At 42.1% G+C, this 72089-nt stretch overlaps 1 protein-coding gene across 1 annotated transcript; it reads right to left on the bottom strand.

Moving 5' to 3' along the window:
• Window positions 1-22872: 22872 nt before the first annotated feature.
• On the bottom strand, window positions 22873-38381 carry LOC127308391 (nuclear pore complex protein NUP160). The gene is made up of 27 exons (XM_051339198.2): window positions 38056-38381; window positions 37118-37250; window positions 36777-37041; window positions 36584-36644; window positions 36149-36306; window positions 35407-35489; window positions 33981-34085; window positions 33254-33351; window positions 33014-33134; window positions 32140-32322; window positions 31857-32049; window positions 31201-31769; window positions 30153-30315; window positions 28936-29198; window positions 28653-28840; window positions 28101-28171; window positions 27671-28014; window positions 27433-27501; window positions 27042-27354; window positions 26824-26955; window positions 26628-26733; window positions 26422-26487; window positions 26162-26300; window positions 23743-23850; window positions 23504-23653; window positions 23239-23412; window positions 22873-23161 (listed from the first exon to the last, which is right to left on the bottom strand). Exons 1-27 carry the CDS (start codon window positions 38268-38270, stop codon window positions 23090-23092), a joined length of 4542 nt encoding a protein of 1513 aa, XP_051195158.1. The 5' UTR covers window positions 38271-38381; the 3' UTR covers window positions 22873-23089.
• Between the last annotated feature and the right edge of the window lie 33708 nt (window positions 38382-72089).

Here is a 72089-nt window from a genome sequence, read left to right as displayed (position 1 = left end):
TTGTCATAAAACTAGCATGGAACATAAGAAATTGTAGATACGTTGGAGACGTATCAAGCATCCACAAGCTTAGTTCCTACTCGCCCTCGAGTAGGTAAACAATAACAAGGATAATTTCTTAAGTGACATGCTACCAACATAATCTTGATCAATACTATTGTAAAGCATATGAAGTGAATGAAGTGATTCTAAGCAATAGTAAAGATAATGACTAAACAACTGGATCATATAGCAAAGACTTTTCATGAATAGTACTTTCAAGACAAGCATCAATAAGTCTTGCATCAGAGTTAACTCATAAAGCAATAGATTCAAAGTAGAAGGCATTGAAGCAACACAAAGGATGATTAAGTTTCAGCAATTGCTTTCAACTTGTAACATGTATATCTCATGTATAGTTGTCAACATAAAGCAATATAACAAGTGCAATAAGTAAACATGCAAGAATCAATGCACACAGTTGACACAAGTGTTTGCTTCTAAGATAGAAAGAAGTAGGTAAACTGACTCAACATAAAGTAAAAGAAAGGCCCTTCGCAGAGGGAAGCAGGGATTACTCATGTGCTAGAGCTTTTTATTTTGAAAACATGGAAACAATTGTGTCAACGGTAGTAATAATTCATATGTGTTATGTATAAAACCTCCTATAAGTCGCAAGCCTCATGCATCGAATACCAATAGTGCCCGCACCTTGTCATAATTAGCTCGGGCTTCCATGGATTATCATTGCGTTACATATGTTTCAACCAAGTGTCACAAAGGGGTACCTCTATGCCACCTATACAAATGTCCAAGGAGATAGACCGCATTTGATTTCTCAATTTTGATAGATCTCAACTTGAGGACATCCATACCGGGACAACATAGAAAACGGATAATGGACTCCTCTTTAATGCTTTAAGCATTCAACAACAGATAATATTCTCATAAGAGATTGAGGATTAATGTCCAAGCTGAAACTTCCACCATGATACATGGCTTTGGTTGGCGGCCCAATGTTCTTCTCTAACAATATGCATACTCAAACCATTTAATCATGAGAAATCTCCCTTACTTCAGACAAGACGAAAATGCATAGCAACTCACATGATATTCAACAAAGGTGTAAAAGGTTGATGGCGTCCCCAGAAACATGGTTACCGCTCAACAAGCAACTTATAAGAACTAAGATACATAAGGGACATATTCATTACCACAATAGTTTTTAGGCTACTTTCCCATGAGCTATGTATTGCAAAGACAAGGAATGAAATTTTTAAAGGTAGCACGCAAGAAATTTACTTTGGAATGGCAGAAAAATACCACATAGTAGGTAGTTATGGTGGACACAAATGGCATGAGTTTTGGCTCAAGGTTTTGGATGCACGAGAAGCATTCCCTCTCAGTACAAGGCTTTGGCTAGCAAGGTTGTTTGAAGCAAACACAAGTATGAACCGGTACAACAAAACTTACATAAGAACATATTGCAAGCATTATAAGACTCTACACTGTCTTCCTTGTTGCTCAAACACTTTTACCAGAAAATATCTAGACTTTAGAGAGACCAATCATGCAAACCAAATTTCAACAAGCTCTACAGTAGTTCTCCACTAATAGGTTTAAACTACATGATGCAAGAGCTTAAACATGATCTACTTGAGAGCTCAAAACAATTGCCAAGTATCAAATTATTCAAGACAATATACCATTTACCACATGAAGCATTTTCTGTTTCCAACCAAATAGCAATAAATGAAGCGACTTTCAGCTTCGCCATGAACATTAAAAGTAAAAGCGAAGAACAATAGTTTTCATATGAAAAAGCGGAGCGTGTCTCTCTCCCACACAATGAATGCTAGGATCCAAATTTATTCAAACACAAACAAAAATAAAAACACATAGACGCTCCAAGTAAAGCACATAAGATGTGACGGAATAAAAATATAGTTTCACTAGAGGTGACCTGATAAGTTGTTGATGAAGAAGGGGATGCCTTGGGCATCCCCAAGCTTAGATGCTTGAGTCTTTTTGAAATATGTAGGGATGAACCACGGGGGCATCCCCAAGCTTAGACTTTTCACTCTTCTTGATCATATCATATCATCCTCCTCTCTTGACCCTTGAAAACTTCCTTCACACCAGACTCAAAACAATCTCATTAGAGGGTTAGTGCATAATCAAAAATTCACATGTTCATCGAGGACACAATCATTCCCAACATTTCTGGACATTACCCAAGTCTACTGAAAGTTAATGGAACAAAGAAATCCACTCAACACAGTAAAAGAGGCAATGCGAAATAAAAGGCAGAATCTGTAAAAACAGAACAGTCCGTAAAGACGATTTTTTTCGAGGCACTTAACAGACTCAGATGAAAAAGCTCAAATTGAACGAAAGTTGCGTACATATCTGAGGATCACGCATGAATTTTTTAAAGATTTTACGAGTTTCCTACAGAGAGATCAACTCAAATTCGTGACAGGTCAAAATCTGTTTCTGCGCAGGAATCCAAATCTAGTATCAACTTTACTATCAAAGACTTTACTTGGCACAAAAACGAAATAAACATGATAAGGAGAGGTTGCTACAGTAGTAACAACTTCCAAGACACAACAAAACAGTAGCAAAATGAAAACATGGGTTATCTCCCAAGAAGTGCTTTCTTTATAGCCATTAAGATGGGCTCAGTAATTTTAATGATGCTCTCGCAAGAAATAAGAGTTGAAGCAAAAGAGAGCATAATATTATTAAGATGCATATAACCATGTTTCCCTCTCTCATAATAACTTTCAGTAGCATCATGAACAAACTCAACAATATAACTATCACATAAAGCATTCTTATTCACATGCATAAAAGTATCATTACTCTCCACATAAGCATAATCAATTTTATTAGTAATAGTGGGAGTAAAACTATCACAACCATCATTGTAATTATCATAAATTACAGGCATGGTATAATCATAATAAACTTTATCCTCCATAGTAGGTGGCACCAAAATACCACTATCATTATAATCATCATAAATGGGAGGTAAAGTATCATCAAAGAAAATTTTCTCCTCAAAACTTGGGGGACTAAAAATATCATTCTCATCAAAACTAGCTTCCCCAAGCTTAGAATTTTCCATAGCATTAGCAACAATGGTGTTCAAAGCATTCATACTAATAACATTGCCATTAGCATGCATATAAATTTCCATAGGTTTTTTAATTTTCTCTTCAAACACCTCATGTCCTAACTCAAGATAAATACTATAAAGATCTCTAATATTTTTGTTGTTTTCCATTAAGCCTAACTAGTGAAAATAAAAATAAGAACCAAAAAGATATAATTGCAGAATCTAAAGGAAATAGCTTCGAGCACTCACACACCGGCAACAGTGCTAGGAAATAGCTTAGTAGTCGGAGGATGTGAATACCTTTTACCTTACCTCCCCGGCAACGGCGCCAGAAAATAGCTTGATGTCTACGCACGCTTCTATTCCTGTAGACAGTGTTGGGCCTCCAAGAGCAGAGGTTTGTAGAACAGCAGCAAGTTTCCCTTAAGTGAATCACCCAAGGTTTATCGAACTCAGGGAGGTAGAGGTCAAAGATATCCCTCTCAAGCAACCCTGCAATTAAGATACAAGAAGTCTCTTGTGTCCCCAACACACCTAATACACTTGTCAGATGTATAGGTGCACTAGTTCGGCGAAGAGATAGTGAAATACAAGTAATATGGATGATTATAAGTAGTAATTGCAATCTGAAATAAAAATGGCAGCAAGGGAACATGTAGCAGAACTTGTTGGAAACGGTGTTTCAATGCTTAGAAACAAGGCCTAGGGATCATACTTTCACTAGTGGACACTCTCAACAATGATCACATAACTGAATAAATAAATGCTACTCTTAAACACTCTCTTGTTGGATAACAAACACAATTCATTGTGTAGGGCTACAAAGCACACCTCAAGCCGGAGAAAACAAGCTCCACAACTTCATAAAGGAATCACACACTATGCGCACACTGTCACCGTCACACCGTGGAGAGTGAATCCGGAGTTCATATTAAAGTAACCTCTAGAGTGCATAATAGACCGTTGCAATTTAGACCGAGTACTAACATAGCATACACGTTGTCAACAATAGCTATGAAAGGGGGAATAGATCACATCAATACTATCATAGTAATAGTTAACTTCATAATCCACAAGAGATTACAATCATAACCTACGCCAAGTACTACATGACGCACACACTGTAAACTTTACATCATGGAGGAGGAATAGACTACTTTAATAACATCACTAGAGTAGCACATAGATTAATAGTGATACAAAGCTCATGATCACATAAAGATCACACCATGGGAGAGAGAGATGAACCACATAGCTACCGGTAGAGCCCTCAGCTCGGGGGAGAACTACTCCCTCCTCATCATGGGAGACAGCAACGGCGATGAAGATGGCGGTGGTGTCGATGGAGATGACTCCGGGGGCAATTCCCCGTCCCGGCGGCGTGCCGGAACAGAGACTTCTGTCCCCCAAAACTTGTCTTCGCCATGGCGGCGGCTACGAAACTCTTCGTGGAATATGACTGGATGTTTTAGGGTTTTCGCAACGAGGAAAATATATAGGTGGAAGGGCGGCCTCGGAGGAGCCAGGGGGTGGCCTCCCCATAGGCTGGCGCGCCTAGGGGGCCTGGCCGCGCCGCCCTGTGGTGTGGGCCCCCTGCTGGCCGCCTCCGACTCTTTTTCGATGTTCTGGAATCCTCCGTGGAAAATAGGACCGTGGGCTTTTGTTTCGTCCGATTCCGAGAATATTTCCTGTGTAGGATTTCTGAAACCAAAAACAGCAGAAAACAGGAACTAGCGCTTCGGCATCTTGTTAATAGGTTAGTGCCGGAAAATGCATCAAAATGATATAAAGTATGAATAAATCTTGTGGGTATTGTCATAAAACTAGCATGGAACATAAGAAATTACAGATACGTTGGAGACGTATCAGCAACCTCCGCCGCTCCCACGACCGCCATTCGCCTCGCCGCCATCGACAACCTCCTCCTGCACCGACGCCCAGCCTCGCTGACCGCCGGTGAGCTTGCTGACCTCCCCCCTCCGCCGTGCCAGGGTTTCCTCTCGTCGGAGACGACAACGCCTCGCGTCCGTTCGATCTCACTCTGATCCTGCGGTCCAAATCAAAACATATCGGTTCGGTGTTTATGTATCACTGACGCATGGACCCCACTATCAGGTGGCCCGCTGCGTGCGAGACACGCTAGCTGGGCCGGCCCAACCTTTTTCCCCTCTCCTGGCCCATTTCTCTTTCCCGCGCAGGCCCACAATTCAAATTCTGTTTAAATCTTTTCACTGAAAAACCCTGCAGATGCCTTGTTAAAAATTAAAAATAGGAAAATCTACTGAACCAAATTTGACAAATTTTATCTTGTTGGAAAGCTTGTCAAAAGCTCTATCCAACCACACTGGATTCAAATCAAAATCTATTGTATATTTTGAATAGTAAAAAATAACAAGTCAGAGAGATTTCAGAATTCAAATATATTTATAAAATCAACCATAAATGATTTTGCGGTGTTTCCACCTCTCATATTTCACTTTTTAAGTACCCTAATTGTTTATGCAAAAATATGATAGGGGTACTCTATATGATCATGGGCTAGAATCAAAAATTGGCTATGTAGTCAATACTAGCCCATTAAAATATTTTCAACTTTAGGTTTTTAAATCTATGAGGTGTAGCACCTCATTTAAATCATCTTCCCAAGAGTTATGAAGTAAGGTGATGACCATAGTTACAAGGTCCCATACTTTCTCACTTGAGGATCTTAAGTCACATAGTTTTAAATTGCATGAGATGATGAATCTCATTTAAATCTTTTTCCCAAATGATAAATATGAAGTATTGACCTTGGTCAACATGATCTCACACTTAATAATTGAGGAGATTAAATCTTAAGAAGATTCAATGAGAGGAAATTATTTCTCCAAAGAACTAAATAGAAACCCTAATCCATATTTAATAAGAGGAGTTGTTTTCCAAACCCTAAGAAGGAAACTCTAGCTTAATGTTGAGTAAGGTTAGGTGATGATATTAGATAATCTTGAGTGAGCCATTAAGGCTACTTAGGCTCATTAAGTATTGATTGGTGTTTGTATCCTCGTATTCATTTATAGACACTAGTACCGGAGACTATCAAGAGGAGGAGGTTTTCTACCAAGAGGAAGAAGAAGAGAACTTTGATCACTACCCCAATCAAGGCAAGCTAATATTCTTGCAAGTTGCCTAAGTGCAAAGCTCTACAAGAGCAAGGCACCATTACCTTTTACTTTATGCTTAATGATCCTATCCCAAGTTTTTACCTTACAAGTTTTGACTTTGGTTTATCAAAAGTTTATTTTTGATTCATGATTCACTTAGTTTAGTTATGGAGTAGTACAAGAGCATCAAACTTAGCCTAGAAAACTATAAGCTAGTTAGCACCTCTCATGACTAGTTGCTAGTGCTAACCAATAAAATTGACTACTCTAGATGGGAACTTGTGAAAACCAATGACTTTGAAAACCTTGGAATGATGAGTCATTCTATTGAAAGATTTTTGAAGGTGAATATGACTTGTGAATGACTTGGTGAACTTTACAAAAACTGATGGTTGGGTTCGGATGCGATACCATTCCAATTCTTAAGTACCCCCACAATACCTGAATCTGGGTATGGCTTAACTGGAAACTTATGTATTTTAGTATGGGTTCCCTCTGAACAAGCGTCATAGGGGTTATGCCGAGGCTGCCTCTGTTGAAAGTGAAATGACGTGAAATGAGGTGAATGTCCTACCCAAGCCCTGTGCAGTTCCCGGGTTGGCGGTTCGCTCTCACCGGGAGGCCAAGCTCATGGGGAGAGGTGCCTATACTAGGGTATGTAAATGAAAGGTTATGATTGGTAGTTCGCGCACTGAGTGCGATAAATCAGGGCCAGTTACCCCTGACGGACTATTGCAATTATTGTGGCACAAGTGTACGACCTCTGCAGAGTGTTAACCTATTCGAATAGCCGCGTCCGCGGTCATGGACAGTTGGAAAGGCCATACTGTTCCGTGACTTGTGACTTGAGTTTGAAAGGTGACTTTGACTTTGAATCACAACAGAGTTGTGGGAATGACACTAATGTTCCCACTTGAGTTAAGTTAGGAAAATGAGGAGTCTTTGTTCATTAAATGCTTACGAAATAAAATTGGCTTTATGCAAATGAACTTAGAGCTTTAGCACCCCCATGCCACAGATGATAGTACTTATATTAGTATTAGTTTGCGAGTACTTTAAAGTACTCATGGATGTGTCCCTGGCTATTCAAATGGCCAGCCTTTGAAGATGAGCCCCAGTACTAGGATGAAGGACAGCAGGACGTCTACGACAACTAGGACTACTCCTGACGTCAACAGTTGCCTGTGGAACAGATGGACCTCTACTACGTATTTCCGCTATGTGTTATGTAATTGATCAATAGATCAAGTGTTGTAATGAGACTGGATCATGTGATCCTTTTGTTGTAAGACTATTATGATGTTGTAATGAATGATGTTCTGTGATATCAATCTATTATGTCTCTCGCAAAAACAATATTCCTGGGATTGCGATGTATGGCATAATAGGCATCTGGACTTAAAAATCCGGGTGTTGAGAGGGGTGGTGTGGGCCCCTCGGACACCCACCTACCTCGCCCTTCCGCCTATTTATTCACCTGTTCAGGAAAAACCTAAATACCCGAGCCTCCATCCACGAAAAGTTCCATCGCGGCCGCCATCGCCGACCCTAGCTCGGGAGGGTTCTGAAGCTCTTCCCGGTACCCTGACGAAGAGGGAGATCATCACCAGAGGCCTCTACATTGCCATGCCCGCCTCCGAAGTGATGTGTGATTAGTTCATCTCTGGACTACGGGTCCATAGCAGTAGCTAGATGGTTGCCTTCTCCAATTTATGCTTCATGTTTAGATCTTTTGAGCTGCCTATCATGATGAAGATCATCATTATGTAATGCTACATGTTGTGTTTCCGATGAATATTGAATACTATGGTTGAGATTGATTATATACTTTTCATATGTTATTTGTGATCTTGCATGCTCTCTGTTGCTAATAGATGCTCTGGCCAAGTATGTGCTTGTGACTCCAAGAGGGAGTATTTATGCTCGATAGTGGGTTCATGCCTCTAGTAATCTGGGAGAGTGACAATAACTTCTAAGGTTGTAGATGTGTTGTTGCTACTAGGGAGAAAACAACAATGCTTTGTCTAAGGATAATTCAATTGTTTACTTTACACACTTTGCTTAATGTGATAATCTGTTGCTTGCAACTTAATACTGAAAGGGGTGTGGACGCTCACCGGAATGCGGATTATTAGTCATAGACGTAGTTGGATTACGGCCTATGTATCATGTGGTAATGCCCAAATGAATCTCATAGTAATCATCTTGTCATGTATGGTCTTTATTCTGTCAATTGCCCAGCTGTAATTTGTACACCCAGCTGATACGTCCAAACCGTATCTAGTTTCCCGAACACTTTTGTTGTTGTTTTCCCTCTATCTTGTGTGTTTTGAATACAACTAACGCGGACTAACGTTGTTTCGGGCAGAATTGCTCTGGTGTCTCGTTTTTGTGCAGAAATCCAACTTTCGGGAAAATTCCCGGAAAATATAGAAAAACCAATATTTCACATGAAGACTCCCGGAGCCACAAGACGAGACGAAGGGGGGCACGAGGGGCCCACACCCACCCTTCCTGCGGGCCAGGCCTTGGCCGGGCCAAGGGATGGTCTGGCCGCCTCGGCCACCCCTTCGACCTCTCCTTCGCACTATAAGAAGCCCCTGGACCTAAAAACGAGGGGGGTTCGACGTTTTTCCAGAAAGAGTTCCGCTGCTCTGCAGCCACTAGAAACCCCAATCTGAGGACCAGAAGCTCCGCTCTGGCACCCTGCCGGGACGGTTATTTGGAGGAGATCATCGCCATCGCTATCACCATCACCGACGCCTATCCATCAATCATCCATGACTCCCCCATTCATGTGTGAGTAATTCCCCGTTGTAGGTGCTTGATGTCTACGGGTGCTTCTATTCTTGTAGACAGTGTTGGGCCTCCAAGAGCAGAGGTTTGTAGAACAGCAGCAAGTTTCTCTTAAGTGGATCACCCAAGGTTTATCGAACTCAGGGAGGAAGAGGTCAAAGATATCCCTCTCAAGAAACCCTGCGATCACGATACAAGAAGTCTCTTGTGTCCCCAACACACCTAATACACTTGTCAGATGTATAGGTGCACTAGTTCGGCGAAGAGATAGTGAAATACAAGTGGTATGAATGAATATGAGCAGTAGTAACGGCGCCAGAAAAGTGCTTGCTGGCGTGCAGTTGATGGTAGTAATATTTCAGGAAGTAAAGATGCAGTAAAACAGTAAACAAGCGATGATTGCAGTATTTGGAAACAAGGCCTAGGGATCATACTTTCACTAGTGGACACTCTCAACATTGATCACATAAATAAATAAGTTCTCTTCCTTTGTGCTACATATACTTTTGTTTGATAATGAACACCATTCGTTGTGTAGGGCTACAAGAGCACCTCAATGCCGGAGTTAACAAGCTCCACAACATTCGACATTCATATTTAAGTAACCTTTAGAGCATAATAGATCTTTGCAATTTAAACCGAGTACTAACATAGCATACACACTGTCACCTTTACACTATGAAGGGGAATAAATCACATCAATACTATCATAGTAATAATTAACTCCATAACCTACAAGAGATTATGATCATAACCTACGCCAAGTACTACACGATGCACACACTGTCACCATTACACCATGAAGGGGGAATAGACAATTTTAATAACATCACAAGAGTAGCACATAGACTAATAGTGATACAAAACTCATATGAATCTCAATCATGTAAGGCAGCTCATGAGATCATTGTATTGAAGTACATAGGAGAGAGATTAACCACATAGCTACCGGTACAGCCCTTAGCCTCGAGGGAGAACTACTCCCTCCTCATGGGAGACAGCAGCAGTGATGAAGATGGCGGTGGTGTCGATGGAGAAGCCTTCCGGGGGCACTTCCCCGTCCCAGCGGCGTGCCGAAACAGAGACTCCTGTCCTCCAGATATTGGCTTCGCGATGGCGGCGGCTCTGGAAGGTTTCTCGTACCGTGCCTTTTCCGTATCGAAGATTTAGGTCAGGGACCTTTAAATAGGTGAAGAGGCGGAGTCGGAAGGCTGACGAGGCAGCCACACAATAGGGGGGCGCGGCCAGGGCCTGGGCCGCGCCGGCCACATGTGTGGGCCCCCCAGGGCTCCCCTCTGGCGGCTCTCGGGTGTTCTGGAAGCTTCGTGGAATTCTAAGATGTAGGGCGTTGATTTCGTCCAATTCCGAGAATATTTCCTTACTAGGATTTCTGAAACCAAAAAACAGCAGAAAACAGGAACTGGCACTTCGGCATCTCGTCAATAGGTTAGTTCCGGAAAATGCATCAAAACGATATAAAGTGTGAACAAAACATGTAGGTATTGTCATAAAACAAGCATGGAACATAAGAAATTATAGATACGTTTGAGACGTATCAGTAGGCTGTAGGGGATGATAGGGATTGGATGAGATTGGTCATGTAATCGCTATAAGATTGTTATGAGCATAGTGCCTAGTATCCCTTGTTAGTATTTTTGACATTGTTGCAACTTGCTATGTGTAATGCTTGTCACTGTGGGCCCGAGTGCCATGATCTCAGATCTGAACAAGTTATTGATTCACGAGGATGATTATTGTTTTTTATCATATCTGCAAGTTGTATACACATATTGTTGTTCGGAACCTGAGGCCCCAAAGTGACTTTAAATTGGGATAACCGAAGGGGATGGCTATGATGTGAGCATCACATGTGTTCATGGAGTGTTAATGCTTTGCTCCGGGACTCTATTAAAAGGAGTACCTTAATTAACAGTAGTTTCCCTAGAGGCCCCACTGCAACGGGCTGGTAGGAAAAAAGATGTCGTGCAAGTTTCCCATTGCGAGCACGCACGACTAAATAGGAACACACGCCTACGGTTATATTATGCTAGGATGCTTTTATCATTATTACTTGCAATGCTTATGTCTTGATATTATATGGACTCTCTCATTTATGCAACGCCCGTTCATCCATCCATGTGCCTAAAGTGTTTAAATCATGTTGTCTACTGCAATCATCGCTACTGCCATTTTTATTTCGCTACTGCTGTTACTTCACTACTTCCACTGTCATAAAACTGTTACTACTGATAAACTGTTGCGAGCAAGTCTATTTTCAGGTGCAGGTGACTTGACAGCTCACTTTTTAAAGCTTATAAATATTCTTTGGCTCCCCTTGTGTCGAATCAATAAATTTGAGTTTTACTTCCCTCTAAGACTGTTGCTATCCCCTATACTTGTGGGTCATCACCACCATCTTATTTATCTTTATGGAGAGACACCTCTAATGAACTGTGGACCCCGGTTCTTTCTTTATACTGATAAATTCATCTACTACAAACACATGTTCTGTTTACTTACTTCAAGCACTGTTATCTTTATTTCACTGCAAATGAGCATCTCTTTCCACACTATATGGTTAATCCTTTGTTTTCAGCAAAACTGGTGAGGTTGACAACCTCACTCTAAGTTGGGGCAAACTATTTTGGTTGTGTTGTGTGCAGGTTTCACGTTGTTGCTGACGCCTGTAGTGCGCCTGCCAAAAGTCAGCTAGCAACACCTTTAGGAGTGATTTCTTTCTCCTACTGGTCAATTAAACCTTGATTTCTTACTGAGGGAAAACTTGCTACTGTGTTTATCATACCTTCCTCTTGGGGTTCCCCAACGGTGTGCTCCGCACTCATCAGTAAGTACTACTAGCTTGATCTGTGCATCTCTTTTATTCTAGTTTCAATACCATTATTATTTTGATTGAACTTTGTTCCCGTAGAGTGCTTGAAGAAAAAAAACGGGAATAATTTATGTGGATTCTACGTTTGCGAGTTCATTTGCCAGATGACCTGCGAGACGGGGAGAATTTTATAAAAACTTCGAGTACGTAAACAATATTCATAATTTTATTTTATCACCATCAATTGTGTTCTGTTTCATTCATATATATTGACATCCTTCTTAAATTAGATCGAACGGTTGCAGGACGGTCTTCTAGCAACCGACCGTGCACGAGCAATTCAAGAAGAATTGGTGTGATTCTTACTTGAGGAGGTCATATAACCAACCGGAAAATTCCATCAACAATTCAATTTTGGACAATAGGGATCGTAATAGAAATTATATTGTATATATGCATGAACGTGTACCATTATGTAATATGTTGGGCCAAGCACGATGAAAGAGGTCACTTCGATCTCTATATTCATAACGATGTTGTGTAATATAATGATTTGTTGTATGTGTGCATTAACGTGTTTCAAATGGCAAGCCCTGGGCGTGGCGGCAGACTCTACCGCGGCAGCGTTTTGGTGCACTTTCCTACCGCGGCACACTCTGCCTCGGCAGGAAAATGGCGCCAATCGCTGCCGCCGCAGAAACCTTTAGCACCGGTTCGTGTTACGAACCGGTGCTAAAGGTCCTCCCGCCCGGGTGCTCGGCAGCCGCCACGTGATGCCCAGGCTTTAGCTTCGATTGCGTTGCATCAGTTGGGCAACCGGTGCAAAAGCCCCTTACGAACCGGTACAAAAGCCATGTTTTGTACTAGTGATGATTAACAAGTATGGAGAGGGGGGTCCCCTAGCGCAGCCCTTATTTGCAGTCGAACCAACGCCCTGGCACGCCATTGAGGAGAACAGTTGTTCTCCCAGTCTCGAGAGTAACCCTAATCCAGCTGCACCATTTGTCACCGAAACCATAAGCGCGGAGGAAACGATCTAGGGCAGACCAACCAACGGAGTCAAAAGCTTTTCAGAAGTCCAGCTTGAGGATAATTGTCGGAACGCACCGTTTGTAGCAGCATTGGACAAGTCAGCAGCATACGCGAAATTTTCGGTGATGTTACGCCCTCTGATGAAACCAGACTGATCAATGCACACACGAGTCGGGATGTACAGCGTGTCAGGACTTTGCAAATAATTTTGAGCGATGTTCCTTGGAGCGAGATCGGCAGCAGACAACCATCTGATTTTTTACTGTGATTAATTAGCAGCGCATAGTTGTCGGACTCCATTGTTTGTATATGCGTGATAGAGGTTCCATCAAAAGCTTCCAGGAACCTATCGTCAGCCAATCCACGATCAAGCCTAACCTTGATATTTCTATCGCCATGTTATCTGTTGTCCCAAGTGTAGGGCAATCCTGAGTAGCTAAGGTCCGAAAACCTGCACTCCTCAATCGTATCTCTAAAATCCTCCATCTTCCATTCTTCCCTATTGTTGCCACCAATTTGTTCGCTTGAACAAAGAACTTTGTTGAAATCTCCCACGCAAAGCCAAGGATTATCGAATTCCTTTCTCATGTATTTTTAAGAGATCCCATTTCGAAAAAAAAAAAAGAGATCCCAGCTGCGTTTTCTTCTAGCTCTAACCGGCTCACCATAGAAGCCGGTAAAACTCCACTCACCACTTCCCGTGAGATCATTTTTCACCATAACGTCTATGTGTGTTGTGCTAAAAGATTGTAAGCTCACACAAGAGTCATTATTCCAGAACAACACGATGCCAGCTGTCAAGCCCTCACTCTTTACCCCAAAAGGCATTATCATCCCAGATTTTCACCTCAGATTCTGTGATCTTTCTTTTGATCTTGGTATCTGAGAGGAACACAAGGCCGTTACGAAACCGTTACAAGGCCGTTACGAAACTAGTCGGACACCCGAACCGACGTATCCATGTCCCACTCCAATCGTTCCGGACGCCCGAACCGAGCCGTATCCAGAATCTCCAAACCTAGTACTACTATAAATGATCGCCGACACGGATTGACGCAGCCAAAAAACAAAAGACATTACACCCATTTCGCAATCATGGCGGACGACAAAGAAAGGAGAGAACGTTACAAGCCCCTGAAGCTCACACTTTCGGATGGGGCCAAGCAGGGGGCTCTTCTGGATATCCCGCGGGAGCCACGTCCCACGTTTCGGTGGGAGAACGTGATGCCGCTGCCCAGGCCAACTGGTCGAGGTCGAGGTCGAGGACGAGGACCCGGCCGCGGAGCAGCGGCGGGAGGACGAGGGGCCGCAGCCGCGGACGGCGATGATCCCGCCCGCGGAGCAGCAGCGGGCGTAGGAGGAGCCGCCGCTCACCAGCTGCTCCACGGCGAGGACCCCGCCCGAGGACCAGCAGCGGGAGGACCAGGACCCGGCCGCGGAGCAGCGGCGGGAGGACCAGGAGCCGCCGCCGCTGACGGCGAGGATCCCGCCCGCGGAGCAGCAGCGGGCGTAGGAGGAGCCGCCGCTCACCAGCTGCTCCACGGCGAGGACCCCGCCCGAGGAGCAGCAGCGGGAGGACCACGACCCGGCGGCGGAACAGCTGCTGCAGGACTTGGAGCCGCCGCAGGCCAGCAGCTCGTCGGCGGGGGCCCCGCCCGCGGAGCACCAGCTGTACGAAGACGACACCCCAGCGGACCAGCAGCCGCGGCGGACCAGCCGGTCGACGCCGCGGACCCCGCCCGCGGAGCCGCTGCTGGCGGACGCGGACGAGGACTCCCCCGAGGATGTCGAGGACGAGGAGCCGGCCTCGGAGCCGCAGCGGCCCAGCCGCTCGACGCCGCGGACCCCGCCCGCGGAGCCGCTGCTGGCGGACGCGGACGAGGACTCCCCCACGGAGGTCGAGGACGAGGAGCCGGCCTCGGAGCCGCAGCGGCCCAGCCGCTGGAGGACGATCAGCCGCAGGCCAAGCGGCTGCGACGCGCGGAGCAGCAGGCGGAGGCGCTTGTGCTTCGCCAGCGTGACTCGTCAAACGACGGGGATTCTTCCGGCGCTTCGAGGAGATCTGCGTGGGGTTAGGACTTCCCTTCGCTCATTCTTCCCGCTGAATGCAGAGCTCCGTGTATCCGATAAAACCCAAATCAGAGAAATCCGGCTAGGATTAGGGCTTCATTCGTTCTTTAACCAGAACATAGATTCATGTATGTGGAAGGAAAACACTGCATATCCTTTGCATTCTTTCTTTCTGCCTTTTTTCCTTTCTTTCATTCTTTCTTGGAAATGAACTTCTGAACTTGAGTTTTATTGCCCTTCAACCTGGAGTAATATCTACTCGCTTGGTACATAGTAAAACCCATCGGAGAAGAGCTTAGCATCCAGCTTGTGACAAACCTCTCGGGCACGATGGAGCGTCCGAGGCGAGGTTGCGAGGGTCGGGAGAAATCCCTATCGGTTTCGTCGGCACCGACGCGGTGACACCCGCAGATGCCATCCTTCCTTCTTGAAGGGCGTTGGGTGAAGCCATGTTTTCGAGGAAGACAAAGAGAGCGGAGCGGAGGATGCACCCCAGCTGCATCCAGTGTGGGTGGGCTGAGCTGCGCTCGTAGGGTGGGCGAGACCCCTAGAGCGGAGACACTGCGATAATGGTAGGGCTCGATCTACGACCATTTCGGCGCGATATGGGTTGTTTGTCGGGTTGGGTTACGCTTCGGGGATAAAGCGATGAGGAGGTGTTGGTGAGGTAGTGCAGCCTGATTGCGGCTGTGTGTGAAGACTTGTCGATGAAACGGGAGCACCAGTCCGCCGTAGCCAAAGCCCTGTCCAAACGCACCCAACAGTAAGATCCGTCAGTAATCTTCTCATAAGTCCAACTACGGCCCTCTAACCTAGGTCACGCAGCTCGCATAAATCTACCATCTCTTGGAACCCTCCAATTTGCGCAAGGCTGCGCTCCTGCACTCCATCATATTCCAATCGATGTAAAACTTCGTTGAAATCACCAATGCACATCCAATGGAGTTAGCACGACGATTTTATAAATTTCAGCATATCCCACGTTTTGAAACGTAGGTAAGTTTTGGCTTCCCCATACAGACAAGTGAGTCTCCAAGGATCAAACCCCCTCTCTGTAATAATAGCATCAATATGATATTGTGATCGAGTATGGTAAAATCTCAATATTTGCTTCATTATTTCAGAAAATAATAATTCCTCCCTTAGGGCCACAACTACTGACCGCAAAGGCTTGTCATAGCCTATACAGTGTGTCTCAAGCCTTCTGCCCCTACTTTATGCACTTGGGTCTCCACTGCACACAGTACGGTAGGGGCATATAGCTTCGCGAAGTCGTGGAGCTCTTTGACAATCACAGCAGTGCCCACACCATGAACGTTCCAGCTTGCGCAGCTCTGCTGGCGGCACTCCGTACCGGAGCCCGCCCCATTCTCTCCTTGTTAATTGGCATGCATGCATGTGGCGGCCGTACATGCGGATGCGGGGACGTTGTTCGTCCCCATGCAAATATAGCCCAATTCTGGTCCATAAGTGCAGTTGTGCGGATCAAAAAACGAATAGACATTAGGCCATTTAGGCCGCGCAAAAAACATGTGTATGTTTGCAGTCCTCTATTGGAGATGGCCTTATCGTATGGAGTGTCACTCCATCTACAAACACGAGTGTATGCAATATCTCGCAAAAAAAAAACTCACATAAAATACATGACATACATACAATATACGGGGGGGGGGGGGGGACTTGGTCGGTGTAATCCAGAGCTACCATTACCTAATATACTCCATCCATTCAACAATAACTAACTCAGCTTTGGTAGATATGGATGTAGCTAGACGCATTTTAGACTACAGACTGTCCCCTTGCTCGGTTCATGTGGAGTGCAGTTCGGGAACTGCTCACCCGCGTTTGGAACCCTTCGTGTTTCGCGGATATCTTTAGGCTCCTCCACGCTCAACAGGGACAATCCAAGCGGGTCCTTGGGATGGCGTGTGCTGCTTTGCTTTGGACGCTTTGGAACCTTAGGAACAAATTCTCGATTGACGGGGTCTTCCCCCGCCAACCTGCTGATGCCCTATACAAAATGTCTATGTACTTGCAGGTGTGGAAGCTAGTGGCTAGGAAGAAGGACCGCGAAGCTGTGGAGTGGGCGGTCACCCGGATCCGCACTCTCCATTCGACCATCAGAGACCACGACAGCGTCTAGCGACCCTCTGGTGGCCCTGTATCTCCGGCGTTAGGCTTCGGTGGTGTTGGGGCACCCTCCGGCCTTGTGTGTGTGCGTGTTTGTGCTTCAGTTTGGGGGCGGTCTTGCCCGGTTGTTGTTGTTCGTGTGTTGTATGACTTTGGTGTTGTGGGCTTTGTACTCTGCCGTTGGGGCTTTATTAATTTAAAGCCGGGCTCTGCTCGAGCCTTCCGTCTAAAAAAAAACTACAGACACAATCTATCTAGACAAAGTTGAGTTCTTTATTTTCGAACCGAGGTTGTATCTTGCAATCGAAATTAAATCAGCACCGAATATGGCCAGAATTGGAACTGTCTTACTTTAGTTGCACGTGTTGCAGGTGGTTCATTAGGACTCCATGCAGGTAGTTCTTGAGCCTGTCACGCTGATCGGCTATGGCCAACACTTTGCATCTCTTTCAAGCTAACATCAAAACCTCTCGATTGTGGTATACGGGAACTAGGCGGCAGACATCTTCTTGTGGCGGATCGGAGCACGCCCACCAGTCTCTTGAAAAGAGAAGATTTCAAAGGACGTAAATGTCAACATATACCTCGGTTTATAAGAGCTTAGATTCTTAGAGGAGCGGTACGATACTAGCTAGGATTAGTTTTAGTAGTTTCCTTGCAGATCAATGAAGTGGGATCTTGCCTCGGTTTTCTGTTCGTGCTCGTGAGAACTTCTTTGCAATGTAAAGTGAGGTGTTTGGTTGCATGGTTCACTTTTGAGGTTAAATTCATGTGCAGGTAGATTGGCTCCGCAGCAATTAAGCTTTACTATTTTCTCTTATTACGTATGAATGGGTCGATAGTTTACCTCCCTTCGGTTCACAGAGATGGATGTGCTTCAACCTAAAACATAGTATATGGAATTAAAAAATGTACCTTAGTTAGAAACGGAACTATATACAGAGGGCAAGGCGATTCATATAAGTTAGATGTACCTAGATAGTTTAGACAAATCTAAGACCACTCTCATGGGATAGAGGGAGTAGATGAAAACACTTAGCCCAATACATAAGAAAAATCAGGCCCCAAAACTATACATTGCCCTATTTATGAGGCTGAGCCAAAAACACACACACACACAAGAGCGAGTGAACCCGCCGTCCACACGATGCTATTTCAACAACGCGGTAAACACGCACCTCCGGCTCCTGGGCCGTCACCCTGACTTACACCACTCAGTGCCAATGCCGCATGCAAGCCACATCGTCGCATGACTCAGCCGCCTCGGAGCCCCGCTACACAGGGGATGCTAGCAGACCTTGGACGATCGCGCCAGATCAGGTGCCGTCGCCCCGACATGGCAACTAGATCAAACTCCGCACTGCTCAAAGTCGATCCATCCGGATTGATGAACTCGATCTCTTCCCACCTAGCTCTAGGTCGCCGCCCAGTTTACCCTACCCCATAGGACCATCGCTGCAGAGGAGACCAAGGCCACCGTCTCGATAGGAACCTTAAAACCTGAACTCTAAACCCTAAGATGTTGTTTTAGCTCACTAATGGTTCATGTTGTTTGCTAGACTGAATGGTGTGTAGCGAGTCATGTTTCGATCTGAATCCTGACAATAAAGTTTCGAGCTAGACCTGAGCATGGATCATTAAGGATGAAATGTTTGTTTCCATAGAGATCCCAAGTTTTTTTTTCTTGAGTGGTGCTTGGTTAGTTGTCGGTATGGAGAGTGCATTGCACAGGGTTACATCACAACCACTTTTTTTATGAGGAAAAAGGTCAACGTAAGTGTATGATTCAAACTTTGAAGGGTACGTCGAAGTTTCAAGTTCCTTCTTGTAAAACGAGATTTGCCGGGTCATTTCTCGCTTCCAGAGGTTGCTTACTAACCCTAGTCGTTATTGTGGTTACCATCATAGCGTCTGTTTTCAAGGAGTTCGTGGTTCTGTATATGGAGGAACAAGTCGAGATGTGATGTGAATGCAAGTTTGTTTAACGAAATTGAGCAAGTGATTCAGATTGAAGGACACGTGCAAAAGGACGAATTCGAAAAATAAGATGTGTGTTCTTAGCTGCCTGGAAACAAATAAGATCATGAAGTTCGTGTGTGGCGTCAGGTAATTTGTGAGATTCTCTCTCTCTCTCTATTTTCTTAATTATTTTGAGTTTCTAATTTTTAAAGTTTGACCAAGTGCGTAGTAACAAATAAAAAGACACGTCTATAATACCAAATGATATAGTATGAAAACAAATTTTATGTTTTTTTCTAATAATATTGACTCTAAAACATGAGGTAACTAAAAACGAAACTATTGCATGCATGTGGTATCTGGTAGACGAAATTGTTAATGTTAGCAGATTCTCTTCTAATTCATAAATTTAAAATCCTTTATATGTTAAACAACAAATCCGATTTTTTTTAATACTCTACATACTACTATTCAGAACCGTCCTACTCTCCCAAAGCCTTGCGGGTAGTTGCTCTGTTTCCTAGCCTATGGGGTGGCTCTGCAAGCAACGATGCTAATGGCCTCTCGCTACGCTTGTGACGGTCGCTGGCCGGCGCTCTATGTATCTATTCTCGCTGGCGATCGCACCCTCACCTACGCGGATCCTTTCCTAAAATTGCATGCTCTAACTAGTTTAACTAAAAGACCGATTCTGTAGAGAACTAGGCAATCATATTCAGCACCTCCCTCGTGTCTAGGCCGGTGGGCTTATTTTTATAGATCTCGCATAGGTCTTAGACGTGTATCCTTCGATTCAATTTGTTTTTTAGCTCTGCCACCATGTGGAATTGCACGCTCTAGCAAGTTCAACCAAAAGATCAATCTTATGGAGAAGAACTAGGCAATTATATTCAACACGTTATCCTTCAACATGACACGGGTCGTCTGGTCCTTCTCGATGCGACCTCTTCTGTGATCGATGATCGTTGCCTGAAGGAGGAAGAGAATGTGGTGAAGGATTGTTGTATCGAGTTTCCAACGCATTTGGTACGTGTGATCTCTGCAAGATCGACGTCAACACCGGCTCCTACGTCACTGGCACAATCCCGCACCTCTGACGACTCCCTCGTCGAGGGTCAACGCTCCTAGATGAGTTTCGTCGACGTGGAAGATTCCTCATAGGGCAACAGAGCGGGAGATTTTGGGCACAATCCCGGGCTAGAATCGCTCGGTCAATGGCGTGTCAGCCTTGGGCCCCATGGCGGAGAGGTAGAACCCTGGAGGAAGAGGAGTGGACCAACCCGGCAATCCAATATCGAAACTTGGGTGTCATGTCTCTTGAGAAGCTTAAGGATGAAGTCCCAAATTATGGAATCAAATGCCTCGTTGATGTCAAGCTTGAAGAGGAGCGATGAATTTTACTTTTTTGAAGGCGTCTTGCAAGCTTGCGCACATACATGAAATTGTCTTTGATACTCCTTTTGATGACATTCGAGACGAGATCGTTCATAAGTGGTGCAAGGCAGATGGCAACCAGGTTGGGTCACCGAGCATGCGCAAAAGGAGATCATCCATGACAACTTTGCTTCGGCGTTGGGGAGAGCCTCTACCAGGAATCTTGACTTCAATTGGGAGAATCTACGCTTACAAGAACCCAAAACAAGGAGTTCGGTCTCCCGAATATTTCAGTTTCAATGTTTTTAGTCGCCGCGCAGAATAGAAATAAAAAACGCAAACTGAAAAACGGAAATCAAAAGTCGCGGGAAAATTTGCACCGATGATCCATGCGAAATGAAACGAAATCTTGCTCCTATCCAGCTACATACCAAACACATAATAATCAAAATACTAACTAAACCTACTCCCCCTCGCTAATTTGATCCCAAAAACTACGAAATTAGCCACGGGATTGTCACCAGGGTTGTACTAGCGGCGGAGGAGGGTTTTTCGCGCGCTGGCGACGCCTATGCGAGGACGAGTGCAACAACCTCGAACGGCGTCGCCTCCGCCGAGCTCCCGCAAGTGAGAGGCGGCCCATCTTCCTTGTCGTCTTTGTTGCCATCGTCGCGCGGTGGAAGCGGCGGCAGCGGCGGGCTGCACGAGCCGGCGGGCGGCGCCTCGGCTTCCCCATCGCGCGCGCGAACCTGTGCGGCCACCTCCGGGCCGCCCGCTTCCAAGCTCCGTTGGAGCGCGCCCGCCTCGCGAGGATTGCCTCCGACCGCACACCCGGCGGACGCAGCGGCAATCTTCCGCCACCGATTCGGCCCCCTCCCCTACCAGCATGTCTTGCGCGTGCCATTGCGGAGGAAGGGGTGGTGGCGGCGGAGCGGAAAAGCCGAAGACGACGAACCAATATCTCGCCGGAGGTGGAGCGAAAACGCGGCGGTAGGGGAGTAGGGTTTTGGAACCCAACTCACCCATGTGCCCTGTATAAATACGGAGCGGCCGTCCACATTCTCAGGCCCAAAACTCATTTTACGAACCAGGCCGCGAGTTCGAGCTCCATTCTAGGGCTCTTTCGGCCTGGACTCGTATTCTCGCTGCAATTCCGGCTCAATTTTTTAGTCACTGTTAGAGTTGCTCTTAGTGGGCATGGACGCCCCCTTCTCCATGGAGGAGGTCCAACAACCTATTAACCAAATGCCCTCCGATAAAACACCCAGACCAGATGCCTTTACCGGTATTTTCTTCAAGAAATTTTGGGATGTCATCGAAGACAATGTTTTTTTTTTGAACAGGGGAGGTCCCGAAGGACCGAGAAGCTCTATTGATTAAAAGCGGTGGAGTTACAACTTACAAGACAAACCATAAGAAGTTCAGAAATTACAACCAAGTCCGTCCAATTTGCACTGGGGACCCTAGATCTAAAACTGAGAAAGCAATCGGGTCCAGCTCCTTGTCCACCGCACCACTGTATCTCACCACCGCCAAGAACGCCATCGCCGGGGACGCTACCACTTGGGATGGAGCTCCGGGAGCCAACGGTGATGGAGCTAAAAGGCCTCCGCTTTGGCACGACAGCCTGGAGGTTGAAGATCCGCATCCGCTGGACTAACACCAGCGACAAAGGACAGAGGGGTCGCCCTATGACCATAGAAGGCGGCAGCCAAGACAGGGCCACCGCTGATGCCCTCCAACAAGAAGCTTCCGAGCTTCCCAGCCGCAGACCTCAACCGGCAGCCAAGAACGCCAAGCATACTTTCCTCAACGTCACCATGGCGAGAAAGAAAAATCTTGGAGCCTTGACCGGAGAAGACGAGCCCGCAAGACAAACGCGAACTTATTCTAGAAGGAGATGTCGCCGTCACACCCTCAGGCCACCCATAGCACCCCGTCGCCAGAACCAGAAGGGCTAACACCGAGAGCCGCCAGGCGCCGCTCGAAAGCGCCAGCAACTCACTCCAAACAGGCATGGAGCCAAAACAAAAAAACCAGCATCAAGCCGAAACCTAGACCTAAAACTAACTACTACTATACAGGGAGGGGTCCCTCACCCACCACAACGCCGGCAAACGCCGGAGAAGGGACAGGGAGGGGCCGACCGGCCCGGATCTGGAGAAGAACGGTGGGTGAGCGGTGGAGACGAGAGCTTTCGGGAGCATCGAAGACAATGTCATGCGCTCCATTCACTAATTCAACACCCTCCACATATCACGCCCAATGAATTAATTCGACAAATATTTTGTTGTTCCGAAGAAGGGGCCAAAAGCATCTCCGCCAGAATTTTTGTTGTGACCAAGTTACTGACAATTATGTTTATTTACTACGTACTTTTAACTATTTCAAATTTCAATGAAGTGCATCAGCTGATGCAACCTGGGGGAAAGAAAATCTGTTTCAGTTCAAAATTGTATTGCCTTAAGCCATACGAACCATTTTGGGTCGTTACACTTAAATTTCTATGGATACACACATACGCATGGAGCTGAGTCTCGCAGAAAATATCAACCATACAGAGCCTACGTTTCTCAGGAAAAAAACAAAACAATACAGGACCTACATACAAGATACAACAAAGCTTGGGCTGCTTAATCCATAACCAACAAAATCTCAGTTGCTTTGGCTCTCCACTCCTTGACCCCCTCCAACGGATGACAGCACGTCTTCTGAATCGACAACCACCTAATATCACGCAAACAAAATCGAATCAGCACCAGATATAGCCAGAATTGGAAGTACTTTACTTTAGATGCACTAACTTGTTGCAAGTGCTTCATCAGGGCTCCATGCAGCAACTTCTTGAGTCTATCACACTGATCGGCGCTATGGCCAGCAATTTGCATCTCTTCAAGCTGACACCAAAACCTCTCGATTGTGGTGTACGGAAACCAGGCGGCAGACATCTTTTTGCGGTGGAGCACGTCCACCGGTCTCTGGAAAAAGAGGAGATTTCAAAGGACGTAAATGTCAACATGTGCTCACTGAGATCTGGTGTTTGGATATTTCAGGTTGTCAATCAATTACCGATGATGCAAAAGAATCCAGGTACTCCACCAATAAGTTGGCTGCTTCTGCGTGCCGGCCATAATTTGTATACAGACGAAACAATGCAGCTGGATCTGCCTCTTTGCCGCACATTCCCCATGAAATCATCCTATTTCCACCCTTGGTAGTCTAAAGATACAACGAGCAACCAAACCAAAGGTCAGTGGTCAATCAAACAATAGAGTTGACCGAATTAATAGGTATACAACAGAAGTCACCTTGAACATCTGAACCAGCCAAAGAGGTAGCTCAATCTCAGGATCAGCGTAAAGAAGTGTTTCAGCAACAATGACAGGCAACCTCGGATGCAAATCTTTATATTTATCCTGCACAATAAGGACGCAAATAAAATAACTGTAATAAGTGCAATTCATGGATAAGCTGCATGCATACAATTGTTTTACTAGCGCGTAAGGCTTGGCCTAGTTTCAGCAAGAACATATAAGCAAGTTTAGCAGTACAGCCACAAGTTAAGCAGGTGGCAGTTTGTTTTCTTGGTAACAAAGATAAGTTCCAGTACAGCATCTTTTCCAGTTATGATTGCTGACAGAACATTTACCAACCAACAAATGGTGGTCACTGGGTGGAAACTACATCAGGTGGAGGTTTATTGTATAGATGCAGCAGCACAAAAGTGGGAGCTTTTCATTTTTGTTGCAGTGATCATAGTTACCACTAAGATACAAAAGAAGGTTTTTGTGGTAAATATTTGGGGTCACAAGAGGAGGTAGTGTTCATTGAGGAGCTAGTTTTGAACGAGGAACGTAACGCCAATGAATCAAGGTAGATGACCCAGTTACAGAACTAAGTACTAAGTGTTCTTGAAAAATAAAATATAAATGAAACAAAAGGAGAATCTCACCTACTGGGAAAAGTAATGGAGAAGTAAAATGAAATAAGAATAAGAATAAGAAAAGGAGAATAATTTGGCAGCTGGACTTTGCTTGGCCCAATTTTTCTCTTCCCTCCAGAACACAACAGACACTGTCTGCTCCCTGCTCCCCAGCACGACTTTCTTCCCACACATAGAAGAGAAAGCAGATAAGGGAGATGTGAGAGGCACGCTGCCTGACCCGCAGCAACCCCAGTCTGACGTCATTGTCAGGCCAGTTAGAGGCCCTGCCAATCATGGGCGGACGCGGGGGGCGGGCTGGGTGGGCCGTGGGCCACCCAGAATTCTGGGAAAAAAGTGATATACCCCTAAGCTTTTCGTGGGCCGTGGGCCACCCAGAATTATCAGAAAATGCGAGACCTTAGAGGGAAGAAATATAGTTATCTAATTTTCTATTCATGCTTTGTTCCATCATGTAAGCCTTTTCACATGTTTTGATCGATTTATATTGTAACCGTGCATATTTGATGTATATATATGGGAAAACTCAAACCGTAGCCCGAGCTACACATCTCCTATTTTTTTAGAAATTCGAATTCAACATTTGAAGTTTCAAAAAAATCTGGAAAAAAAAATCTGCATGTTAGCCAATGATGTACTCTACTACTGTGCAAATTTTCAGGATGAAAAACGTTATATTAGTGGCTACACAAAAATGACAAATTCTGACAAATGTTGGAGGTTGCAAAATCTGTACTGTTCACGTTTTCAGATCCATGGATTTGTGAATTTTGCACAGCCCAAAATACTGAATCTTTCGTATTGCTTTTTTTTCACAGTCGTAGAGTACATCATTGTCTACCTACAGAATTCTTTTTCCTAACTTTTTGAAACTATAAAGTGCCATTTTCGATTTTTTGAAAAAACGGGCTACATGTAGCCCGGGCTACAAAATGCCACTCTATATATATATCTATACCCTCAGGTATGTATACTACAAAGCAAAAATACGCGTATCTACGCATGGTGCCCGGGCACCATGGAGCACCAGTTAATTTACCTATATATATCTATATATATATATATATATATATATATATATATCTATATATGTGTGTGTTTGTGTGTATATATTAAACTTCGATGTCGACAATGATTAGTCTTATGTATTATTCCTTTGGCAAACTTTTATCACAATTAGAAAAGGCAATTTTTTTTTGGTGTGCCCGCCCACAATTTTTTTCCTGCGTCCGCCACTGCTGCCAATGAAGCCATCCATGGTCGATCTCACATGACCATTTCATATCTGCAGCAACGGTAACGACTTGAACGACGGTGGCAGCTGACAGGCTTCTCTCTCTTCCTCGAGACCATCCTATCGACTCGTCTCATCATTCGGGATACTCTTCTGACAGAAATACATCGGGATCTGACATAGAACGCACGGACCAGGGGTGTGGGTCGCAGCATCGACTCACTATGCCAGTCATGGGCGGAGCCACAGCTAAACAAGGGTGTACAAATGAACACCCATTATCTGGCCTAACTCTATTCTAAACAGCTAGCTCACTCGTCTTGGCCAAACCAACAAGCTAAATCCATAGTGCTTTTGAACTTTGTACACCCATATTCCAGTAAATCTGGCTCCGCAAATGATGCCAGTGACTGGTAGTGGCTCTAAGTGGTCAACAACAAAACAAAGTTCCATGTGAAATTTTCTTAATAGTGAAGGAAGGAAAGAAGCTCATTTGAAAGCAATGAAGGTGTGCCCAATGAGATAATAGGAAGAACGAAAATGCACATACCAAATATAGTTCAAGAGTTTCCCACTGGCAACTTCCCTGCACTTGATGGGCCACAGCAATGGTCTTGCTACCGCCATCCCGTGCATCATCCTCAGAAGAAGGTAGCAGTAGCAGTTGTTGGGGGTCAGTAAAATTTCTCCTGTAATAAGATCAGAAGTCCTTTTTAGTATACTGCAGTTACTATAATCGATAACCATAAGTGTCAATTAGATGAAAATTAATTCTAGAAACCAGAACACAAAATATACAGTTAAACGCACCCTGAGTTGCCTACTCTGTTCGGGCAGCACTGCTGTGCAATGGCTGCAAAGACACGTTCCAATTCTCTACCATAGAAAAGTGTAACCAACATATATAGTCAGATAAAATCAAAGAAGTATAAGTGGTGAACAATAATCTAGTAATACAAGGCTGCAAGTAAAAAAGGCAACGGAAAAAGAGGTTGTCTATTAGAGTTCCAGTTCACCTTTTCATTCCTGACTCCTTCCAAAATTTCAGTACAACGGTGAATGCCAGGTCATACAAATTCTCATTTATAAGAATGTCCGTCAGGGCTTCAATAGAATGGCTTTCTGCAGTACCACAAAAATTGGAGCTTGTTAGGATATTGATCTTCAAAATCAAGAAATACAACAGTTTTGCATGATTCGTTGGGAGCGCACCGTGAGATTTGGATCTAGAATTTACAGTGTTAAGCATATAAAGTGCTTCTGTTAATGTATATTCCTTTTCAAGAATTTCGATGTCAACACAAAACTGCAATCTGGAGAGCTCTGAATCTGTGCCAAACGCAGCTGTACACAGGAAATAAATGTTAAATCAAGCACATTGTTGTTGACAGGGATAAGCTAAGCAGAATTGAAAGCTTAGGTGAACATACAGTTCTCCATCAAAAGATTATTACGAGGCTTTTTGCTTGGTGAAGTTTGATCGTCAGCTTCACAAACTGAATCGAGCCAGGCACATGAGGGTTCAACAAGCTGCAACGAGTTGATAGCAGTAGACAGAGCATGCAGCTTCTCTTGTAATACATGAGAAAGTTGGCAGCTTCCACCTGCATCCCCCTCTCTACTCAATCTAACAAAATACCTGTACATGTATGCAGCTGCTTTCCTCCAATTGTTCCTATAGGCTTCAAATGAATAAAGGACTTTGTATAGATTTGGTCTAGAAGATACATCTGAGCGCTCAGCCTGGCAAATAAAACGAAAACAAATGAACATCTGTACTAGGATAATTTGGGGTTAAAGTTGGTAATTATGTGCACAAACCTTCCAGAAGAGTTCTTGCTCCACTTTTTCCAACAAACCAGTAAATGGTATCTCACCATTACAGATGACCTGATTGGACAAACCCAAAATAAGATATCATTGCACCAAATTTAAGAATAGAATGTGGGACACAGTCAGGTGTACTTGAACATGCAACAACCAACCTACAAGCTCTATATGGCAGGTTAACAGGTATAATGTACATTAGAAGAAAAATGCTAAACAAACAAGGTCAAACCTTAGTCTCGCCAAGCTCACAAAGAACTATGATGAAACGCCTCAAACAGACATACTTGCTGTCATCATCTGGATTTGAGACTATAGCGCAATAGGCATCTCGGAAGTTTTTCAAATCCAAGCTATACTTGAATACATTGGCCCATAGTCGTCCTTTAATCATCTGTGCAGTTTCTGGGAGACCCTCAACTTCACTTCCATTGTCCAAATCAACAATGCTATCAACTTGTTCAAGAGCAGCAAGAGCAAACTGGCATGCTCCCTCACTCATGGAGTTCTGCTCAAATTTTTGCATTGCCCACTCGTAGTAATGAAGCCTCCATAAGGAAATAGATTCACACTCCCCTGGGAAAGATTCCAAAAGAAGTTAGAATATGCGAATATGAATGAAATGGAATATACTACAAGCAAGTTCAGGAAGATGATGTCACCGGAAATTTGAAACCCTGTTTCTGAAGAGAACTTCTTCAACGCCTTTGGAGCTTCTTGCCCAGATGCAGCTCTGTTATTCTCCATAGGCACCACATTAACACCATCGAATAAGTCAGCCAATACAACATGAGATATTAGCACTGTGAAATAGATAAAACTAGATATACATATAATTCAAGCATCTTTCTCATGATGGTTTTTCTCCTTTTAGTACTTTCTCCTAAACTTTTCCTTTTAGAATTTTGGATTCCCATCCCTCCCCTCCAAACCCTAAATAATATGCTGCAATTTTCATCACAAGGTGATCCTGGCATTGATATTTGATCTGATGAGAGAAACTAATAGTTGGTGGTTCCTCAGTTCTAGATTAATTTACCTAGTCCATAAGATAATGCATTACAAACTCACAACCAAGAACATCACAGGCAATAAAGATTTCCTTGTTGTTTTACAGGTATCATCATGAAACATGTTCCATTTGGAAACATGTTTACATCAGTACAGTCCATAGAGTACATCCGCTAAGAAGTAGCATATCAGGAAGGTAGTACCTGAAGAAGCATCTGATGGCTTCATGGACCCTGGATTCTCTCAAAACTATGTTTGCTTCGTCATGTGCAAGCATCAAAAGGCAAAATCCATTGAGATGTAGGCGAGCCGAACATGCAATATCAGTATCCTGGTCAGTTTGGGATGCTCTCGCGTAGTTCAAGTATGTATCAAGAATGCCCAGAAGATTCTTTTGGAGAGAAAAAGGTAAAAGGATGAATTAGCACTTTTTATGAGTAATGAAAATATAAATAATGAATTCAGGAGTATAAACAGAAAAGGTACCTGAGCAGCTTCATATTGACCATGTCGGACGAAAACTGCTGCCAGATTTATAGTGGAACCCAAGAAGCTGTTTGCATGATCAAAATTATTTCTGCACATAATCGAACTGATAAATTGCCTGACCAAGTCGATCACCTCGGCTGTACTAGGAAAACAAGCTGAGAGATGATCCCCTTCAGCAGATTTAGGAAAATCAAGCAAACAAGCCAATGTAAAATCAGATGATCCAAGCTTTCTGTGCAAAGATACCTCATCAGCTATACCTGTGAAGATAGGCAAAATTAATGGAGTTTCTTGATTGGAAAATATACTTGAAAAGCGACAAACTATAAATATTTATAACACACAAATAACTGCAAAAGTTACAAGTTGAGGAAGCAAACTGTAACCTACTTGCAGAATGTACAGTGCCTCTACTTGCAGAAACTATCTAATGAAGAGCTATTCCCTTGCAAGCAAAACATACAAATAATACCCACTAAAATTATTAGGAAAAACACCAAATATTTAGTTTCTTAGCCAACTATCCACAAGGTTTATGCTCCAAGTCATCTCATCATTTCCTATTCATATAATATTAGTTGAAACTTGAAGGTTTACTACAACACAAAAAAGATTTGATCGTTAGTTTAGAATTTGCAGGGAATTACATGCCTAATATTGTACTAGTATCAAAAGAGGAAAGAGGTGGAATGTGCTATTAGTATATTAATTAATAGATACAGAACTATATTTTTTCTGCATATGTAAATTTGTAGTTAAACAACCGCAGAACATTGGATCTCCATCAGGGCCAAAACAAGGTGAAACCCTGGCCCTCAATTTTGATCTACAGTCACACAAACATGGCAGACAACTTTCAATCATTAGATGGATACAAGAGACATTTTTCTGATCCCTTGCAAATGCAAGACTAGTAGACTACTTGGCCAAATTCGCAGTTTGCTAATGCAGATTCCCCAATCTCTAAAGGCCAGGGTGTGCATTGTCCCATACACCACAGCCACTACACAAAGAAACTTACACGCATGTCAGGTTTACTATGGAATACCAAATGGCATACCTATAGTCCTTTTAAATGGACTTCTTAGTTAGCTATTACTTTGTAATAAAATAGAAAATTTGAATATAATGGTTATGGAAAGGCCCCAATAAAAAAATTGGCATGTCAAAAACCAAAAATAAGAACACATATGTTTCATTTAGGCATTTCTTACCTAGCTGGAGGTAAGAAAGTTGATAGCTGAAATCCTCCATGGCTGGTGGCGTGGTTGGTGAAATTCCTACAAAATGGAGAACAATCCACTGGCCCAATATGTCTTGAATCATTGGAAACAACTTCAGTTTTATCCTGGAAACATCGCTTTGCAGCAATGATACCTGATTTGGAATTAAATTATCCTTATCAAAGGAAGCAATAAAATATTGTTTACCTTCGCAATAGCATGTACCAGTGAGAAAGCATTTATTTGTACTTCAACAACAGAAGGACCAACAGATTCAGGAAATAATAGATATAGCCTCTACAATAAACCAATGCTGAAATGAGCATGAAAATAGCATATATTAACCCGAACCATTTAGCGCATGGTAGAAGTTGGGATGTGATGTGTTCCTAAAAAGAAGTCGGGACCTGACATGTTTTCTCAAGAAAAAGGTTGGGATGTGAGCTTTGAATTCAACAGTGAACTAACTAATATGCGCACAAGATTGACAGGGTGACCATGATAACCTGTCATGTCTTTCTGATTGATGCAATGATCAGATAACAAGCCAACAACTTGGCATCTTCCAATAAAACTGAGAGTGCTGACCAACTTATGAAAACTAGAAGCGAGACAACTGAGAACCAAGCATGTGTGCTCATAGTCTCAGTAAGAACTATGTTAAAAGAACAGACGAAATTTTGGATATGGCCAGTCCCCAATATGAAATTTTAACCGGTACTCTTTTTGTACAAACATGTAAGTAAAACAATTTGACTTCATATATTGCAAAGATATTTTAATGACAAATAAATATATGTATATATATATATATATTTGTAGTCAAAGTTTGAGAAGTTTTATTACAGGTTTCGTAGAACACTGTTAATTCCTGAATGGAGGTACTATGTATCTTCATACTATACGGCAGTCACTTGAGTACTTGGCAGTTAGCAGAGGGTTTTTTGGTGACAGGAAGAGTAGTTACAAGGGGTGGCAAAGTTGAGAACAACATAAGTACATGAGACAGAAATGTTAAGATTGAAAAAACATGGCATACCTGCCCACCAACACCAACCAGATAACTGAGGAACAGAAATAGATCAAAAGCAGACTCAAACATGGTTCTTGCAACCTGTGAAGTAGCCTGAACCAATATCGTAGAATTTACATTACAAAGTCTTTTCAATTCATGCTCTTGTATGGTGACCTTCGTATTCAAACATTTCATGAACTTCTCGATCACATCAAATACTGCTGACCAGGATGTGGATCTTGATTGCAACTTATGGAAAGATAGCAGCATCTCAACAGAAAACTTCCTTTGGCTTTTGTGGGCCATCTGCCTTCTTTCTACATAAGCATCTGTTCCAAGTAATGTAATGAGGGGAGACGAAGATTGAGGACTAAAACCACTCTCTAGAATCTTTAATATCTGAGAAGCAATTTCATCTGGTGATACAACAGAACTGATGAGGGACTCGTAATATATTGCAGCAGAAGACCTCCCAAGCAAATGGTTTATATGGCCCATGCACCTGAGAACTTCAATAAGGGTTTCAGTATCAGATACATCATCAAATAAGTTCATTTCGAGGCCTTCAAGATTTCCCAGTTCATCAGAGGAACCTGATATCTTAAGCTAGTTAGTATCCCCTCGTAAATAATGAGTTAAAAATTCAGTAAGAGATGTCGAATGCTAGAATAGAAACATACCATAAATAAGTTGCTCCACACCCTCCAAACAACGGAAGAGAGAAAATGAACCCTTTCTAACTAAACCAAACACCTCGCGGTTCATATCAAGAAACAACCCATATGGCCTATTGTTAGCGCACCATTTATGGAGATACCGTGCAGAAAACTTTTTCCAGTGATAAGCAGTAGAACTTGCGGACTGTGAACTTCCCTACAATAAAAAAGGGGGTTATTGAAATTCAGCTATAAAGTATGATTAGAAGTAAGGAGGCCTCAAAGAGCAAATAGAAAAACAGAGTACCTCGTGTTCTATAATGGATAGTATTTCTTTCCGTAGCCCACTAGTAGTTAATGACTGGAACTCCGAATCAGATAGAAACCTTTTATACTCCAGTAAGGTTTCACGAAGAGCAGAACAGTGGTTCACTCCTGGTTGCAGCAGCCTCCGCAGAAACATTGACGAGATAAAACTGAAACTATGCTCCTACAGATACCGAAGAAAAGTAAATGGCTTAAGAACGTTAAAGAGCCCCACGTAGTCACATAGCACAAATAAGAGGATTAAAATACAAGAAAGAGCTCTACAGTATAGATCAAAATACTCTGTTCATGTGAATATGTCAGATGAACATATGATATAATCTGAAAAGACAAGTTCAAAACTCGCTACCGAATAGTGGATTACCAAATGACTACATGAGCTCACTTGTCATAGTTGGCAGTTCATAGTTTTTTTTTAACCATTGTCACAATATAGAAACTGTAACAGTAAACAGTTATAGTGCCTAGATTAAACCCTAAACCCTAAACCTGTGAATCTATATTGCCACTAAATCTGTGAATCTACAGATAAGGCTTAATAGTTGAAACTGATTGTTATGTTTAGGAATATCTAGAGTTGCTATGACCAAAGTATAAGATTTGGTACTTGGGAACAACTAGATCTCTCAAGAATTTCTGGAGTTACTTCAAAATTAACGTGCACTAGGATATAAAGCAATGTAATGGAGTGGAGCACAAGAAACTTAACAATAATGCCAAAAAAGGCAAGCTCAAAATTGAAGCTGAGAAACAGAGAAAGCCATTATCATAAATGCTAAGTTTAACAGAGACATGTATCTGTACATGCCAGGTTGTATCAGAACAATGAATAACCTTAAGAGAATTACATTTACCTTCATAGATGAGAATATTGAATCAGCAGTCCAAACCAAATCATCCAATGCACTTTCAGAACTTTGGAACATTTGCTCACTGATAGCATCTTCTTGTAGCACATATGAACATATTTCCTCACTGATCATGCCATTTGAATAAGCAATTATTTAGTTCATGAGGCAACAAGACAGAATAACCACTAATTGAAGGATTAAAAGGGGTCAGTGTGACAGCAAATGAAGTAACAACAGACTTACCCATCAGAGTCATACTGCACTATTTCATACAGCAGTGGTCCCACTTCTTTAAGAATCCAAAGCTTTTCTGTGCTTATTTTCAAATCAACGAGCTTCCCCTGAGTAAAAGGCAGTATCCATCAACAGGTGGGCAGGATTAGCTCCTTCAACCTTCCAACATAATCGCTGAACTACGATAAGTTGCTACAAGCCATTCTACACTAGTTGGTTTCTAAACTTGGGAAGACCATATTCCAGTAACAAAATCAATTATGATTCAACAAAATTGTCCTTAAGGAACATGCATACAACAATTTTAAACTCCACAGTACCAGGACTTGCTAGTCCTAAGCTGAATCTCCAGCTAATTTTAAATAGAATTCAAATTTACTGATGGCATTGCCAATAATAAGTATTAAACAAGAACTATGGAAGTATGATGGTGGTCCCTAGACGAGTACAAGCTATTAAATGCTGGTATGTCTTATTTTTCTGTTGGAGGGTATTGTGCCTTCGTGCACATTAAGCGAGATTCAATTGACTGCAGAAGTTATTAAATAGTGAGCCAGGAGATTCCTCCGTAATCCATATGGGTGGTAAATAGCTACATAGGAGTGCACAGCATGTGATAGAAGCTGTCCAGTCTTATGGCAGTCAAAGTCCTAATGCCATTTTCCTCCTATACTTTACAAGACAGGATGACCAAATAATATGAAGGAATAGCAGGACGAGTGATGCTTTTGATTACCTCCAGCAAAGGTATAGCAGAAACCAAAGGTTCAGGAGACAGCAAGAACCTTTCACCAGCACCAAAACTGAAGCCATATACAACAACACGATCACAAGCTGGAACCTTTACAATGTCAAAATGCAAACAGTCAGTTACTTCCAGCAATACTGATGAGAAAACATACAGCAACAAGATCACAAGCTAGAACCTTTGCAACTGAAAATGCAACAGCCAGTTACTTTCAGCAGCGCTGGCTTTTGACTGGATATTGTTGCATGATGGTATAAGCCAAAAGCCAAAGCCAAATGCACCTATTTAGGTGCTTTTTTGGCTTATAAGCCGGAGTCCAAAAAGGCAAAAGTAAGCCTAACCAAACACCCCAGGATAAACAAAAAAAAGAATCATAGCGACAAACATAAGCACGAAAACATAGCAAAGTTATAACATTCAAACTGCAAGGTTGGCCCCAGTTTCCTTTAGGTGATGCATCAGTGCATCTAGCCAAATGTTGACATGATGAGTATCAACTATCGAATATCTACTGCCAGAACTGGAAAACTGCTGCAACAGCTTACCGAAAGGAAATTAAAAATTTCATGATATTTGTTAGCATGCTAGACGTCCAGGTGTAGTAATTCATAACCAATAAACTGTAAGCAAACCATGTTTCACTACTGATGCATATTATCCCACCAATTACTATATTTCAGCATTCCAAACTCCACCTCATCGAGAAAAGTTCAAGCCAAAATCAACTAACCATAAACATATCTTCCTGATTCCTCCATGACCTCAATAAATCTTAAACTTCCATCTGATCCCACTACAAGTTTCAGTGAATTGACTCGTGAAGCACAATGCCTTAGTTTGGAGGTATATGGGCACACCATATAGACCAACTTCAATTCACACTATGCCTAGAACGCTATGTTGTCTGTTATAAACAGAGTTACCACTACAACCTAAAACTTTGCTCTTATTTTTATATATCATATGTTTATATGGCTCAATACTTCCTACTCCTGGGTGTAGTTACACCCATGTCTCATATACTACTATACGGAAGTATATATGATACTTTATCCGTTTGAGTATGTTCCTACACTATATCTAAGATACTTCAAACCAAGTTTGGTGAAAACATTGCAAGTGAACCCATAGTTTGCAATGTATATCCGAAATACATGTGTATTTATACTAAAAAAGGGAGTATGTGTAAAAAAATTACATACTACCTACAAAGTACTATACATACTGCCCAAATGGTCTTATATACTTCATATTGCATGTACATACTCTCCGGTATGATAGATACTACCTACATTGTGTGAAACACGCGTGGGTGTAACTACACCCGGGTGTAGTATGAATATGTGCATGTTTATATATCAAATGAAGAGGTACATCAATAAAACTTGTGCATTGCAGACAACCAAGTGCATACCATAGTGCCTTGATGGAGAACAGCCAAAGATATCAGCTCTTGATCATCATCAGCCTCACCAACCCATACCCTAGAGGGTTGCCCTGAACATGAAGACAAAGGGTTTAATTGAAAGGTACTACTAGTTGAAAGGGGTAAAGAACAACAACTGGTTCAGAAATGCATGAAAGCAAAGCTTAAAGCATGTCCTGTTTGAATGCAATGATGCCAAAACAAAACACATATTGCAGAAGCAGCTGATATACTTGAGGCGGTGACAAAGCACACCTAGAGTGACTCTTATGAAATATTGCAAACACGGACCCCCCACTTTCTTCCCCTTTTTCCTTCATGGTACTTATTTTCCTCCATCATATAGAACTGCCATGGAGTTCACTACAATAAACATGCAGACTATGCTAGCATCACCAGTAATTACCGCACTTGATTAACTACTATGATAGACTTTAGTAGCACAGCTGAAATCATCCGACCATTTGTTCGCAAATCCCAACGAACAGACATGCCCAGCAGCTTCTAGATCAGATGCAACTTTAGCAGAGTGGCTTCAATGATATAGGAGCAACAACTTTAGAGTCTAGGTTTTTGCTTGCATGTGTATTACAGTGGCACTACATGCAATGTACATATAATGTAGAACAGTAAAAACGAATTCTTTCAAAGAACCCATATACCATAAATAAGAGCTCAGCAGAAGATCTTTGATCTTTCATTCAACAAATAAACTCGGCACAGAGATTACCTTCAAAATCATTCGGGTGAACGTTATAATTAAGAAGTTTTGTGTGACTAGAAATATCCCATACACGCAAACTTCCATCCAAATGAAGAGCAAACAACAGCTCCCTTTCATTTACAGTAGCTGTGTCTATATCTTGTACAGGCCCCAGAGCCTTTGTTCTGCAGAAGCAAATAAGCATATATGTTACACAAACTGATAAGCAAAAGAAAGTGTGACATGGTACATTGAGCAACTGGACAAACTTTATTTGTTGCTAGGGCTACACAATTGTTCTGCTAGGGCTACGATGCTATGGTGGCTTCAAAGGAGAGCTATTTAGCTCCATGTGAAGACGATGGGACAACAATGAAGATGACACATTTTGTAGCAGCAATTTTGGTGGACCTCAGTTGCAGGCATGAGCTATCAATGTTTAGTGGACAGAAAAGTAAGTACCTCGACACGAGAGTCCACAAACGCCCAATTCCAGCATCATCACGGAGCTCATTTGAGAAACCTAGAGCAGAAGAAATATAAACAGTCAGAAAACCTTGTTGAGAGGTACATAAGGTATAATCATCCTACAACTCATTTAATATGAACAAAATAAACATACAGCTAGTTTCCAAATTGAAATTAGAAAACTTGCCTGATGAACTAGGAGCTAGTTTGCCGAGACTGTAACAGCAGATTGACCCATCTTGCCGCCCAATTACTAGACACCCTGGTTTCGCTTTTACAGCTGTAACGTTAGCACTCTGTGTGTGAGTTTGAAGACTAAACTCAAGTACATCATTCTGAGACAGTATTGATCCAGATACATAGGAAAATGGGCTGCGCAAGTTGCACAGAAGAGCAACTCCAGAAATAGTGAGCACATATAGCAGATATACAGATTCGCCTCGCCTGGCACCCTGTATTACAACGGAAGTGATTGAGTTTCTTGTGCATTGATGTTCTAGATTGACATAAGATATCATAAAAGCTAACCTCACTTTCACACATAAAAGCAAATGGACATAGAGCCTCCTGGAATACCAACCGCAGTCCAGAGCTTGGGAACTCCTTCGAAGCACAGAGTTCAATGACCTCTAGCACATTTTGGTGTTCTTCATGAATCCTCCTGTCAAACAGAAAACATCTTCCTTTATAAATATGACATCAACCGGTGAAGTTCTCATATTAGCATAGCTTTTTCTGGTTTTCAAAAACAAACATATCGTAATGATGGAGAGTAGCCAGTTAATACTAAAAAAACATTTCACCATCAGGCTGAAATAACATTATGACTGATGAGTCTCGAAAATTCTTCAATTCGTACATTTCAACATAATCAGTCAGTAGCAGGATGCTAGTAAAGGAAGTGTAGGAAATTCAAATATCTTCATTTGCTTTGTCAGATTGTACATATCAATCGCTTCAGTTAGGGAGCCGGACTATCAGGACATGACCTTTTGTCTCAGATAGTTAGAACTGACATTTTATCCACTAACTTTTTGTTGTTACAGTCTACCAGAGCGACAATGTCACCATGTCATCGCCACGCTGATTTTCGTGTGCATTTCCAACGCAGTGCACCGGGCTGGGCCTCCACTACGATATGATGATAAAAGGCTCTATAATGCAGAAGAGTAAACTGGCACAAACAATATGTATTAGGAATTCGATAAACAAGTCTGCGTCTTAGGTGGGAGCTAGTACTACCACGAACCTAGGGTTTCTCTAAGCATGGCAACAGCCACACAAACATGGGCGTGCAATGAAATTCAAAGTTCTAACGAACCTATACAATAAGATCAAGTGCCCCTTAGCTAAAAGCTCCACGACGCCCAGGTAGCACAACTGAGCAATCAGGTGAAACAGAACAAAAATGGCGGAGAGAAGCTCCGTAGAGCACGAGGCAATGGGGTGAGGGCGGCGTCACGCACCAGGCAAGGTATCGTTGGGATTCGCCACCGGAGGACACGACGTGGCACCCGGAGGCGGCGCGCGGGGGCACGGAGACGAACGGGTCGGCGGGGCTCGCCGGCGCGGCGGCGGGGGAGGACGGGACGGTTAGGTCGATCCACCGCACCTTGTCCGAGCCCGTGATGGGGACCTCGGTGCCCGCTATCCTGCGGGAGCCGGAGGCGGGGGCGGCCATGGCGGTTTCGCCGTCGGCGGCGGCGGCGGGAAGGGGGCCGGCAGGGTTTTGGTCGGGGGGACTGGGTTTTGGGCGGCGATGTGGGGAAAGCTCGGAGAAATTTTGAGAGCTTGGAGGGTTGAGGTGGGTAGTGATGGCAAATTTGGGCTTTTCGGGTTTCCTTCTGAGATTCTGGCCCAAATTTGTTTTTTTTTTTGGCACAAAAGGAGCTTTTCACATTTTGTATTGCTGTTTTTTAAAACAAATTGTATTGCTGATTTTGAATTTTAGTTTTTCTTCAGAGAGAAAAGGAAATAATGCACATGACCATACATATAAGTGGAATATCTTTTTTTAATTAATATATATTAAGCTAGCAAGCCACCTCATTAAAAACATTCCAGTCCCTTAGGTACCCTAGTAAGGAAAAGAGTGTGTTTGAAACTTATTGCTCCGAGATCAAAGTATGCTTACATCGTTCAGAAGAGTTTGCAGAATGAAGCTAGGGGTTCATCAACCCAATTACAAAAAAATTGTCCTGAAAAACTATTTCTAGCTAGTTCGTGCGCCACTTCATTAGCTTCTTTTGGGCACTGTTTGAAAATGAATTTATCCATAAGTGTTGCCAAATCAAACAATCAGCAAAAATGGCTGAGGATTCGCCCCACCAGATTTCATCACCTGAGCAAGCATCCACCGTCTCCAGCGAAACAGATTCCATGCCAAGGCCAATCCCTTCCTCGTTGACATAGCTTCAACCGCAGCTACCGACATTACATTTGGAAGGAAGATTGTGGAAGCTGCTACACGGCTTGAAGTACCCATGATGAGAAAAATAGTAAATAGCAAAAAATAGTAAAAGCTTCCTTACCAAACCACTTACCAATAGCGCTACGCTCCCCGAAAATGGCGCCAGAAAAGTGTCTTGATGGCTCCCAAGTATACGAGATCAGTTGTAGTACTTTTCAATAAGAAAGGTTGTCGAGGAGTTGAAAGTATTGGTTAGCGAATTTAACAAGTAAACAATAATAACAATGCAGCTGTTTTTTGTGTTTTGGGTGTATAGTTTGCAATGAAATAAAATGCAGAAAGTAAATAGCAATATGTAAATGCTCTCGATGAGAGAAAGCTCAATCATTTATGCAGCAATAGAACAAGCTCAAATATGTGTGTGCTTATATGAGACAAGTGTTTCCGGAGACGGCATGGATTCACTAGCATTAAAAGTTCTACACAGCATGGTAAATATTTTGTCAAGTTTCATTCTCTTAGGGCGGAGCCTAAATTAGGTGTAGCCATAGATATGAGCAAATGCACCCCTTATGATGGGTCCTAGAGTCATTCTCATGTGCAAATATAGGAATCATTAAGACATAAATGCCCCACCATAGCAATTAGATCATTGGTCCCCAACATAAATCCCTCTAATGCAACTCAAAGTATTGGAAAACAATTTCTATTATTTCTTATCTTCCAACACTCATTCATTACATTAAAGTGTAGCCATATGAGCCCAATGACTATGTTCCTGCGATCAACAACAGGGTTGTTGCATTATTTGTAGCAGCAAATATTATTTATTTAAGTTCGACCCTGAGAAGCTTTGCAAATGACTATAAACACAACCTCGTAACTGCGTTGTCAGGCGCAACCACGTTCGCACCCAAACCGTGGTTTGAAAATATGCTATACTATAAGTTGCTAAGATGGTAAATATTTAAGAGTTTGAAGTAACTAAAAGCAAGTAAATAATAAATGTAAACTAAAGCTAGAGAGCGTTGATTGATGACCCACAAGTATAGGGATCGCAACAGTCTTCGAGGGAAGTAAAACCCAATTTATTGATTCAACACAAGGGGAGCCAAAGAATATTTGTAAGCCTTAACAGCGGATCGAGTTGTCAATTCAGCTGCACCTGGAAACAGACTTGCTCGCAAGAGTTTATCAGTAGCAACAGTTTTATAGCAGTAGCAGTAGTGAAATATCAGCAGCAGTGTAACAAAGACAGCAGTAGTGATTATAGTAAACAACAGGATTAAAATACTGTAGGCACAGGGATGGATGAACGGGCGCTGCATGGATAAGAGAACGCATGTAACAATCAAGGTAGGGCATTTGCAGATAGTAATAAAACAGTATCCAAGTACTAAAAAACCATAGGCATGTGTTCCATATATAGTCGTACGTGCTCGCAATGAGAAACTTGCACAACATCTTTTGTCCTACCAGCCGGTGGCAGCCAGGCCTCTAGGGAATCTACTAGTAATTAAGGTACTCCTTTTAATAGAGCACCGGAGCAAAGCATTAACACTTCGTGAACACATGTGATCCTCATATCACCGTCTTCCCCTCCGGTTGTCCCAATTTCTGTCACTTTGGGGCCTCGGGCTCCGGACAACAATACGTGTATACAACTTGCAGGTAAGATCATAAAGCAATGAATATCATCATGAATTGATAACATGTTCAGATCTGAGATCATGGCACTCGGGCCCTAGTGACAAGCATTAAGCATAACAAGTTGCAACAATATCATAAAAGTACCAACAACAGATACTAGGCACTATGCCCCAACAATCTTATGACTATTACATGATCAATCTCATCCAATCCCTACCATCCCCTTCAGCCTACAGCGGGGAAATTACTCACACATGGATGGGGGAAGCATGGATGGTCGATGGAGAGGCGTCGGTGGTGATGATGGCGATGATCTCCTCCAATTCCCCGTCCCAGCAGGGTGCCAGAACGGAGTTTCTGGTCCCGAGACGGAGTTTCGCGATGGCGGCGGAGTTCTGGATGTCTTCTGGCAATTTCGTCTAACCCCCCATGCGTTTTTAGGTCGAAACCCTTAAGTAGTCGAAAGGGGGGCGTCGGAGGCTGGCTGAGGCGCCGCCACCATAGGCCGGCGCGGCCCAGGGGCCCACCGCGCCGCCTTGTGGGGTGGGCGCCTCGTGGCCCCCCTCCTTCTGGTCTTCTGGCTCCGTCCATCTTCTGTGAAAATAGGCCCATTGGAATTAATCCCGGGGATTTTCCTGAAAGTTGAGTTTCTGCACAAAAACAAGACACCAGGGCAATTCTGTTGAAAACAGCGTTAGTCCGTGTTAGTTGTATCCAAAATACACAAATTAGAGGCAAAACAATAGCAAAAGTGTTCGGGAAAGTAGATACGTTTTGGACGTATCAACTCCCCCCAATCTTAGCTTATTGCTTGTCCTCAAGCAATTCAGTTAACAACTGAGTGCGATAAAAGAACTTTCACGAACACATTTGTTCATATGATGTAAATATTCTCATGATATGGACAAGTACTTAGGCAATTCATAATAAGATACATGCAAATAAAGTCATCTAATAGCTATGTCAATCATGGAAAAGGTACCAACAAATTAATAATAAGCATCATGAATCATGTCTATCAGCAAGATTGCAATGTTCATAAAATGGTATGATAAAGTGGTATCTCGCTTGCCCGTATTTGTACAGCAAAACATAAATGCCCCGGCACCTTCGAAGTTCATGGAAAGACTGGAAGTAGAGATTATCAAAGATAAAAGCATCAAAGTTACACCACAGTTAATCACATTTTGGGACAATCATATTATACTAAGAATGACAGTTGTGCTCTCAAGAAAGTGCTCAAAGAAAGGATGGTGACTCAATGTAAAAGTAAAAGATTGGCCCTTCGCAGAGGGAAGCAGGGATTAACATGCGCTAGAGCTTTTCATTTTTTAAACAGGAGTAAAATTATTTTGAGAGGTGTTTGTTGTTGTCAACGAATGGTAGTGGGCACTCCAACTACCTCGTCAACCAGACTTTCAAGAGCGGCTCCCATGAAGGACGTTATCTCTACCAGCAAGGTAGATCATCCCTCTTTCCTTTTGTTTACACATGTATTTTAGTTTCATTATGATGACACTCCCCCCAACCTTTGCTTACACAAGCCATGGCTAACCGAATCCTCGGGTGCCTTCCAACATTCACATACCATGGAGGAGTGTCTATTTGCAAATTAAGTTGCTTACTGATAAATCAGGGCAAAACATGTGAAGAGAATTATTGATGAAAGTTAATTAATTGGGGCTGGGAACCCCGTTGCCAGCTCTTTTTGCAAAATTATTGGATAAGCGGATGTGCCACTAGTCCATTGGTGAAAGTCTGTCAGGAGTAAATGACAAGTTTGAAAGATAAAACACCACATACTTCCTCATGAGCTATAAAACATCGACACAAATTGAGAAGTATTTGAAGGTTTAAAGGTAGCACATGAGAATTTACTTGAAATGGTTTGAAATGCCATGCATATGTATTTATGGTGGACACTTTGGAATAACTTGGTTTTCAGGGGTTTGGAAGCACGAGCAGCGTTCCCGCTCAGTACAAGTGAAGGCTAGCAATAGACTGGGAAGCGACAATCAAGAGAGCAATAACTGTCATAATCATGCTTGCGACAAAATAAATTAACAGAGGCATAAAAGTGATACAAGAACTCTGAGGCGAAGTAAATCATCGAGGCTTAATTGACTTTTGTTCAGTCATATGCATGCGTGAGCATGTGCCAAGTCGATTCAAGTGAATTATTCAGAGGAGGATACCACAATGTCATACCTATCTATGAATAAAACAATGCAAGCAAATATTTATGACATGCTACTCATATTAATAAATTGGAGCTAAACATGAGAGATCATGAACTACTAGACTTTCTTAAATGACATATACCTCACATGAACCAACTAAGCATGCTCACATGGATGAGTATATGTACAAAAATGAAAACAAATAGAGTTCATACCAGCCTCTCACCACAGTCGAGTTGTCGTAGATCGTCATTATTGTCTTTCACTTGTGTAGCTTGAATAATATGGAATGAAAACCAAGCTCCAGCCACCGGAGACCGCTGAACTCCATAATGAACTTTACAAAACCAAAGAAGAACAACAAATATTTTTGGTGTTTTCGAATTGGAAACAAGAACAAAAGGAAACAAGCAAACAAAGCAAAATCTTTTTGGATTTTCTCATAGCAAACCAACGATAGCAAATAAAGCAAAATAGGAACAAGAAACCAAAATAAACAAATGGTAAAGAGAAACAGCAGAAAAATTTTTGGTCTTTTGTGTTTTAGGAAAGAAACAAAGCAAAAACAAGAAATTAAAACTAAAAGAGTCACATAAACACAAAGTAGCAGAAATTCGTCAAACTTGACAGCAGTACAGTAATCTATTTTTACGAAAATCTTCCGCTGCTCAACTCGAAAAGTGCCCAACTAATGAAAGTTAGATAATAACCTGGGGAACATGCAAAAAAATTGGCTTCGCAAAATAACGTTCTGGCTGTTTTTGGGAAAAAAAATTGGTATCAGTCCAGAATCTGTTTTTAAACAGCACTTCCCCAAATATCATCTCCCTCTTATTAGAAACCACCTTAAGAAGCTAAACAAGTATATACACATATCCGACAATTGTAATATGCAATGAATGAGTGATGCCGGTATACCTCCCCCCAAGCTTAGGCTTTTGGCCTAAGTGGAGATCAACCCCAGCGAGGGTCAGGGTTCCATGCCGGTGGATCGTACATGGTGTGGTCATAATAAGGTCCCTGTGCAGAAGAAAAGGGTGAAGGCTCCACATGACCAAAATGTTGATGTGAAGAGCTCGCTGCATCGGATGACAAGTCGAGGTGTTCCTCGGCCTCCTCCGTGTCATCCCCTGCATGATGGCCATCCCCCTCTATGTATGCATTTAGTTCATCTTCCGTGACCGACCAATTTTTCCTGGAATCAAGGTTAAACAAAGCAGTTGCAGGCAATCCCATTAGCCTTTCAGTTTTTTTAGTTGTTCTCCAATTTTACTTGTAAAATGTTATCTTAATTATAAGACAGGTTGCTCAAATTAGACCAATCGGAAACAAAGTCATGTTTTATCATGGAAACAATATCAAGTTTCTCTATGGAGAGCTGAACATCAAGAGGGTGAGGTTCTACACCATGCATAGCTAGCAAACGAGAAGCAATGAGACCTCCACAAATTCCTCCTTTATCACGGTTAGTAGCAAGTCTAAATGCTATCAAAGCACCCAAATTATAAGTTCTATCTCTTTGCAATGCAGCAGCTAAGAAAACCAAGTCATGGATAGATAACTTACTTGCATTCTTTCTAGCAAGAACACACTTGGTGATAAAGTAAGCAAAATAGCGAATAGATGGGAGTTGAATACTACGAATTTTACCACTCTCATCTGAGAAACTTCTCCCTTGACAGATCGTCTCGTAAAGTTTCAAGAGTTGCGATGGAAACCCCCTAATCTTCTCACATGATCCCCATTGTGGCACTTTAATAGCTGCACAAAAATCATCAAAGGGCAAGTTGATAGTTTTATTGTAGATTTTATATTGAACCATGGGGTTAGGTTGGGACCAATGGAATTCAAAATCCTGGACCACTGACATGGTTAGTTTTGCATATTGGTAAGGTTCACCAACAACAAAATCTTCTAACCCTGCATTGGAAATTAGATTTTGAACATCCTGAAAAATTCCTACGCTTCTCATAAAATCGGTGCAGGGGTAGTAGGAGGGGAATACTCCCTCTTCGCGGTGAACTCTCATAACTCCTTGCACCTCCAATTCTTGTTGGTTCAGTTGGTGCCTATTCCACTCCATTTTCTGAAATTTTTCAACAATCATTATAAAAGTTGATTTGGAGACATATAAATGAGGGAAACTACTATAGGGACTTGGTAGAGTACTAAACATGCATCAAAACTAATTTTTACAACTTAGAACAAGCATGCAAGCTCACTTAACATGTTACCTACAACAGCAAAATACTCAAGATATACTTAACCAAACAAAATTCTATTTGGATAATCGAAGGAGTCACATACCGGAGAGCAAATGTGCCAATTTTACAGACAGAAATCTGGGCTGAGCAAAGAGATCGAAGAATCCTGAGCTCTTGAGCAAAAACGCGAGTGAGAGAAAGTTGGTACGAGTTTTTTCGGGAGAGAGAGTAGAATGGGAGGAAGAGATGACTTAGTGGGGCAAGGAGGGGCCCACACCACAGGGTGGCGCGCCCCCCTCCTTGGCCGCTGATACGTCTCCGACGTATCGATAATTTCTTATGTTCCATGCCACATTATTGATGATATCTACATGTTTTATGCATACTTTATGTCATATTTATGCATTTTCCGGCACTAACCTATTAACGAGATGCCGAAGAGCCAGTTGCTGTTTTCTGCTGTTTTTGGTTTCAGAAATCCTACAAAGAAAATATTCTCGGAATTGGACGAAATCAACGCCCAGGGGCCTATTTTTACACGAAGCTTCCAGAAGACCGGAGGGGAGACGAAGTGGGGCCACGAGGCGCCGCCACAACAGGGCGGCGCGGCCCAGGCCTTGGCCGCGCGGCCCTGTTGTGTGGGCCCCTCGCGTCGCCTCCTGACCTGCCCTTCCGCCTACTTAAAGCCTCCGTCGCGAAACCCCCAGTACCGAGAGCCACGATACGGAAAACCTTACTGAGACGCCGACGCCGCCGCCGCCAATCCCATCTCGGGGGATTCAGGAGATCGCCTCCGGCACCCTGCCGGAGAGGGGAATCATCTCCCGGAGGACTCTTCACCGCCATGGTCGCCTCCGGAGTGATGAGTGAGTAGTTCACCCCTGGACTATGGGTCCGTAGCAGTAGCTAGATGGTCGTCTTCTCCTTATGTGATTCATTGTTGGATCTTGTGAGCTGCCTAACATGATCAAGATCATCTATCTGTAATGCTATATGTTGTGTTTGTCGGGATCCGATGGATAGAGAATACTATGTTATGTTGATTATCAATCTATTACCTATGTGTTGTTTATGATCTTGCATGCTCTCCGTTATTAGTAGAGGCTCTGGCCAAGTTTTTGCTCTTAACTCCAAGAGGGAGTATTTATGCTCGATAGTGGGTTCATGCCTCCATTAAATCTGGGACTGTGACAGAAAGTTCTAAGGTTGTGGATGTGCTGTTGCCACTAGGGATAAAACATTGATGCTATGTCTGAGGATGTAGTTATTGATTACATTACGAACCATACTTAATGCAATTGTCTGTTGTTTGCAACTTAATACTGGAAGGGGTTCGGATGATAACCTGAAGGTGGACTTTTTAGGCATAGATGCATGCTGGATAGCGGTCTATGTACTTTGTCGTAATGCCCAATTAAATCTCACTATACTTATCATATCATGTATGTGCATTGTCATGCCCTCTCTATTTGTCAATTGCCCGACTGTAATTTGTTCACCCAACATGCTATTTATCTTATGGGAGAGACACCTCTAGTGAACTGTGGACTGATACGTCTCCGACGTATCGATAATTTCTTATGTTCCATGCCACATTATTGATGTTATCTACATGTTTTATGCACACTTTATGTCATATTCGTGCATTTTCTGGAACTAACCTATTAACAAGATGCCGAAGTGCCGATTCTTTGTTTTCTGCTGTTTTTGGTTTCAGAAATCCTAGTAAGGAAATATTCTCGGAATTGGACGAAATCAACGCCCAGGGGCCTATTTTTCCACGAAGCTTCCAGAAGTCCGAAGACGAAACGAAGTGGGGCCACAGGGTGCCCAAACCCTAGGGCGGCGCGGCCCACCCCCTGGTCGCGCCGACCTGTGGTCTGGGGCCCCTGTGCCCCCTCCTGACTTGCCCTTCCGCCTACTTAAAGCCTCCGTGACGAAACCCCCAGTACCGAGAGCCACGATACGGAAAACCTTCCAGAGACGCCGCCAACGCCGATCCCATCTCGGGGATCCAGAGATCGCCTCCGCACCTGCCGGAGAGGGGATTCATCTCCCGGAGGACTCTACGCCGCCATGGTCGCCTCCGGTGTGATGTGTGAGTAGTCTACCCCTGGACTATGGGTCCATAGCAGTAGCTAGATGGTTGTCTTCTCCCCATTGTGCTATCATTGTCGGATCTTGTGAGCTGCCTAACATGATCAAGATCATCTATATGTAATCCTATATGTTGCGTTTGTTGGGATCCGATGAATAGAGAATACTTGTTATGTTGATTATCAAAGTTATATCTACGTGTTGTTTATGATCTTGCATGCTCTCCGTTACTAGTAGATGCTCTGGCCAAGTAGATGCTTGTAACTCCAAGAGGGAGTATTTATGCTCGATAGTGGGTTCATGCCTGCATTGACACCTGGGACAGTGACAGAAAGTTCTAAGGTTGTGTTGTGCTGTTGCCACTAGGGATAAAACATTGATGCTATGTCTAAGGATGTAGTTTTTGATTACATTACGCACCATACTTAATGCAATTGTCTGTTGCTTTGCAACTTAATACTGGAGGGGGTTCGGATGATAACCTGAAGGTGGACTTTTTAGGCATAGATGCAGTTGGATGGCGGTCTATGTACTTTGTCGTAATGCCCAATTAAATCTCACTATACTCATCATGATATGTATGTGCATGGTCATGCCCTCTTTATTTGTCAATTGCCCAACTGTAATTTGTTCACCCAACATGCTGTTTATCTTATGAGAGAGACACCTCTAGTGAACTGTGGACCCCGGTCCAATTTTCTTTACTGAAATACAATCTACTGCAATACTTGTTCTACTGTTTTCTGCAAACAATCATCTTCCACACAATACGGTTAATCCTTTGTTACAGCAAGCCGGTGAGATTGACAACATCACTGTTTCGTTGGGGCAAAGTACTTTGGTTGTGTTGTGCAGGTTCCACGTTGGCACCGGAATCCCTGGTGTTGCGCCGCACTACATCCCGCCGCCATCAACCTTCAACGTGCTTCTTGGCTCCTCCTGGTTCGATAAACCTTGGTTTGTTTATGAGTGAAAACTTGCTTATGTTAGCATCATACCTTCCTCTTGGGGTTCCCAACGAACGTGTGAGTTACACGCCATCAAGCATATTTTCTGGCGCCGTTGCCGGGGAGATCAAGACACGCTGCAAGGGGAGTCTCCACTTCTCAATCTCTTTACTTTGTTTTTGTCTTGCTTAGTTTTATTTACTACTTTGTTTGCTGCACTAAATCAAAATACAAAAAAATTAGTTGCTAGTTTTACTTTACTTGCTATCTTGTTTGCTATATCAAAAACACAAAAAAAATTAGTTACTTGCATTTACTTTATCTAGTTTGCTTTATTTACTACTACTAAAATGAGTAATCCTGAAGTTGAAGTTCGTACGTTTAAGCAACGAGGGGGAGAATGTTTGAGAGATGCTTGGTATAGAATTAGCGATGCCCATAATAGATGCACTAAGAAACACTCCACCATTATTTTACTCAGGAATTTTGATGTTGGTATCTCTAGCTGGAATAGATATGTTCTTGATAGTCTCGCAAAAGGTGACTTCCTAAGTACTCCTGCATTAGAAGCTAGTTGCATTATTGAGAGTTTATTTGGAATACCCCCTGTTGATAAAGTTAAAACTGAAATCTCTCTTGAAGATGTTATGAAAAAATTGGAAACCATAGAGAAAAATTTTCCAAGTATTGAAGCTGAATTGGAAATGTTACTTGATAAAACTGATAAACTTGATAAATCCTTAGGAGGAATTGATGAAAGAATTAGTGTCCTAGGAACTTGTGTTGTCCATGATGATCAAATCAATAGGATTGATGAACTTGAAAAGGCTATGGGAACCTTGGGTTCAACATTTTCTTCTCTTAAATATAAGGAGAAAGCTTATGTGGGTAAGGAGCAAAAATTTATGTATGTCTCTAAAGTGCCTAAACCAAAGAAGTATTATTATAGGCCTAAAATTGACAAAGCCCTTGGTACCACTGCGGATGGGGGAGCTCATAATAACGATACATCACTCTCCGATAATACTTGATACACACTTTCTGCGCCTAGCTGAAAGGCGTTAAAGAAAAGCGCTTATGGGAGACAACCCATGTTTTTACCTACAGTACTTTGTTTTTATTTTGTGTCTTGGAAGTTGTTTACTACTGTAGCAACCTCTCCTTATCTTAGTTTAGTGTTTTGTTGTGCCAAGTTAAGTCTTTGATAGTAAAGTAAGTACTAGATTTGGATTACTGCGCAGTTCCAGATTTCTTTGCTGTCACGAATCTGGGTCTACCTCCCTGTAGGTAGCTCACAAAATTAAGCCAATTTACGTGCATGATCCTCAGATATGTACGCAACTTTCATTCAATTTGAGCATTTTCATTTGAGCAAGTCTGGTGCTATTTTAAAATTCGTCAATACGAACTGTTCTGTTTTGACAGATTCTGCCTTTTATTTCGCATTGCCTCTTTTGCTATGTTGGATGAATTTCTTTGATCCACTAATGTCCAGTAGCATTATGCAATGTCCAGAAGTGTTAAGAATGATTGTGTCACCTCTGAATATGTTAATTTTTATTGTGCACTAACCCTCTAATGAGTTGTTTCGAGTTTGGTGTGGAGGAAGTTTTCAAGGATCAAGAGAGGAGTATGATGCAACATGATCAAGGAGAGTGAAAGCTCTAAGCTTGGGGATGCGCCGGTGGTTCACCCCTGCATATATTAAGAAGACTCAAGCGTCTAAGCTTGGGGATGCCCAAGGCATCCCCTTCTTCATCGACAACATTATCAGGTTCCTCCCCTGAAACTATATTTTTATTCCATCACATCTTATGTGCTTTTTCTTGGAGCGTCGGTTTGTTTTTGTTTTTGTTTTGTTTGAATAAAATGGATCCTAGCATTCACTTTATGGGAGAGAGACACGCTCCGCTGTAGCATATGGACAAGTATGTCCTTGGTTTCTACTCATAGTATTCATGGCGAAGTTTCTTCTTCGTTAAATTGTTATATGGTTGGAATTGGAAAATGATACATGTAGTAATTGCTATAAATGTCTTGGGTAATGTGATACTTGGCAATTGTTGTGCTCATGATTAAGCTCTTGCATCATATGCTTTGCACCCATTAATGAAGAAATACATAGAGCATGCTAAAATTTGGTTTGCATATTTGGTTTCTCTAAGGTCTAGATAATTTCTAGTATTGAGTTTGAACAACAAGGAAGACGGTGTAGAGTCTTATAATGTTTTAAATATGTCTTTTATGTGAGTTTTGCTGCACCGGTTCATCCTTGTGTTTGTTTCAAATAAGCCTTGCTAGCCTAAACCTTGTATCGAGAGGGAATACTTCTCATGCATCCAAAATACTTGAGCCAACCACTATGCCATTTGTGTCCACCATACCTACCTACTACATGGTATTTTCCGCCATTCCAAAGTAAATTGCTTGAGTGCTACCTTTAAAATTCCATCATTCACCTTTGCAATATATAGCTCATGGGACAAATAGCTTAAAAACTATTGTGGTATTGAATATGTAATTATGCACTTTATCTCTTATTAAGTTGCTTGTTGTGCGATAACCATGTTCACTGGGGACGCCATCAACTATTCATTGTTGAATTTCATGTGAGTTGCTATGCATGTCCGTCTTGTCTGAAGTAAGAGAGATCTACCACCTTATGGTTAAGCATGCATATTGTTAGAGAAGAACATTGGGCCGCTAACTAAAGCCATGATCCATGGTGGAAGTTTCAGTTTTGGACATATATCCTCAAATCTCATATGAGAAAATTATTAATTGTTGTTACATGCTTATGCATAAAAGAGGAGTCCATTATCTGTTGTCTATGTTGTCCCGGTATGGATGTCTAAGTTGAAGAATAATCAATAGCGAGAAATCCAATGCGAGCTTTCTCCTTAGACCTTTGTACAGGCGGCATAGAGGTACCCCTTTGTGACAATTGGTTAAAACAGTGCATTGTGATGATCCGGTAGTCCAAGCTAATTAGGACAAGGTGCGGGCACTATTAGTACACTATGCATGAGGCTTGCAACTTATAAGATATAATTTACATGATGCATATGCTTTATTACTACCGTTGACAAAATTGTTTCATGTTTTCAAAATCAAAGCTCTAGCACAAATATAGCAATCGATGCTTTTCCTCTATTGAGGACCATTCTTTTACTTTTAATGTTGAGTCAGTTCACCTATTTCTCTCCACCTCAAGAAGCAAACACTTGTGTGAACTGTGCATTGATTCCTACATATTTGCTTATTGCACTTATTATATTACTCTATGTTGACAATATCCATGAGATATACATGTTACAAGTTGAAAGCAACCGCTGAAACTTAATCTTCTTTTGTGTTGCTTCAATACCTTTACTTTGAATTATTGCTTTATGAGTTAACTCTTATGCAAGACTTATTGATGCTTGTCTTGAAGTGCTATTCATGAAAAGTCTTTGCTTTATGATTCACTTGTTTACTCATGTCATATACATTGTTTTGATCGCTGCATTCACTACATATGCTTTACAAATAGTATGATCAAGATTATGATGGCATGTCACTCCAGAAATTATCTGTGTTATCGTTTTACCTGCTCGGGACGAGCAGAACTAAGCTTGGGGATGCTGATACGTCTCCGACGTATCGATAATTTCTTATGTTCCATGCCACATTATTGATGTTATCTACATGTTTTATGCACACTTTATGTCATATTCGTGCATTTTCTGGAACTAACCTATTAACAAGATGCCGAAGTGCCGATTCTTTGTTTTATCTGTTTTTGGTTTCAGAAATCCTAGTAAGGAAATATTCTCGGAATTGGACGAAATCAACGCCTGTGGGCCTATTTTTCCACGAAGCTTCCAGAAGTCCGAAGACGAAACGAAGTGGGGCCACAGGGTGCCCAAACCCTAGGGCGGCGCGGCCCACCCCCTGGCCGCACCGGCCTGTGGTCTGGGGCCCCTGTGCCCCCTCCTGACTTGCCCTTCCGCCTACTTAAAGCCTCCGTGACGAAACCCCCAGTACCGAGAGCCACGATACGGAAAACCTTCCAGAGACGCCGCCAACGCCGATCCCATCTTGGGGGATCCAGGAGATCGCCTCCGGCACCCTGCCGGAGAGGGGATTCATCTCCCGGAGGACTCTACGCCGTCATGGTCGCCTCCGGTGTGATGTGTGAGTAGTCTACCCCTGGACTATGGGTCCATAGCAGTAGCTAGATGGTTGTCTTCTCCCCATTGTGCTATCATTGTCGGATCTTGTGAGCTGCCTAACATGATCAAGATCATCTATATGTAATCCTATATGTTGCGTTTGTTGGGATCCGATGAATAGAGAATACTTGTTATGTTGATTATCAAAGTTATATCTACGTGTTGTTTATGATCTTGCATGCTCTCCGTTACTAGTAGATGCTCTGGCCAAGTAGATGCTTGTAACTCCAAGAGGGAGTATTTATGCTCGATAGTGGGTTCATGTCTGCATTGACACAGGGACGATGTGAGAAAGTTCTAAGGTTGTGTTGTCTCGTTGCCACTAGGGATAAAACATTGATGCTATGTCTAAGGATGTAGTTGTTGATTACATTACGCACCATACTTAATGCAATTGTCTGTTGCTTTGCAACTTAATACCGGAGGGGTTCGGATGATAACTTTGAAGGTGGACTTTTTAGGCATAGATGCAGTTGGATGGCGGTCTATGTACTTTGTCGTAATGCCCAATTAAATCTCACTATACTCATCATGATATGTATGTGCATGGTCATGCCCTCTTTATTTGTCAATTGCCCAACTGTAATTTGTTCACCCAACATGTTGTTTATCTTATGGGAGAGACACCTCTAGTGAACTGTGGACCCCGGTCCAATTCTCTTTCATCAAATACAATCTACTGCAATACTTTGTTCTACTGTTTTCTGCAAACAATCATCTTCCACACAATACGGTTAATCCTTTGTTACAGCAAGCCGGTGAGATTGACAACCTCACTGTTTCGTTGGGGCAAAGTACTTTGGTTGTGTTGTGCAGGTTCCACGTTGGCGCCGGAATCCCTGGTGTTGCGCCGCACTACATCCCGCCGCCATCAACCTTCAACGTGCTTCTTGGCTCCTCCTGGTTCGATAAACCTTGGTTTCTTTCTGAGGGAAAACTTGCTGCTGTGCGCATCATACCTTCCTCTTGGGGTTCCCAACGAACGTGTGAGTTACACGCCATCATGGACCCCGGTCCATTCTTTTACATTGAATACAATCTACTGCAATACTTGTTCTACTGTTTTCTGCAAACAATCATCATCCACACTATACATCTAATCCTTTGTTACAGCAAGCCGGTGAGATTGACAACCTCACTGTTTCGTTGGGGCAAAGTACTTTGGTTGTGTTGTGCAGGTTCCACGTTGGTGATACGTCTCCGACGTATCGATAATTTCTTATGTTCCATGCCACATTATTGATGATATCTACATGTTTTATGCATACTTTATGTCATTATTATGCGTTTTCCGGAACTAACCTATTGACGAGATGCCGAAGGGCCAGTTGCTGTTTTCTGCTATTTTTGGTTTCAGAAATCCTAGTAAGGAAATATTCTCGGAATTGGACGAAATCAACGCCCAGGGTCCTATTTTCACACGAAGCTTCCAGAAGACCGGAGGAGATACGAAGTGGGGCCACGAGGTGGCGCCACACTAAGGCGGCACTGCTAGGCTAGGGCCCGCGCCGCCCTATTGTGTGGGTCCCTCGTGACTCCACCGACCTTGCCCTTCCGCCTACTTAAAGCCTCCGTCGCGAAAACCCTACCACGTTCGACGAAACAAGAGAAAACCTTCCAGAGCCGCCGCCATCGCGAAGCCAAGATCTGGGGGACAGGAGTCTCTGTTCCGGCACGCCGCCGGGACGGGGAAGTGCCCCCGGAAGGCTTCTCCATCGACATCACCGCCATCTTCATCAACGCTACTGTCTCCCATGAGGAGGGAGTAGTTCTCCATCAAGGCTCGGGGCTGTACCGGTAGCTATGTGGTTAATCTCTCTCCTATGTGCTTCAATACAATAATCTCATGAGCTGCCTTACATGATTGAGATTCATATGATGATGCTTGTAATCTAGATGTCATTATGCTAGTCAAGTGGATTTTACTTATGTGATCTCCGGAGACTCCTTGTCCCACGTGTGTAAAGGTGACAGTGTGTGCACCGTGTGGGTCTCTTAGGCTATATTTCACAGAATACTTATTCACTGTTATGAATGGCATAGTGAAGTGCTTATTTATATCTCTTTATGATTGCAATGTGTTTTGTATCATAATTTATCTGTGTGCTACTCTAGTGATGTTGTTAAAGTAGTTTATTCCTCCTGCACGGTGTAATGGTGACAGTGTGTGCATCGTGTAGTACTTGGCGTAGGCTATGATTGTGATCTCTTGTAGATTATGAAGTTAACTATTGCTATGATAGTATTGATGTGATCTATTCCTCCTTTCGTAGCGTGAAGGTGACAGTGTGCATGCTATGTTAGTACTTGGTTTGGTTATGTTGATCTGTTATGCACTCTAAGGTTACTTAAATATGAACATTGAATATTGTGGAGCTTGTTAACTCCAGCATTGAGGGTTCGTGTAATCCTACACAATTAGTGGTGTTCATCATCCAACAAGAGGGTGTAGAGTCTAGCATCTATTTATTTATTCTGTTATGTGATCAATGTTGAGAGTGTCCACTAGTGAAAGTATGATCCCTAGGCCTTGTTCCTAAATACTGCTATCGCTGCTTGTTTACTGTTTTACTGCTTGTTTACTTCCTGCAATATTACTACCATCAACTGCACGCCAGCAAGCACTTTTAAAGCCGTTACATTACCGCTCATATTCATTCATACCACTTGTATTTCACTATCTCTTCGCCGAACTAGTGCACCTATTAGGTGTGTTGGGGACACAAGAGACTTCTTGCTTTGTGGTTGCAGGGTTGCATGAGAGGGATATCTTTGACCTCTTCCTCCCTGAGTTCGATAAACCTTGGGTGATTCACTTAAGGGAAACTTGCTGCTGTTCTACAAACCTCTGCTCTTGGAGGCCCAACACTGTCTACAAGAATAGAAGCACCCGTAGACATCAGTTGGCGCCGGAATCCCTGGTGTTGCGCCGCACTACATCCCGCCGCCATCAACCTTCGACGTGCTTCTTGACTCCTACTGGTTCGATAAACCTTGGTTTCTTACTGAGGGAAACTTGCTGCTGTACGCATCACACCTTCCACTTGGGGTTCCCAACGAGCGTCCATAGCAGTAGCTAGATGGTCGTCTTCTCCTTATGTGCTTCATTGTTGGATCTTGTGAGCTGCCTAACATGATCAAGATCATCTATCTGTAATGCTATATGTTGTGTTTGTCAGGATCCGATGGATAGAGAATACTATGTTATGTTGATTATCAATCTATTACCTATGTGTTGTTTATGATCTTGCATGCTCTCCGTTATTAGTAGAGGCTCTGGCCAAGTTTTTGCTCTTAACTCCAAGAGAGAGTATTTATGCTCGATAGTGGGTTCATGCCTCCATTAAATCTGGGACAGTGACAGAAAGTTCTAAGGTTGTGGATGTGTTGTTGCCACTAGGGATAAAACATTGATGCTATGTCCGAGGATGTATTTATTGATTACATTACGCACCATACTTAATGCAATTGTCTGTTGTTTGCAACTTAATACTGGAAGGGGTTCGGATGATAACCTGAAGGTGGACTTTTTAGGCATAGATGCATGCTGGATAGCGGTCTATGTACTTTGTCGTAATGCCCAATTAAATCTCACTATACTTATCATATCATGTATGCGCATTGTCATGCCCTCTCTATTTGTCAATTGCCCGACTGTAATTTGTTCACCCAACATGCTATTTATCTTATGGGAAAGACACCTCTAGTGAATTGTGGACCCCGGTCCATTCTTTTACATTGAATACAATCTACTGCAATACTTGTTCTACTGTTTTCTGCAAACAATCATCATCCACACTATACATCTAATCCTTTGTTACAGCAAGCCGGTAAGATTGACAACCTCACTGTTTCGTTGGGGCAAAGTACTTTGGTTGTGTTGTGTAGGTTCCACGTTGGCATCGGAATCCCTGGTGTTGCGCCACACTACATCCCGCCGCCATCAACCTTCGACGTGCTTCTTGACTCCTACTGGTTCGATAAACCTTGGTTTCTTACTGAGGGAAACTTGCTGTTGTACGCATCACACCTTCCACTTGGGGTTCCCAACGAGCGTGTGCTTTACGCGTCATCAAGCTAAATTTCTGGCGCCGTTGCCGGGGAGATCAAGACACGCTGCAAGGGGAGTCTCCACAATCCAATCTCTTTACTTTGTTTTTGTCTTGCTTTATTTTATTTACTTTCTTGTTTGATGCATTATATCAAAACACAAAAAAATTAGTTACTTGCATTTACTTTATCTAGTTTGCTTTATTTACTACTGTTAAAATGAATACCCCTGAAAACACTAAGTTGTGTGACTTCACAACCACAAATAATAATGATTTCTTATGCACACCCATTGCTCCACCTGCTACTACAGCAGAATTCTTTGAAATTAAACCTGCTTTACTGAATCTTGTTATGAGAGAGCAATTTTCTGGTGTTAGTTCTGATGATGCTGCTGCCCATCTCAATAATTTTGTTGAACTATGTGAAATGCAAAAGTATAAGGATGTAGATGGTGATATTATAAAATTGAAATTGTTTCCTTTCTCATTAAGAGGAAGAGCTAAAGATTGGTTGCTATCTCTGCCTAGAAATAGTATTGATTCATGGACTAAATGCAAGGATGCTTTTATTGGTAGATATTATCCCCCTGCTAAAATTATATCTTTGAGGAGTAGCATAATGAATTTTAAACAATTGGATAATGAGCATGTTGCACAAGCTTGGGAAAGAATGAAATCTTTGGTTAAGAATTGCCCAACCCATGGACTGACTACTTGGATGATCATCCAAACCTTTTATGCAGGACTGAACTTTTCTTCGCGGAACCTATTGGATTCAGCTGCTGGAGGTACCTTTATGTCCATCACTCATGGTGAAGCAACAAAGCTTCTTGATAATATGATGATTAATTACTCTGAATGGCACACGGAAAGAGCTCCACAAGGTAAGAAGGTAAATTCTGTCGAAGAAACCACTTCCTTGAATGATAAGATTGATGCTATCATGTCTATGCTTGTGAATGATAGGACTAATGTTGATCCTAATAATTTTCCGTTAGCTTCATTGGTTGCTCAAGAAGAACATGTTGATGTAAACTTCATTAAAAATAATAATTTCAACAACAATGCTTATCGGAACAATTCTAGTAATAACTGTAGGCCATATCCTTATAATAATGGTAACGGTTATGGTAATTCTTATGGGAATTCTTACAACAATAATAGGAACACACCCCCTGGTCTTGAAGCTATGCTTAAAGAATTTATTAGTACACAAGCTGCTTTTAACAAATCTGTTGAGGAAAAGCTCAATAAAATTGATATTCTTGCTTCTAAGGTTGATAGTCTTGCCTCTGATGTTGATCTTTTGAAATTGAAAGTTATGCCTAATAAGGATATTGAAAATAAAATTGTTACTACAGCAAATGCCATCCAAGTTAGAATTAATGAGAATATAAGATTAATGGCTGAATTGCATGCTAGGTGGGAAAGAGAAGAAAATGAAAAACTAGCTAAAGAGAATAATGTAGCTAAAGTTTGGACTATTACCACCACTAGCAATGCTAATGTTCCACATGTTGCTGCACCTCCTACTAATAATGGTGAAAGAATTGGTGTTGGCAATGTTTCTACTTCTAATGCAAAGCCTGCAAAACTAGGAAGCGCTAAAGCTAGAAAGCTACTGTGATAAAACTGCTGAATTTTTTTCCAACATTAGGGATGATGATCCCATTGCTGTAGATCATAATGGTTTAGACTTTGATGATTGCCACATCTCTGAAGTCATAATTTTTTTACAAAAGCTTGCTAAAAGTCCCAATGCTAGTGCTATAAATTTAGCCTTTACAAAACATATTACGAATGCTCTCATAAAAGCTAGAGAAGAGAAACTAGAACGTGAAGCTTCTATTCCTAGAAAGCTAGAGGATGGTTGGGAGCCCATCATTAAGATGAAGGTAAATGACTTTGATTGTAATGATTTATATGATCTTGGTGCAAGTATTTCTGTTATGCCTAAGAAAATTTATGATATGCTTGACTTGCCACCATTGAAGAATTGTTATTTGAATGTTAATCTTGCTGATCATTCTAAAAAGAAACCTTTGGGGAGAGTTGATAATGTTCGCATTACCATTAACAATAACCTTGTCCCCGTTGATTTTGTTGTCTTGGATATTGAATGCAATGCATCTTGTCCCATTATATTGGGAAGACCTTTTCTTCGAACTGTTGGAGCTATCATTGATATGAAGGAAGGTAATATTAAATATCAATTTCCTCTAAAGAAAGGTATGGAACACTTCCCTAGAAAGAGAATGAAGTTACCTTATGATTCTATTATTAGAACAAGTTATGTTGTTGATGCTTCATCTCTTGATAACACTTGATACACACTTTACGCCTAGTGAAGGCGTTAAAGAAAAGCGCTTATGGGAGACAACCCATGTTTTTACTACAGTACCTTTATTTTATATTTGAGTCTTGGAAGTTGTTTACTACTGTAGCAACCTCTCCTTATCTTAGTTTTGTGCATTGTTGTGCCAAGTAAAGTCGTTGATAGTAAGGTTCATACTAAATTTGGATTACTGCGCAGAAACAAATTTCTTTGCTGTCACAAATATGGGCCTAATTATCTGTAGGTAACTCAGAAAATTATGCCAATTTACGTGAGTGATCCTCAGATATGTACGCAACTTTCATTCAATTTGGGCATTTTCATTTGAGCAAGTCTGGTGCCACTTTAAAATTCGTCTTTACGAACTGTTCTGTTTTGACAGATTCTGCCTTTTATTTCGCATTGCCTCTTTTGCTATGTTGGATGAATTTCTTTGATCCATTAATGTCCAGTAGCTTTGTGCAATGTCCAGAAGTGTTAAGAATGATTATGTCACCTCTGAACATGTAAATTTTTATTGTGCACTAACCCTCTAATGAGTTGTTTCGAGTTTGGTGTGGAGGAAGTTTTCAAGGATCAAGAGAGGGAAATGATGCAATATGATCAAGGAGAGTGAAAGCTCTAAGCTTGGGGATGCCCCGGTGGTTCACCCCTGCATATTTTAAGAAGACTCAAGCGTCTAAGCTTGGGGATGCCCAAGGCATCCCCTTCTTCATCGACAACATTATCAGGTTCCTCCCCTGAAACTATATTTTTATTCCATCACATCTTATGTGCTTTGCTTGGAGCGTCGGTTTGTTTTTGTTTTTGTTTTTGTTTGAATAAAATGGATCCTAGCATTCATTGTGTGGGAGAGAGACACGCTCCACTGTTTCATATGGACAAATATGTCCTTAGGCTTTACTCATAGTATTCATGGCGAAGGATGAATCTTCTTCGTTAAATTGTTATATGGTTGGAATCGGGAAATGCTACATGTAGTAATTTTAAAATGTCTTGAATAATTTGATACTTGGCAATTGTTGTGCTCATGTTTAAGCTTTTGCATCATATACTTTGCACCCATTAATGAAGAAATACATAGAGCTTGCTAAAATTTGGTTTGCATATTTGGTCTCTCTAAAGTCTAGATAATTTCTAGTATTGAGTTTTAAACAACAAGGAAGACGGTGTAGAGTCTTATAATGTTTACAATATGTCTTTTATGTGAGTTTTGCTGCACCGGTTCATCCTTGTGTTTGTTTCAAATAACCTTGCTAGCCTAAACCTTGTATCGAGAGGGAATACTTCTCATGCATCCAAAATCCTTGAGCCAACCACTATGCCATTTGTGTCCACCATACCTACCTACTACATGGTATTTCTCCGCCATTCCAAAGTAAATTGCTTGAGTGCTACCTTTAAATTTCCATCATTCGCCTTTGCAATATATAGCTCATGGGACAAAATAGCCTTAAAAACTATTGTGATATTGAATATGTACTTATGCACTTTATCTCTTATTAAGTTGCTTGTTGTGCGATAACCATGCTCCTGGGGACGCCATCAACTCTTTGTTGAATATCATGTGATTTGCTATGCATGTCCGTCTTGTCTGAAGTAAGGGCGGTTTTCACAATCAAATGGTTTGAGTATGCATACTGTTAGAGAAGAACATTGGGCCGCTAACTAAAGCCATGAATCATGGTGGAAGTTTCAGTTTGGACATAAAACCTCAATCTCTTATGAGAATATTATCTGTTGTTGAATGCTTAAGCATTAAAAGAGGAGTCCATTATCTGTTGTCTATGTTGTCCCGGTATGGGTGTCTAAGTTGAAGAATGATCAAAAGGGAGAAATCCAAATGCGAACTTTCTCCTTAGACCCTTGTACAGGCGGCATAGAGGTACCCCTTTGTGACACTTGGTTGAAACATATGTTATGCAATGATAATCCGTGTTAACCCAAGCTAATTAGGACAAGGTGCGGGCACTACTAGTATACTATGCATGAGGCTTGCAACTTGTAAGATATAATTAACATGATACATATGCTTTATTACTACCGTTGACAAAATTGTTTCATGTTTTCAAAACCAAAGCTCTAGCACAAATATAGCAATCGATGCTTTCCTCTTTGAAGGACCTTTCTTTTACTTTTATGTTGAGTCAGTTCACCTATTTCTCTCCACCTCAAGAAGCAAACACTTGTGTGAACTGTGCATTGATTCCTACATACTTGCATATTGCACTTGTTATATTACTTTACATTGACACTATCCATGAGATATACATGTTATAAGTTGAAAGCAACCGCTGAAACTTAATCTTCCATTGTGTTGCTTCAATACCTTTACTTTGATTTATTGCTTTATGAGTTAACTCTTATGCAAGACTTATTGATGCTTGTCTTGAAGTACCATTCATGAAAAGTCTTTGCTTTATGATTTAGTTGTTTACTCATGACATTACCATTGTTTTGATCGCTGCATTCATTACATATGCTTACAATAGTATGATCAAGGTTATGATGTCATGTCACTCCAGAAATTATCTTTGTTATCGTTTACCTGCTCGGGACGAGCAGGAACTAAGCTTGGGGATGCTGATACGTCTCCGACGTATCGATAATGTCTTATGTTCCATGCCACATTATTGATGATATCTACATGTTTTATGCATACTTTATGTCATATTTATGCATTTTCCGGCACTAACCTATTAACGAGATGCCGAAGAGCCGATTCTTTGTTTTCTGCTGTTTTTGGTTTCAGAAATCCTACAAAGGAAATATTCTCGGAATTGGACGAAATCAACGCCCAGGGGCCTATTTTTACACGAAGCTTCCAGAAGACCGGAGGGGAGACGAAGTGGGGCCACGAGGCACCGCCACAACAGGGCGGCGCGGCCCAGGCCTTGGCCGCGCGGCCCTGTTGTGTGGGCCCCTCGCGTCGCCTCCTGACCTGCCCTTCCGCCTACTTAAAGCCTCCGTCGCGAAACCCCCAGTACCGAGAGCCACGATACGGAAAACCTTACTGAGACGCCGCCGCCGCCAATCCCATCTTGGGGGATTCAGGAGATCGCCTCCGGCACCCTGCCGGAGAGGGGAATCATCTCCCGGAGGACTCTTCACCGCCATGGTCGCCTCCGGAGTGATGAGTGAGTAGTTCACCCCTGGACTATGGGTCCATAGCAGTAGCTAGATGGTCGTCTTCTCCTTATGTGCTTCATTGTTGGATCTTGTGAGCTGCCTAACATGATCAAGATCATCTATCTGTAATGCTATATGTTGTGTTTGTCGGGATCCGATGGATAGAGAATACTATGTTATGTTGATTATCAATCTATTACCTATGTGTTGTTTATGATCTTGCATGCTCTCCGTTATTAGTAGAGGCTCTGGCCAAGTTTTTGCTCTTAACAAAGACAGCAGTAGTGATTATAGTAAATAACATGATTAAAATACTGTAGGCACAAGGATGGATGAACGGGCGCTGCATGGATAAGAGAACTCATGTAACAATCAAGGTAGGGCATTTGCAGATAGTAATAAAACAGTATCCAAGTACTAAACAACCATAGACATGTGTTCCATATATAGTCGTACGTGCTCGCAATGATAAACTTGCACAACATCTTTTGTCCTACCAGCCGGTGGCAGACGGGCCTCTAGGGAATCTACTAGTAATTAAGGTACTCCTTTTAATAGAGCACCGGAGCAAAGCATTAACACTCCGTCAACACATGTGATCCTCATATCACCGCCTTCGCCTCCGGTTGTCCCAATTTCTGTCACTTTGGGGCCTCGGGTTCCGGACAGCAATATGTGTATACAACTTGCAGGTAAGATCATAAAGCAATGAATATCATCATGAATTGATAACATGTTCAGATCTGAGATCATGGCACTCGGGCCCTAGTGACAAGCATTAAGCATAACAAGTTGCAACAATATCATAAAAGTACCAACAACGGATACTAGGCACTATGCCCCAACAATCTTATGACTATTACATGATCAATCTCATCCAATCCCTACCATCCCCTTCAGCCTACAGCGGGGAAATTACTCACACATGGATGGCGGAAGCACGGATGGTCGATGGAGAGGCGTCGGTGGTGATGATGGCGATGATCTTCTCCAATTCCCCGTCCCGGCAGGGTGCCAGAACGGAGTTTCTGGTCCCGAGACGGAGTTTCGCGATGGTGGCGGAGTTCTGGATGTCTTCTGGCAATTTCGTCTAACCCCCCGTGCGTTTTTAGGTCGAAACCCTTAAGTAGTCGAAAGAGGGGCGTTGGAGGCTGGCCAAGGCTGATGACGCGTAAAGCACACGCTCGTTGGGAACCCCAAGTGGAAGGTGTGATGCGTACAACAGCAAGTTTCCCTCAGTAAGAAACCAAGGTTTATCGAACCAATAGGAGTCAAGAAGCACATCGAAGGTTGATGGCGGCGGGATGTAGTGCGGCGCAACACCAGGGATTTCGGCGCCAACGTGGAACCTGCACAACACAACCAAAGTACTTTGCCCCAACGAAACAGTGAGGTTGTCAATCTCACCGGCTTGCTGTAACAAAGGATTAGATGTATAGTGTGGATGATGATTGTTTGCAGAAAACAGTAGAACAACTATTGCAGTAGATTGTATTCAATGTAAAAGAATGGACCGGGGTCCACAATTCACTAGAGGTGTCTTTCCCATAAGATAAATAGCATGTTGGGTGAACAAATTACAGTCGGGCAATTGACAAATAGAGAGGGCATGACAATGCACATACATGATATGATAAGTATAGTGAGATTTAATTGGGCATTACGACAAAGTACATAGACCGCTATCCAGCATGCATCTATGCCTAAAAAGTCCACCTTCAGGTTATCATCCGAACCCCTTCCAGTATTAAGTTGCAAACAACAGACAATTGCATTAAGTATGGTGCGTAATGTAATCAATAACTACATCCTCGGACATAGCATCAATGTTTTATCCCTAGTGGCAACAACACATCCACAACCTTAGAACTTTCATCATCGTCCCGCATTTAATGGAGGCATGAACCCACTATCGAGCATAAATACTCCCTCTTGGAGTTAAGAGCAAAAACTTGGCCAGAGCCTCTACTAATAACGGAGAGCATGCAAGATCATAAACAACACATAGGTAATAGATTGATAATCAACATAACATAGTATTCTCTATCCATCGGATCCCGACAAACACAACATATAGCATTACAGATAGATGATCTTGATCATGTTAGGCAGCTCACAAGATCCAACAATGAAGCACATAAGGAGAAGACGACCATCTAGCTACTGCTATGGACCCATAGTCCAGGGGTGAACTACTCACTCATCACTCCGGAGGCGACCATGGCGGTGAAGAGTCCTCCGGGAGATGATTCCCCTCTCCGGCAGGGTGCCGGAGGCGATCTCCTGAATCCCCCGAGATGGGATTGGCGGCGGCGGCATCTCAGTAAGGTTTTCCGTATCGTGGCTCTCGGTACTGGGGGTTTCGCGACGGAGGCTTTAAGTAGGCGGAAGGGCAGGTCAGGAGGCGACGCGAGGGGCCCACACAACAGGGCCACGCGGCCAAGGCCTGGGCCGCGCCACCCTGTTGTGGCGGTGCCTCGTGGCCCCACTTCGTCTCCCCTCCGGTCTTCTGGAAGCTTCGTGTAAAAATAGGCCCCTGGGCGTTGATTTCGTCCAATTCCGAGAATATTTCCTTTGTAGGATTTCTGAAACCAACAACAGCAGAAAACAGCAACTGGCTCTTCGGCATCTTGTTAATAGGTTAGTGCCGGAAAATGCATAAATATGACATAAAGTATGCATAAAACATGTAGATATCATCAATAATGTGGCATGGAACATAAGAAATTATCGATACGTCGGAGACGTATCAGCATCCCCAAGCTTAGTTCCTGCTCGCCCCGAGCAGGTAAACGATAACAAAGATAATTTCTGGAGTGACATGCCATCATAACCTTGATCATACTATTGTAAGCATATGTAATGAATGCAGCGATCAAAACAATGGTAATGACATGAGTAAACAAATGAATCATAAAGCAAAGACTTTTCATGAATAGTACTTCAAGAGAAGCATCAATAAGTCTTGCATAAGAGTTAACTCATAAAGCAATAAATCAAAGTAAAGGTATTGAAGCAACACAAAGGAAGATTAAGTTTCAGCGGTTGCTTTCAACTTATAACATGTATATCTCATGGATATTGTCAATGTAAAGTAATATAACAGGTGCAATATGCAAGTATGTAGGAATCAATGCACAGTTCACACAAGTGTTTGCTTCTTGAGATGGAGAGAAATAGGTGAACTGACTCAACATAAAAGTAAAAGAAAGGTCCTTCAAAGAGGAAAGCATCGATTGCTATATTTGTGCTAGAGCTTTTATTTTGAAAACATGAAACAATTTTGTCAACGGTAGTAATAAAGCATATGTATCATGTAAATTATATCTTACAAGTTGCAAGCCTCATGCATAGTATACTAGTAGTGCCCGCACCTTGTCCTAATTAGCTTGGGTTAACACGGATTATCATTGCATAACATATGTTTCAACCAAGTGTCACAAAGGGGTACCTCTATGCCGCCTGTACAAGGGTCTAAGGAGAAAGTTCGCATTTGGATTTCTCGCTTTTGATCATTCTTCAACTTAGACACCCATACCGGGACAACATAGACAACAGATAATGGACTCCTCTTTTAATGCTTAAGCATTCAACAACAGATAATATTCTCATAAGAGATTGAGGTTTTATGTCCAAACTGAAACTTCCACCATGATTCATGGCTTTAGTTAGCGGCCCAATGTTCTTCTCTAACATTATGCATACTCAAACCATTTGATTGTGAAAACCGCCCTTACTTCAGACAAGACGAACATGCATAGCAACTCACATGATATTCAACAAAGAGTTGATGGCGTCCCCAGGAGCACGGTTATCGCACAACAAGCAACTTAATAAGAGATAAAGTGCATAAGTACATATTCAATACCACAATAGTTTTTAAGGCTATTTTGTCCCATGAGCTATATATTGCAAAGGCGAATGATGGAAATTTAAAGGTAGCACTCAAGCAATTTACTTTGGAATGGCGGAGAAATACCATGTAGTAGGTAGGTATGGTGGACACAAATGGCATAGTGGTTGGCTCAAGGATTTTGGATGCATGAGAAGTATTCCCTCTCGATACAAGGTTTAGGCTAGCAAGGTTATTTGAAACAAACACAAGGATAAACCGGTGCAACAAAACTCACATAAAAGACATATTGTAAACATCATAAGACTCTACACCGTCTTCCTTGTTGTTCAAAACTCAATACTAGAAATTATCTAGACTTTAGAGAGACCAAATACGCAAACCAAATTTTAGCAAGCTCTATGTATTTCTTCATTAATGGGTGCAAAGTATATGATGCAAGAGCTTAAACATGAGCACAACAATTGCCAAGTATCAAATTATTTAAGACATTTTAGAATTACTACATGTAGCATTTCCCGATTCCAACCATATAACAATTTAACGAAGAAGATTCATCCTTCGCCATGAATAATATGAGTAAAGCCTAAGGACATATTTGTCCATATGCAACAGCGGAGCGTGTCTCTCTCCCACACAATGAATGCTAGGATCCATTTTATTCAAACAAAAACAAAAACAAAACAAAAACAAACCGACGCTCCAAGCAAAGCACATAAGATGTGATGGAATAAAAATATAGTTTCAGGGGAGGAACCTGATAATGTTGTCGATGAAGAAGGGGATGCCTTGGGCATCCCCAAGCTTAGACGCTTGAGTCTTCTTAAAATATGCAGGGGTGAACCACCGGGGCATCCCCAAGCTTAGAGCTTTTACTCTCCTTGATCATATTGCATCATTTCCCTCTCTTGATCCTTGAAAACTTCCTCCACACCAAACTCGAAACACCTCATTAGAGGGTTAGTGCACAATAAAAATTTACATGTTCAGAGGTGACATAATCATTCTTAACACTTATGGACATTGCACAAAGCTACTGGACATTAATGGATCAAAGAAAGTCATCCAACATAGCAAAAGAGGCAATGCGAAATAAAAGGCAGAATCTGTCAAAACAGAACAGTTCGTAAAGACGAATTTTAAAGTGGCACCAGACTTGCTCAAATGAAAATGCCCAAATTGAATGAAAGTTGCGTACATATCTGAGGATCACTCACATAAATTGGAATAATTTTCTGAGTTACCTACAGAGAATTAGGCCCAGATTCGTGACAGCAAAGAAATCTGTTTCTGCGCAGTAATCCAAATTTAGTATGAACCTTACTATCAATGACTTTACTTGGCACAACAATGCACAAAACTAAGATAAGGAGAGGTTGCTACATTAGTAAACAACTTCCAAGACTCAAATATAAAATAAAGGTACTGTAGTAAAAACATGGGTTGTCTCCCATAAGCGCTTTTCTTTAACGCCTTTCAGCTAGGCGCAGAAAGTGTGTATCAAGTGTTATCAAGAGATGAAGCATCAACAACATAACTTGTTCTAATAATAGAATCATAAGGTAACTTCATTCTCTTTCTAGGGAAGTGTTCCATACCTTTCTTTAGAGGAAATTGATATTTAATATTACCTTCCTTCATATCAATGATAGCTCCAACAGTTCGAAGAAAAGGTCTTCCCAATATAATGGGACAAGATGTATTGCATTCAATATCCAAGACAACAAAATCAACGGGGACAAGGTTATTGTTAACGGTAATGCGAACATTATCAACTCTCCCCAAAGGTTTCTTTTTAGAATGATCAGCAAGATTAACATCCAAATAACAATTCTTCAATGGTGGCAAGTCAAGCATATCATAAATTTTCTTAGGCATAACATAAATACTTGCACCAAGATCACATAAAGCATTACAATCAAAGTCATTTCTCTTCATCTTAATGATGGGCTCCCAACCATCCTCTAGCTTTCTAGGAATAGAAGCTTCACATTCTAGTTTCTCTTCTCTAGCTTTTATGAGAGCATTCGTAATATGTTTTGTAAAGGCTAAATTTATAGCACTAGCATTGGGACTTTTAGCAAGCTTTTGTAAAAAAAATATGACTTCAGAGATGTGGCAATCATCAAAGTCTAAACCATTATGATCTACAGCAATGGGATCATCATCCCCAATGTTGGAAAAAATTTCAGCAGTTTTATCACAGGCGATTTAATAGCTTTAGCAGTTTCCGGCAGTTTTGCAGGCTTTGCATTAGAAGTAGAAACATTACCAACACCAATTCTTTCACCATTATTAGTAGGAGGTGCAGCAACATGTGGAACATTATCATTGCTAGTGGTGGTAATAGTCCAAACTTTAGCTACATTATTCTCTTTAGCTAGTTTTTCATTTTCTTCTCTTTCCCACCTAGCATGCAATTCAGCCATTAATCTTATATTCTCATTAATTCTAACTTGGATGGCATTTGCTGTAGTAACAATTTTATTTTCAATATCCTTATTAGGCATAACTTTCAATTTCAAAAGATCAACATCAGAGGCAAGACTATCAACCTTAGAAGCAAGAATATCAATTTTATTGAGCTTTTCCTCAACAGATTTGTTAAAAGCAGTTTGTGTACTAATAAATTCTTTAAGCATAGCTTCAAGACCAGGGGTGTGTTCCTATTATTGTTGTAAGAATTCCCATAAGAATTACCATAACCGTTACCATTATTATAAGGATATGGCCTATAGTTATTACTAGAATTGTTCCGATAAGCATTGTTGTTGAAATTATTATTTTTAATGAAGTTTACATCAACATGTTCTTCTTGAGCAACCAATGAAGCTAACGGAACATTATTAGGATCAACATTAGTCCTATCATTCACAAGCATAGACGTGATAGCATCAATCTTATCATTCAAGGAAGAGGTTTCTTCGACAGAATTTACCTTCTTACCTTGTGGAGCTCTTTCCGTGTGCCATTCAGAGTAATTAATCATCATATTATCAAGAAGCTTTGTTGCTTCACCATGAGTGATGGACATAAAGGTACCTCCAGCAGCTGAATCCAATAGGTTCCGCGAAGAAAAGTTCGATCTGCATAAAAGGTTTGGATGATCATCCAAGTAGTCGATCCCATGGGTTGGGCAATTCTTAACCAAAGATTTCATTCTTTCCCAAGCTTGTGCAACATGCTCATTATCCAATTGTTTAAAATTCATTATGCTACTCCTCAAAGATATAATTTTAGCAGGGGGATAATATCTACCAATCAAAGCATCCTTGCATTTAGTCCATGAATCAATACTATTTCTAGGCAGAGATAACAACCAATCTTTAGCTCTTCCTCTTAATGAGAAAGGAAACAATTTCAATTTTATAATATCACCATCTACATCCTTATACTTTTGCATTTCACATAGTTCAACAAAATTATTGAGATGGGCAGCAGCATCATCAGAACTAACACCAGAAAATTGCTCTCTCATAACAAGATTCAGTAAAGCAGGTTTAATTTCAAAGAATTCTGCTGTAGTAGCAGGTGGAGCAATGGGTGTGCATAAGAAATCATTATTATTTGTGGTTGTGAAGTCACACAACTTAGTGTTTTCAGGGGTATTCATTTTAACAGTAGTAAATAAAGCAAACTAGATAAAGTAAATGCAAGTAACTAATTTTTTTGTGTTTTGATATAATGCATCAAACAAGAAAGTAAATGAAATAAAGCAAGACAAAAACAAAGTAAAGAGATTGGATTGTGGAGACTCCCCTTGCAGCGTGTCTTGATCTCCCCGGCAACGGCGCCAGAAATTTAGCTTGATGACGCGTAAAGCACACGCTCGTTGGGAACCCCAAGTGGAAGGTGTGATGCGTACAACAGCAAGTTTCCCTCAGTAAGAAACCAAGGTTTATCGAACCAGTAGGAGTCAAGAAGCACGTCGAAGGTTGATGGCGGCGGGATGTAGTGCGGCGCAACACCAGGGATTCCGACGCCAACGTGGAACCTACACAACACAACCAAAGTACTTTGCCCCAACGAAACAATGAGGTTGTCAATCTCACCGGCTTGCTGTAACAAAGGATTAGATGTATAGTGTGGATGATGATTGTTTGCAGAAAACAGTAGAACAAGTATTGCAGTAGATTGTATTCAATGTAAAAGAATGGACCGGGGTCCACAATTCATTAGAGGTGTCTTTCCCATAAGATAAATAGCATGTTGGGTGAACAAATTACAGTCGGGCAATTGACAAATAGAGAGGGCATGACAATGCACATACATGATATGATAAGTATAGTGAGATTTAATTGGGCATTACGACAAAGTACATAGACCGCTATCCAGCATGCATCTATGCCTAAAAAGTCCACCTTCAGGTTATCATCCGAACCCCTTCCAGTATTAAGTTGCAAACAACAGACAATTGCATTAAGTATGGTGCGTAATGTAATCAATAAATACATCCTCGGACATAGCATCAATGTTTTATCCCTAGTGGTAACAGCACATCCACAACCTTAGAACTTTCTCGTCACCGTCCTGCATTTAATGGAGGCATGAACCCACTATCGAGCATAAATACTCCCTCTTGGAGTTAAGAGCAAAAACTTGGCCAGAGCCTCTACTAATAACGGAGAGCATGCAAGATCATAAACAACACATAGGTAATAGATTGATAATCAACATAACATAGTATTCTCTATCCATCGGATCCCGACAAACACAACATATAGCATTACAGATAGATGATCTTGATCATGTTAGGCAGCTCACAAGATCCAACAATGAAGCACATAAGGAGAAGACGACCATCTAGCTACTGCTATGGACCCATAGTCCAGGGGTGAACTACTCACTCATCACTCCGGAGGCGACCATGGCGGTGAAGAGTCCTCCGGGAGATGATTCCCCTCCCCGGCAGGGTGCCGGAGGCGATCTCCTGAATCCCCCGAGATGGGATTGGCGGCGGCGGCGTCTCAGTAAGGTTTTCCGTATCGTGGCTCTCGGTACTGGGGGTTTCGCGACGGAGGCTTTAAGTAGGCGGAAGGGCAGGTCAGGAGGCTACGCGAGGGGCCCACACAACAGGGCGGCGCGGCCAAGGCCCCACTTCGTCTCCCCTCAGGTCTTCGGGAAGCTTCGTGTAAAAATAGGCCCCTGGGCGTTGATTTCGTCCAATTCCGAGAATATTTCCTTTGTAGGATTTCTGAAACCAAAAACAGCAGAAAACAGCAACTGGCTCTTCGGCATCTTGTTAATAGGTTAGTGCCGGAAAATGCATAAATATGACATAAAGTATGCATAAAACATGTAGATATCATCAATAATGTGGCATGGAACATAAGAAATTATCGATACGTCGGAGACGTATCAAAGGCGCCGCCACCATAGGCCGGCGCGGCCCAGGGGCCCACCGCGCCGCCTTGTGGGGTGGGCGCCTCGTGGCCCCCCCTCCTTCTGGTCTTCTGGCTCCGTCCATCTTTTGTGAAAATAGGCCCATTGGAATTAATCCCAGGGATTTTCCTGAAAGTTGAGTTTCTGCACAAAAACAAGACACCAGGGCAATTCTGCTGAAAACAGCGTTAGTCCGTGTTAGTTGTATCCAAAATACACAAATTAGAGGCAAAACAATAGCAAAAGTATTCGGGAAAGTAGATACGTTTTGGACGTATCATTGATGCAGTGTGTTTGTGAAATGGTTGAGGGGTTCTCAAGGAGTGTAGGTTTCACCACTAGTATTGTTATTACTTATGATTCGAATGAACTATATCTGACGGCGACGACGCTGACCTCTAGCTCGGCGATGGAGAAAGAGAAGGATCGAATTGCTTTTTAACATCTTTTAGTGAGGTCTTTTCTGCAACTACTGGGGACCTATATGTTTTTTTCTTATCTCATGGGGTCCTTTGTATTAACTTGTACATCCACTGTTTGGAATTAATGAGATGCTTCTTGGCTCTTCGAGGCGCTCCTTGTTCACAAAAAAAACTATATCTTTGTTATGCTATGTGTGGGGAGAGCTGCATAATAAGATATTCCCAGAAAGCCATCGTTCATCGCATATCTAAATAACCACAACAACTAGTCTTTCGCAAGGCACATATTGATCATTGATATTAAGGGTTTTACCCCATGGTTATCGATATGAGCTTAGTGAGTCCCTCCTTATCCCCCACTTCATTTCTTTCTTCCCTAAAGACTTCACTCTCACTATCCTCCAAATGTTGCTGCAAAGGATTATTAGGAGCAAGAGCAATAGACGCACATTGTTCAACTCTAAAATCATTATTAGGCAATTCAGCTTTATAAGGAGTTTTGGCAAATTTAGAGAAATTAAACTCATAAGATTCACCAGCAAATTTAGTCACAATTTTTTCCTTCTTGCAATCTATAACAGCTCCACAAGTATTTAGGAAAGGTCTACCAAAAATAATAGGACAA

This window comes from Lolium perenne, chromosome 6, assembly GCF_019359855.2.
Source record: "Lolium perenne isolate Kyuss_39 chromosome 6, Kyuss_2.0, whole genome shotgun sequence".
Lineage (NCBI taxonomy): Eukaryota > Viridiplantae > Streptophyta > Magnoliopsida > Poales > Poaceae > Lolium > Lolium perenne.
The sequence above is the reverse complement of the archived record's forward strand: the minus strand, read 5'-3'. Positions and strand labels throughout refer to the sequence as shown.

Coding starts and splice junctions, on each gene's coding strand:
- LOC127308391 (XM_051339198.2), bottom strand. CDS start 38,270: ATGGCCGCCCCCGCCTCCGGCTCCCGCAGGATAGCGGGCACCGAGGTC. Junction 36,645..36,776: donor ACTAGCTCCTAGTTCATCAG/GCAAGTTTTCTA, acceptor CTTCTGCTCTAG/GTTTCTCAAATGAGCTCCGT. Junction 35,490..36,148: donor TCACCCGAATGATTTTGAAG/GTAATCTCTGTG, acceptor CTTCATGTTCAG/GGCAACCCTCTAGGGTATGG.